At 37.6% G+C, this 72017-nt stretch overlaps 5 protein-coding genes and 1 pseudogene across 7 annotated transcripts; 3 read left to right on the top strand and 3 right to left on the bottom strand.

Moving 5' to 3' along the window:
* Positions 1-34613: 34613 nt before the first annotated feature.
* Positions 34614-35950, bottom strand: LOC126791560 (transcription factor MUTE). Its single transcript, XM_050518023.1, has 3 exons — positions 35812-35950; positions 35219-35653; positions 34614-34752 (listed from the first exon to the last, which is right to left on the bottom strand). Exons 1-3 carry the CDS (start codon positions 35905-35907, stop codon positions 34675-34677), a joined length of 609 nt encoding a protein of 202 aa, XP_050373980.1. The 5' UTR covers positions 35908-35950; the 3' UTR covers positions 34614-34674.
* Positions 35951-37407: 1457 nt separating this feature from the next.
* LOC126791561 (dual specificity protein phosphatase 1) lies at positions 37408-40151 on the bottom strand. Of its 3 annotated transcripts, none has more exons than XM_050518024.1 (6): positions 40006-40151; positions 39546-39662; positions 39303-39438; positions 38853-38970; positions 38169-38314; positions 37408-37660 (listed from the first exon to the last, which is right to left on the bottom strand). In XM_050518024.1, the coding sequence occupies exons 2-6, from the start codon at positions 39651-39653 to the stop codon at positions 37635-37637; spliced, it is 534 nt and encodes a 177-aa protein (XP_050373981.1). In that variant the 5' UTR covers positions 39654-39662; positions 40006-40151; the 3' UTR covers positions 37408-37634. The 3 variants fall into 3 exon arrangements, with proteins under 3 accessions (XP_050373981.1, XP_050373982.1, XP_050373983.1); XM_050518025.1 differs by having other exon boundaries at positions 38853-38907; XM_050518026.1 differs by having other exon boundaries at positions 38853-38904.
* A 166-nt stretch (positions 40152-40317) lies between these two features.
* Positions 40318-45616, top strand: LOC126791551 (probable DNA primase large subunit). Its single transcript, XM_050518012.1, has 18 exons — positions 40318-40478; positions 40657-40822; positions 40906-40987; positions 41084-41143; positions 41315-41372; positions 41699-41718; positions 42170-42253; positions 42346-42410; positions 42541-42589; positions 42683-42730; positions 42817-42906; positions 43119-43178; positions 43637-43696; positions 43959-44033; positions 44316-44401; positions 44782-44875; positions 44980-45087; positions 45298-45616. Exons 1-18 carry the CDS (start codon positions 40349-40351, stop codon positions 45343-45345), a joined length of 1383 nt encoding a protein of 460 aa, XP_050373969.1. The 5' UTR covers positions 40318-40348; the 3' UTR covers positions 45346-45616.
* Positions 45617-46086: 470 nt separating this feature from the next.
* On the bottom strand, positions 46087-54762 carry LOC126792236 (26S proteasome non-ATPase regulatory subunit 2 homolog A-like; annotated as a pseudogene).
* A 3154-nt stretch (positions 54763-57916) lies between these two features.
* Positions 57917-59247, top strand: LOC126791553 (probable aspartic proteinase GIP2). Its single transcript, XM_050518014.1, has one exon. It carries the CDS (start codon positions 57992-57994, stop codon positions 59216-59218), a length of 1227 nt encoding a protein of 408 aa, XP_050373971.1. The 5' UTR covers positions 57917-57991; the 3' UTR covers positions 59219-59247.
* A 1683-nt stretch (positions 59248-60930) lies between these two features.
* LOC126791557 (probable aquaporin NIP7-1) lies at positions 60931-62958 on the top strand. Its single transcript, XM_050518019.1, has 5 exons — positions 60931-61122; positions 61628-61852; positions 61929-62123; positions 62366-62427; positions 62760-62958. The coding sequence occupies exons 1-5, from the start codon at positions 60931-60933 to the stop codon at positions 62956-62958; spliced, it is 873 nt and encodes a 290-aa protein (XP_050373976.1).
* The last annotated feature ends 9059 nt before the right edge of the window (positions 62959-72017 follow it).

Genomic DNA, 72017 nt, shown 5'->3' with positions numbered 1-72017 from the left:
ATGTCAAACTTAGAATTCAACATGTCTTTAGTAGACTTGATCATCTTATCGTTGCTCCCAACGATAAGCATATCATCCACATACAAACATAAAATGATATATCCATTTTCAGTGTCTTTGATATATACACACTTACCACCTTCATTTATTCTAAATCCACTGGTGATCATGACATTATCAAATTTCTCATGCCATTGTTTTGGTGCTTGTTTTAAGCCATATAATGACTTAACCAATCTGCACACCTTCTTACTCTGAGAAGGAGCAGAAAAACCTTCTGGCTGTTCCATGTAGATTTCTCCTTCTACATCTCCATTTAGGAAAGCCGTCTTTACATCCATTTGGTGTACTTCAAGTTTGGGCAACGCTGCAGTTGCAAGTACCATCCGTATGGAGGTTATTCTCGTCACAGGAGAATAAGTATCAAAATAATCCAAACCCTCCTTTTGCCTATAGCCTTTAATAACAAGTCTGGCCTTGTACTTGTCTATTGACCCATCAGCTTTTAGTTTCTTTTTGAAAATCCACTTGGAAGTCAAAGGCTTACACCCAGGTGGCAAATCCACTAATTCCCAAGTGTGATTTTGCATGATGGAGTCAACCTCACTTTTGATTGCTTCTTTCCACAGAGGACCATCAGTAGAGCTAACTGCCTCTTTGAAGGTACGGGGATCACCTTCAACCATATATGACAGGAAGTCATGTCCATAGGAGTTTGCGGTCCTTGCCCTTTTACTTCGTCTAGGTTCAACCTCAGACTCAGATTCGGACTCCAACTCAGATTCTTGATCTTGAGCATCATCAGTTTCGGCTCGTTTGTCTTCACGTGCCCGTTTAGAAGAATTAAATTCCTCTCTAGACTTCCGTGGAAATACATTTTCAAAGAAAGATGCATTTCTCGATTCCATTATCGTGTCCTTATGGATTTCAGGAATATTCGAATCGTAGACTAGGAATCGATAAGCCGAACTTTTATGTGCATATCCAATAAAGATGCAATCAACCGTTTTAGGCCCATTCTTCACCTTTTTAAGCTTAGGAATTTCCACTTTGGCCAAATATCCCCAAACTTTTAAATATTTGTAGGATGGTTTTCTCCCTTTCCATAACTCATATGGAGTTTTCTCTTCTTTCTTTTTGGGCACCTTATTTAAAATGTAATTTTCCGTGAGAATCGCGTCTCCCCACATGTTGGGTGGCATCCCAGAACTGAGTAGCATAACATTCATCATATCCTTTAGAGTACGATTTTTGCGTTCTGCTACACCATTAGATTGTGGTGAGTATGGAGCAGTCTTTTGATGTATAATCCCATTCTGAGCACAAATCTCAGCAAATGGCGATTCATACTCACCCCCTCGGTCACTTCTTAGTGCCTTAATTTTCTTGTTGAGTTGATTCTCAACCTCTTTTTTTATAGAGAATGAATTTCTCTATGGCCTCACTTTTGCATTTTAGCAAATACACATAGCAATATTTCGTGCTATCATCTATGAAGGTAATAAAGTATTTATTATTCCCTCTAGATACCGTTGATTTTAAATCACACATATCTGTATGAATCAAATCAAGGGGTTCACTGTTTCTTTCAATACTTTGGAAAGATGATCTAGTCAGTTTAGCCTCTACACAAGTTTCACACTTATGTTTTGAATCAATTTGGAATTTTGGTAAGTGTTCCATGTTAATTAACTTTCGCAAAGTATCATAATTAACATGTCCTAGTCTACCATGCCATGAATTGGAAGACTCAATCATGTAGGTGGAAGTAGAAGCTTCATTCATTTTCTTGATCAAAGTCATTACATTCATTTTGATCATCCCACCCGATACATAGCCCTTACCCACAAACATTCCATTCTTGGATAAAACAAGCTTATCAGACTCTATCACTATGCGGAACCCATGAGAGTTCAACATTGCACCAGAAATCAGATTCTTGCGGATCTCCGGAACATACAGGACATTGTTCAGAGTCAACTCCTTTCCAGAGGTCATCTTCAGAATCACCTTTCCTTTCCCCTTGATGGCGGAGGTTGCAGAGTTCCCCATGTACAGAATCTCCCCATCCTCAGATGGTTCGAAGGTGGAGAACATCTTCTTGTCAGCACATACATGTTTGGTGGCTCCAGTGTCCATCCACCATTCCTTGGGGTTTGAATCCACCATGTTCATCTCAGATATCATGCAACAGAGGTTCATGTCTGCAACATCCTGAGTGACTGCCTCAATCAGGTTTGCCTCCTTCCTTTTATTCCTCTTTGGTTTGTGGCAGTCGACAGACTTGTGACCAGTCTTGTCATAGTTGTAGCACTTGCCTTCAAACCTTGGCCTTTTGGAGATGCCTCCTTTTGGCCCCAGCTTGGACCCTTGATACTTGCCTTTCTTGTTCTTGGAACCTTGACCATGTTCCATCATGTTTCCCTTGGCAGAGACGCCATTGATCCATGCTTTCTTTTCGGATCCTCGGTTGTCTTCCTCAATGCGAAGTCTAACTTCTAGATCCTCCATGGTCATTTCCTTTCGCTTGTGCTTCAAATAATTCTTGAAGTCTTTCCAAGCAGGTGGTAACTTTTCAATAGCACATGCCACTTGAAAACTTTCACCTAGTTGCATTCCTTCAGCCTGAATCTCATGCAGGATTAGCTGAATCTCAGAGAATTGACTCATTACAGTTTTGGAATCCACCATTTTATAATCAAGAAAGCGGCCCACGATAAACTTCTTGGCGCCAGCATCCTCGGTTTTATATTTTTTCTCCAAGGATTCCCATAGCTCCTTTGCCGTTCCCATGCGAATGTACACATTGTACAATGAGTCGGCTAGACCATTCATGATATAATTCCTACATAAGTAGTCAGAATTATTCCATGCATTCACAGCAGCAATCTTTGCTTGATCGCCATGGTCATCTTCCTTTAACTCAGGAGCATTCTCCGTCAAAAATCTTGCAAGATTAAGAGTGGTCAGATAAAACATCATCTTTTGTTGCCACCTCTTGAAATGCAAACCGTTGAACTTCTCAGGTTTTTCCCCATGGGATACTGAGACAGGTACAACGGGAGCAGTAGGCACAGTTGGCACCAAAGGTCCCTTGCCATTTCCGGAATTTTCTCCGTTAGTCATTTTTAAAACTGAAACACACACACAAGGTGTAAGTTTACTTGAAAAAATTCAGATAAATATCGAATACAAATTATATAAGCAATATCAAATAAACGTCTTAAGATTGTTGTAAAAATCAGTGATATATTGCATATATAATTTAATAAGCTGAATTATAAATAATCAGAAATGAAGAACACGAAAAGAAATTCAACAAAAATACCGAACGATTTGTGATGGAAGAAATAGTCGAGACGTGTGTGATACCACACTGTCCTTAAGACGTTTACACCTCCTCTACCGGTGCAAGGATGTTTGGCGCTTGTCTCCCAGGATATAACGACTAAACAAATCTAGAAAGTTGCACTACTAACTAGAACCCTCAACGAACTCGAAAGGTACCTCTATCTATCACCAGAGAAGAACTAAGAACTTTGAGAGTGGGAGAGAAATGTGTTTCGAATGGGATTCTTCTACAATGAAAGGATGGTGGCTATTTATACTGTGAGGATTTGCAATCAGCAATAAATAAGATGGCGGTTATAGAAATCAAAAGATCATAACATATATGAGTTACATATGTTACAAACATTGATTTCAATTCTGTTATAATTCTCCATAACACACAATAATCGGAAATGCAAAAAGAATCTGCGTTCCGACCCTCAATTCGGTGTTGCATTCGTGTCCGCAGGTCGCACGGGCATACACGAGTTTCCCTTGCGACCTAGGATTTGCACCTCCCCGTGCGCGTGCGCGAGTGGGTATAAGGGGGCTTACACACTTTACAATCCATACACAATGGATTCTATATAAAGGCTTTTCAACACTTCTCTTTTCCAATGTGGGACAATTACATTTCCCTCATTCTAAGTAGCCATCTTTGAGTGACAATTTCTTATTCACCCACAAACCAAATTACACAGACAAACATATGATCTTGTAGCCCTCATTATGGAGAACTCAAATCTATGTTCATCTTTGATTAATTATAAGTTTAACTTAATTTAATTAATCAATTAAAATTTGGTTTTAAATGGTTTTTCCAACCATTTTCCAACAAACCAGAGTTTGTCTCAATCTAAAGGTGATTTCGTAAAAGCCACCAATGGTGTGTAGAATGTAAAAAGGGTGTGGAAATTTCAGTACCCTTTCTTTTCTTTGTCAAATGACACATGAAGTGATAAAACAAACATGATTTAGTCAATAAGAAATTCATGGAAGGCAATTTGTTTATGGAAAAATGGTTGCGATTCTTATGTTAGCTTGGTGGGTGTGCCATAAAAGCCACTTACAAAGGTTTTCATGAGCTTAGAGTTCCATTAGTTCCACAATCTTACTTCAATCTCCGCTTTCAAATCACTCAAAATCTCAAATAACATCGCATCACTAAGTTGAACTTTTATCTAGATATAGTGGACTTTATTTCAAATATGATTAGATATCAACAATGATGGAGCTAAAAGTCACAATTGAGAGGAGCCAATATGTAGCTAACCCTTAGAGAGGCCAATATATACAATTATCATAAGTTTGAGTGTAATTAAGCTAAATTTCAAAAAAAAAAAACTATAAGCATCTAACATATGGGGGTGCCATGGCACCTATTGGCCGCCTGCTAGCTCTGCCCTTGGATATCAAATATTGAAGTTTCTAACTTTCTATCATCTCACTTAACAACTAAGGATTAAGAACCTGACATGCTTGATCAAAATGATTACATAACTTATATATATATATATATATATATATATATATATATATATGTATATAGTTCATTTTCAGAGTGAATTTTCATTTTAAAATTATGGAGCAAATATTTTTATTTTTCTCACTTTTCGTTCAATTTTTTTTTTTTATCATAAATCATTCATATTCAAGTATATGATCACCTTAATAAGTCACTCAATATTAGTATATGATCATCTTAATATAGTGGACGACTAACAAACTCCATATTTACTCATTTCAAAGCAGGCTCATTGTGCATATTGAAAATGATGCATGCAACGTTTAAATTATAGTTTATGATAATAATATATATGATACAATACCATTAAAAGTAGTAATTGTCCCATGTAAGTAGATAGTTCGAGGGATAGAGTTGAAGTCACCAACCAGATAGCAACAAGCATCCTATCTAGAAAGTTGAGTTAGTTCACAGTTACTTTCATATGGCGATAGTAGTACACTATTTGTATGATCAGATGGGATAGCACCATGTGATGGTGTTCAATCACATTTTAACATGAACTGATTTCAGTGATTTGATTACAAAAATCTGTAATATGATGTGATCTAATTGTTTGGCGAGGATAAGATGCATTGTCCACAGTTGCTTTCGCCCATAACTCTGAAGTTGAATTCTCTTCAACCAATCAAGTTGTTTCAAATTTCAGTATAATTTGATGTGATTCATCCCATAATTTGAGAAGTTCTTGCACGGTGCAACCCCACCACGTAGCAATGAGGCTGTCCAATACGGACATAACAGGGGTGTGGTGGGTGTAGTCACTGTAGTGTTTGTTCAAATTGGGGTAAAATCGGAACTTACGAATAAATTACAGGGTGTGTTTCCGGCGGGTTATATTGATGAGAAATAAAAAATATATAAATTGAAGGCCGCTGACTGCTAGCATTCTGAGGAACATGGTCAAGCAGAAACCTATTATGTTCTCCATTTCTTCGAACCAATTAAAATTCACAAATGGTATGCGCGCAATCACTTACATTTTTCATTTTTTTTGTGTTATAGTTTGATACTTTGTTTACGTACTAAACTATATATCTTGAGCTTTCAGCTAAATAAAGGAGGATGTACGTTAGATAATTTCATTTCATGGCCGTAATTCATCATTTTATACACGTAGTGATAATTTTAGAACTGAAACTTAGCCGATCTAAATGCATGCAGAAAGAGATTGCACATAGAGAAATTAGTCCTGATAGTTTCCCAGCAACTTCAACTACCACAAAATTGCAATGGCCAAAAGTGATGTCATGCAATTAAGGAGTTTCATGGGCCTATCCCGTAATTACGTGGTCGGAAAGTCTCCGCCTAAGAATTTTTCTTCTCGATGAGAGAAGCTAATTAACGATAAAAAATGCTTTCAAATTCTAACTATTGTTGTGTAAACCGGCAATTACGATTGAATAGATAAATTACCATTTAGCGTATCACATATGTGAGATGCCATTATGGAGTATGGTAACAGTAAAAGATCCGAAAATGAGTATAGTAACGGTAAAAGGTACTAAGTTTAGGACCGAATGAAAATGTGATGCATGCTTTTGATGTTTTGAGAACATGAGATATCAAAGTTATAAAAGACGATCCAGAATTACAGACCTGAGATAATGTCATACTATTACAAATGATTTTCTCCTTTTATTTTGATTTAAAAATCTAGATGTATCACAAAATCGTTCATATTCTGTTACAGTTAGTTCACTATTCACTATGTATTGCGGTTGTGAAAATAACTAAAACTAACTTTAAAAAAAATGTTTACCCTTCAGTAGTTTGTCAAAGTATAGCTAATCAAGAGGACCCCGAAGGATCTGATGGTAGTTGGTAGAAAAACTTCCAATCTTAAACCCTGAAGTCCTAAGCCATCTTATAGATTTGTGATGACCCCATAAAGTTTATTTGCAATTTAGGCCGTTAGCTATGGTGTATAAAGTATAAACAGAATGACCTCATTGTATACAAGTCACAGTTAGTTACTAGTGTTCTTTTAACTGGAGTCAAATGGAGAAAGCACGATACCACTTTTCTAACTCTCTTGCTGAGGTCATGATCGAAGGAACAGAGTCAAGACTCAAGACTTTGTCATTTTGAAGGGCATTTTGTTTGTTGTGTTCTATAATGCCTTGGTTGGAGTGGGTGCTCATTGTCCCTATATCTTGTTTACATGTTTGAAAATGGAAGGCTATAGACTTGAAAGTTGCTAGGTATATATAGATTATGCATATAGTGCTAGAACCTATGCAACTATTGCAACGTTTTTGTCGAGCACTCTTTGTTTCTTTTCTCAACTATTGAATTAATAGAATGTGCATGTTTAAGTGTGATGGGAATCATGGAATGGATACACATTCATCGCATTAGTTCTAAGATTTGTATCCCCTTCCTCTAGGGTGGAATTATTATGGAACTTTCAGGGTTTATCTAGTGTATACTAAGATGTACGGTTATTTAGATTATAGTTGAACGGATCAAAATGTATTCTCACACTTATGAAAAAATTGAAAATATATACGATAAACTCAAATCATTTAAAATGCATGTTGGTGAAGAACACATGCGTGTATTGAAGGTTAAATTAGACATATATTATTAAGCATGTGACTTAAGTGTACTGGTTAATTTGTTTATTACAAAAGTGATCATCCTAAAAGTTAATTTGGGTAGAAACCTAGTGGGGAATTTAACAGAATGAGTTGTCTTCGATTGCTTCAGATCAAAGTCTCACAAAAGGCAATGACTGTAAGATGTTCAATTGGTGACTTTATTTATTTTTTTTAATCCTATGGAACTCCGCGGTGTTTATTCACGTTACCTTTGGATTTCGAGAGATATATACATATCATCATCATCATTACTCTGATAAAGATCACTCCAACTATGTTGAGCCTGGAATCTTGAATTTAACAGTTCAATCTTGATATATATATATATATATATATATATATATATATATATATATTAATTTCTTTTTTTTTTGAAAGAAGGACTACTGAGGTTATTCTCAAACATTTATTAATGAAACTGTCGAATATAACGAGGGGCATGCAGCTTAAACCCCTGATTACAACGACCTGACATAATATCAAAGATCCATATAAACAAGTATTCAACAAGGCACCAACTAGCAAAGAGTACCACTCTAATGAGTAATGACGACTCTATTTGTTTTGAAACAACAATGACATGCTGGAGAGGACAATAAATATGAGACCCTAATAACAATGAAGCAGTAGTTACATATCCTAATATCCAATACAACAACTCTCCAACTATGTTACCGCCAGAAGATCAATCTGACGACACTTAATTTCACCCTGCCACTAGACGGCAACGACCATTTGACAAAGCAAGAAACTCGCCGCCTACCTAGAACAGACAAAGCACTCAAGGTGCACGCACAGACACAAGGCCTGACTATGCCTACATAACTTATGTAGGAACTTATTATGCGCCAATAAACGCACGAATTAGGTACACAAAATAATAAAAAAACCAAATAACAATACAAATACCTAGGTTCAGGCTCAAGAATAGGGCCCAAACCCAACTCTTATTCAAGAGAACAGAGAGATCGGAGGTCGCCGACCCTGTCCGGTCCATCACCACCGTAGTCACCGTCGGGACCCGTATTGCGCTACCACCACCACTCCATGCTTGCCGGAACACCACCATCTTCGTCGTACCAAAGATGCCACGTCGAGGATGGCTTGGATCTGTGTTCAACAATGAAGCCACAACCCAAGTCGAACCAGCATGATCTGCCCCAAAAACGCCGCCATAGCCTCGCAAACACCAAACCACTGCCGCAACCACTTTCCGTCGGCCAAGACAGCGAGCAATCTCTCAAACCGCGGCCACTGACCCGATCTCCCTTTCCCTCAGTGTCGCCACTACCCCGACCCAACCTCGGCTACTGAGATGGGAACACCGCGACCACCCGGGGTCGACAAGACCTGTCCGATAACGGCGACAAGGCTCGCCGCCGGACAGGGAGACGGAAAATTCGATCTCTCTCAAGAGCATGAGGCGCGTTCCTTTAGGGTCGGCTCCGTGTTGTTATATATAGTAATTTCTTATTTATGAATAAGCGCTTGTAGTACTTGAAGCAATGGATCATGATCGGTACTCGTAGTTTAGTCTTATTTGTTTGCTATTAAGCCCGGTGCGTGATTGATCAGTGTTTTTACTATGTTAGGGTACTTTCAAATAAAATGGATCATGATTGATTATTTGTATATTTTAATTTTACGTGTATTTTAAATATACATACAAAGTGTTCGATGAATTGTAATAAATCCATACAACTCTATTCGACTGTCGTAGCCGATACACTTTACGCGGGCGCTGGCGATATTTGACAAAACCTGCAAAGCAATGGGGTCATGTTTGGTTTTGTTGATCATCTCTTCCCTGTGCTTTTGTGGCCTCTCTGCAAGTCAAACTCTTCAACTCTACTCCATTCTGCTGTCTCCTAAAGTTGACAGATTCTGCTTTAGGTAATAATTGCACATGGAGACTGTTGAGAGTTTGAGAAGGAGGAGGAGGAGCCCCCAAAAAAGGGAAAAGGGTCACTGTAAGCTTAGCTACACAGGGTCTTGACCATAAAAGAAGGAAGCTTAAAGCTCTGCGGCTGATTCAAATCCAAGTAGAAGCTGGCAAAAACAATGAGATCATGGGGATATGAGGTGAAAAACTAGCAGAGTCCACAAAATGCGTGGATGGTTGTGTTTTGTAATGTCAGTGTGTTTGGTGGGGGGGCCTAAGTGTTGGAGGATGAAATGTGTATAATTTTTTCAGTGATCGATCATGCATGAACATTTTAGTGGGTACTGTATATAATGCTAGTTTTGATAATGGACCGTCCTTAGAGCTAGAGTTATATGTGATGAGCCAATGGAGTGGCTTCAGTGCCTGCACGCACCATTTCTTGTTGGGTTGCTGTACCTTTATCAGGCTAACACCTAAACAAAGAGTTATAGGTTGGAGATCAATTTCAGACTCAATCGTATTTGCCTGTAAAAAAATATATGAAGGTACATGTATTGGTCTCTATTTAATTGATGAAGAAGTAAAGGAGCGGAGAATAAAGTGGAGATCAGATCTGCAAGGTTAATTAAGTATGTTTCCTAGTTGGACTAGGAAATGATTAAGGCATGTTTCCAAGGGTAGATTACAAATATATATTTTTGAGATTATATATTTAATTAGTGTGATTAGAAATTGTTACAGAAAAAGGTTTTTGTTTTAAGGATATATTCCTTATTATTATGGGTTTTTCTTTTTCTATGTGAGATGTATTAGGAATGGAAGTTAGGTTTAATTCCTAGGATTAAGAAGTTTTTGCCGTGAGGCATAATAGATGATATAAGCAGTAGGTAGGCTGCTTGATAGACATGGATAGAGAGCATAAAAGAGGTGAATCAAAAGAGAAGAAATTCACATCAAAATGAAATCTTAGTGCTGGGAAATCTTAGTGACTCCATTGAAGACCTTAGTGACAACATCAACAAGCTTAGTGAAGTTGACGTACGTGTGATTACAACGATCTTAGTGAGGTTGTATCGACACTTGAAACAACGATCTTAGTGAGTTTGTTTCATACATGATTGAGACTATCAAGTTAGAAGTATTTTACTTTTGAAAATAATATTATTATTGATTAAGGTGTCATTATTGTAATATCGTTTATTTAATAGAGAAGTAAAATTCTTATACATATTATGTTGCTATTACTCGTTATTGTTATTTCTTGTATTTTCAATTGGTACCAGAGTAGGTCACTAGACGTACTTAGTGAGATTTGTGGGATTAAAGATGGAACGTCAAAGATTGAATTAACCGCCCATGCTCTACAGTATGGATTTCGCTCAATGGAAACTTCAAATAAGATATTTTATATATGGTATTGATTTTCATCCATGGAGAAGCGTTGAACGTTGATGGAAACCTCCAATGAAAGATGTTGATTCAAAAGCTACTGAGGGGACATCCACTAGTGAATTAAAAGACGAATATGAGTGGACTGAAAGGGAGATTAAGGCTAGTAAAGAAAATCACAAGGCTCTTAATGCTCTATATGCGTCAATGAGTAGAGAAGAAAATAAAAGAGTTCAGAATTGCGTTACAGCCAAACGGTCTCTTCCAAAGTCATATAGGATGAAAAAGACAACGATCCAGGAGCAATATAATCGTAACACATATTTTGTGGACTTGTTGATTGGAAACCTGAAGGCTTGGGAGATGGAGCTTGAAGAGGATGAAAGACCAAAAGGTAAAAATTCTAAAAATATTGCTTTAATTGTTACAAAAATTCTAAATCAAGCTCTGAGGAGGCTGAAAATAATGATAATTCCTCACAAAAGAAGTATGAGCCTGATAGTAGTAGTAATAGTAATAAGAAGTGTTATACTTGTGGTGGCATTGACCACATTGCTACTGACTGTGGAAATAAGAAATCATATTCAGGTAAAAAGGTTTACAAGTCCTCTTGGAGTGATGATGATGATAGTTCCCAAAAAGTGACAAAACTTTTGCTCTTGTATCTTCTTTCTCTTTAGATTATGCAGGTTCAGAAACTGAGGATGAAGATGATAAATAAGAAGATAAAGATAACAGTTATGAGGATAATGAGATGTTTGAATATCAAGCAAAAGTTATAAAGTTGCAGAGAAAATTTCAGAAAATAACACTTTGTTAAAGGAACAAGTGGAGAAGCTAGAAGAGGAAAAATTACAATGGGAAGAGGAGAAACTGAACATGAGACAAAATAATGACAGTAGTGATCATGTGCTTGAACGAAAACGACTTCTAGCAAAAATTCAAATGCTCAAGGATGAGGTAATAGAAAAAGATGATTTAATTGATTTATTAAACTCTAAATTTGGCAAGTTGCAAGTTTTGCTTGATGGAATAGATAACAAAGTTGGAAAATTTCAAAACAGCTCGAAATCATTATTTGACATTATGTGTTCTGGAAAGAGCTATAATGATAGAACCAGACTGGGATATATTGGTAAACTGGTAAGTCTAGCTCAAATAGAAATCCTAATATTTCCACTAGTTTTGTTCATCAGGTTCAAAGACAGGTAAAAAAACGTTAGAGAACAGGAAAAATCTGAAAATTTTCAGACCTCCTTCAATTCAAATGTGATCAACTCAAATGACATGTATGAGAAAGATATTAAATATATTCGAATTAAGTTGGAAGAACATAGTCAATTTTTACTCGATATTTCTCACTTTGTTGGTTTATCTAAATCTTATAAAGAAACTAAATAGGAAGTGAAAGTAGCTCATAAATATCTAGGTAAAAAAGTCTGGAGGAAAAAGGATAATCAAAATTCCATAGAAGCGTTTTGCAATCTATGTCATATTGATATAGATTATGAATCTGATAATAAAAAAAAACTAAAACTGTAATGAATTCAATAAATGTTACTGTTGATAATAATGTGGATTTGTCTAGTTTATCTGATGACAACTTAACTAGCTCAAAAATTAAGAATGTGTAGTTACAAGAAGAGACAAATGAAATGGACAAAATTCTAAAGCACGCACAAGATATATAATTGGATATAAACATAATATTTAGGAGGCTCTTCTAGATGCTGATTGGAGAAGAAATTTGCAAGATTGAAAAAGTACTAATGGTGGTTGTTTTTTTGTTGGTAATAATGAAGTTGCATGACATAGTAAGAAACAAAATTACACTTCATTGTCTACAACATAAGCTGAACATGTTGCTACAGGTAATTGTTGTGCTCAAATATTTTGGATGAAAAATATGCTTAAGGATTATGGTATTCCGCAAGGAAAACTTGTGATATTCTATGATGATATGAGTGCCATTAATATTTCTAAGAATCATGTTCAGCATACTAGAACTAAACACATTGATATTCATTATCATTTCAATCGTGAACTTGTTGACAAGAATATTCTAGCATTAGAATTTGTTTCTATAAATTATCAATCAGTAGACTTATTTACCAAATCACTGGATACATAACGTTTTATGACCTTACGTAATGCCATTGACATTTTCTCTCAATATTGAAAATTACATGGTGTATTGGGAACTCATGTTATGGTAACTATACTATGTCCTCGATCTTATCTGACTATGGATGAGTTATTGCAATTTACCTGTTTGTTCTTTGGTTCTTTTGACATTGTTGCTTTGGACCAAACATCATGTGTTCTCTGATGTCATTCATTGTTATTACCCATTATGTTTGGTTCTCACATACACATACTTCGTAGTAGTGGAAAAATTTGAGTTGAGTAATCTAATCAGGAGTCGGTGTAGTTGAACAAATGTTATAGATATTGATTGCATGCAACACAAAAAGAAAAATTATATTGTGCATGCAGTCCTAAGCCAAGCTAGTTCTACATCTCTAGGAGTTGACTAACTACTCGACGCCTAGAGGAATGGACTGGTTTAGTCTCCATGGAGGATTTAATAATTTTAAGCCAGGCTAGTTCTCCTCTCCAAGGATTGACTAACTACTTGATACTTGTTGGAATGGGCTGGCTTAGTCTCCACAGTGGTTGAAAAATTGTCTCAGCAATGTACTGAGCTTATATCAAAATAAGAAAAATATGAATTATGGTGTTATAAGGTGATTATATGGAGAGATAGGGGGAGTGTCGTTTAAGTTGGCTTGCGTATTTAATCACTCCTCTTATTTATTCCCATTATGAAGTATACGTCATTGCGCTTCACTACTTACATTTAGCTAATGACCTTGCATATTGCTTGAGAACACATGTTTGCTTAGGTTGATAAAGTGTATTGTCATGATCACAATTCAGTGATTGTCGTAACTCTTGTCATGGTTGAATGTTATGCGTGGATTTGTTTTATGCTACTATGACTTTGTGATTTCTATCATGTGCCAGGTAGAGTTGTGAGGTTAGTGTACGTAACGGTCTTAAAATAACCTATATCCATAGAGTGTTATGCTTCTTGATGTTCTGTAGTTTCACATTCTTCATGTGTGTAAATTCTTGATTTTATTCGAGTGTGGTAATAGGTGTTGGGTTCTAGCTTATCCTTGTTTTGCATACACATGTTTATTTGAAAAATCATGTACTATGTGCGATACTTTTTGCGTGAGTGTTGATTGGCTGCAAGCATGAGTTGATGAATTATGATTATCATTATATATATTCTCTAGATTATTTGTAGCCATGTACTAATAATATTTCTTTGTTTTGCCTGCATTGATTACTTGTTATGTGACATAGTGGTTCTTATTTTCCTTGAAGTTGGTTTATGTGATAATTGATTATATGGAAGCATATAGTGTAATCTTCTTCTTGACATTGTGATAATCATGCGGTGTACTTGATATATTTGTTTTGCATTCACTTATGGGAGGAGTCCCTAGAGAATATCTTACTTGGTTCTTATTCAATTATCATATCTTCATATATGGAATGAAAACTGCTCTCCTATTTTCTTACCCTTGTCACTAATCATTGGTTGATTGTCACATAAAGCAAATTATGGAAGGACTATTTACTGATCAAATCTTTCTTTGCATGAAAATATAATCCCTCTCTTGTTAATTTTTCTTCTCGGTGAAGTCAATATATGGAAACAAAATCGGGTGCATCCTTGTTCCTCATGAAAACTAAATGGGGCTATTTCTCTCTATATATATATATCATTCGATCATGCGTAATCTTGTTTGTATGGAAGTTGGTTTATTTGATGCAAGATGTCATTCCTTCTTGGTTATCACGTTGGATGTATGCAAATATAGTTAGTTCCTTATTGATTTCTGTGACACTAATGTTTTGCAAGATTTTGTGAAGGGTGACTTCCTCTAAGTGTTTTACGTCTCCTACCTCTAATATATTATTATTTGCTTGTCTATTCATATGGTAGGTTTTGTTTCCTTCTCGGATTCAATCTCTACATATTTATCTTTATAGAATGTTTAGTTTCCTTCTCGGTCTTGACAAGCTTTATTGGTTCCTAACTATGGTAGGACATCTTCTCCTTGCCTTATGTGTCTTTGAGATCATCATGTCATGTGAAAATATATGGTAGGAGATAAAGTCTATGTGCATGATTGTGTGTGTTTTGCATGTCTAAGTTCGATTATCTTGTTGTCATCCCAAAAATGGACTTGTTTTTGTGTGGCTAGTAGTAATTATCTTCCAAGGTCCTAAATTATGAAGTGTCGTATGCTTGTTCTCTAAGGCTTGCATGCATCTTGTGTACTCTTTCATTATGGAAAGTGGTTGATTGATTTTTACCTTGGTCATTGGTGTCCTAATTACATGCACGATTTCATGCAAGATTTGATTTTCAGATTTCTCATTCTTTATTGGTTCTCTTCAATTTGGAAGAAAAATTTATTTGGAAGATTATAACATTTGTTTTCTTTCTCCTCATAGTGTGTGAAGTGTGCAGTCCTTTATCATGAGTGGAGTAAGTTGAACTCGACGTGAGATGGAAGAGGCTTAACATATTGCTGCTCAACGACGACAACAAGGGGATGATGTTTGGATTGCTTTCTCCTCCTTTGGCTTCATCAACTTAGGGGGAGAATCAAGTCCCTATGGCATTAGTGTTTATGTTTGAAGTTCATAAGTGTTTGTGATTGAAAAATTGTTCTTACATTGTTCATGGTGATCTTGTATGTACTTGATGATGAAAGTTGCATGGAAGGTCAAAGGGAGAGATTGAAGGTACATGTATTGGTCTCCATTTAATTGATGAAGACCCAAAGGAGTGAAGAACAATCCATTGGAGAATAAAGTGGAGATCAGATCTGCAAGGTAAATTAAGTATGTTTCTTAGTTGGACTAGAAAACGATTAAGACATGTTTCCAAGGGTAGATTATAAATATATATTTTTGAGAATATATATTTGGGATTATATATTTAGTTAGGGTGATTAGAAATTGTTACAGAAAATGGTTTTTGTTTAAAAGATATATTCCTTATTATTATGAGTTTTTCCTTTTCTATCTGAGATGTATTAGGAAGGAAAGTTAGATTTAATTCCTAGAGTTAAGAAGTTTTTCCCGTGAGACATAATAGATGATATAAGCAGTAGGTTGGTTGCTTGATAGACACAGACATAGAGAAGAAAAGAGGTGAATCAAAAGAGAAGAAAATCATATAAAAAAGAAAGCTTAGTGCTAGGATATCTTAGTGACTCAATTGAAGACCTTAGTGGCAACATCGACAAGCTTAGTGAAGTCGACGTACGTGTGATTACAACGATCTTAATGAAGTTGTATCGACACTTGAAGCAACGATCTTAGTGAGTTTATTTCATAATTGATTGTGACTATCAAGTTAGAAGTATTTTACTTTTGAAAATACTATTATTATTAATTAAAATATAATCATTATAATATCATTTATTCAATCGAAAAATAAATTTTTTTTACATATTCTGCTGTTATTACTTGTATTTTCAGTATTACATACATGCAGAATCTGTTTCAAACATATTTTAAACCTAGCTTACTGTATTTTAAACTGAAATATCTTGTATTATCCAAAATTTAAAACTGGTAAAATATAAGATATCTCTTATGTCCACTTAGACGATTGGTTGAAGATAAAGTAATCTAAAACTTCAGGATTCACGACGAATGTCTGCTATCTGTGTAGATAGGCGTTATCTTTGTATGACCTAAGCTGCATGAAACTTTTGCTGCAGATATGGTCATGATTCATGAATGGTGTATAAATAGACACCAAAGTATATCACCTCAGATAAAATAATTAATACATTCAAAAATCTAGGACGATATATTTAATACGAATTTTGTAGTTTTCCCCTCTCTGCAACACTGCAACGTGAGATATTGGATGACATAAAAGAAGAGAGCAAGACACAAACCCCCTTTCAGCAGTGCTTCAGTTTTAAAAAAAATACCGAAGACGGACGACATACTTTTCTTTATGGCTGGATTGGTTGATATATTAGTCTTAATTTACCAATACCATATACTAACTAATATATATTTGGTATGAAAAATCCACAATTTATACCAACCAATAACGTTGGTATACCAATTAAATGGTACAGTTGGTAATGAGCTTGTACCAACATATTTAAGACCCAAAAATTTAAAGGCCCAATTCAAATAAGTAATAACAAATAAGTGAAATAGCAATAGAATTTCAAAGTCTTATATAACTTCAACCAAATTACCAAATACAAAGTCATAAATAGAAAGCCAAAGTCTAAATAGTCAAACTATTAAAGTACTTATGAATTCTCAAAACAATTGAAAAAATAAATGATAGGTTTAAATGCGATATATGTTGACATGTTGTAAACAGTGATGATGCTACTGATAGGTCTAAGCATTTGTACTTGGGAATTCGATTGAATCGATTCATTCATAATTAAATAAAGAAATTGAAGACGAGAAAAAGAGTGTACTTGAGAAAGAAACTCAGAGAGATTAGATTAAAGTTAGTAGATTTATACGGTTTGGATTTATTTTTCAATAAATCTACGGTTGAAATTTAAAGATATATATATATATATAATTAAATAATTTAATATAATATAAGTTGGTAGGTACGATATACCATGGTATATGAAAATCTATACCACCTACCTACCATATTTTTAATGTTGGTATGTTATACTGTACCATATACCATGTACTGAATATTTGGTATACCAACGTATTTAATACGGTTGGTATATGAATTAGTTGGGATGGTTTTATATACTATTGCCACCCCTACTTTTTTTCCTCTGATTTGGTTGAGTTAATAATTTGGTGCAACAAGAATAATTTGCAGACATTAAAAAATGTATATCAGTGAGTCTTGAATAGCCAACTATTGCCTGCCGAGTTTTAAGCTACAATTTTCTTGTATAAAATTTCTGTATATTTGTTTTTTGTAGAAGCAAACTTTGTAGCACGCATTGTCAATTTCCATGGCCGTTTTTATGTAGTTTTGGTATAAATGCCTTTGCTGCTGAGAGATGGACCAAAACAGAAAAGAAATTAAAGGCAAATAAAAGTCTAAAACTAGCGCCTAAAGATATGCATTGTACCTAAAAAAATTTCCCTAGTGCTCCATTAGGTAATTTACGAGCAATTGAGTCATTTGAGTGCGCCGCTATTCTTAGACGCAGATGGATAACTTTGGACGAGAGTCCCATGAGTTCAATTATTAAGAGGCATGCATAGATTTATTAGATTATACGTACACTAAATGGTCCTACACTTTTGTTTTTAAATTCACATAAATATATTATTTTTATGTTTTAAACACTATATAGAAAGTTCATTAATGTTTTCATCGATGTCTATCCGATTTATTACATTAATATAATTTTTTAATTTATAAATAAAAGGTCTTGCGAAAACATCAGTTTCTTAGCTAGTTGAGTATCGTCCGTAATTTAAAGTTTAACACTGAAGCCGTTAAAGTGCCCAAACATTATGTTCCGATGCATGATTGGAGTATTCACATGTATGCTGCTGGAGGGATTAGTCATTTCCCTAATATGCATAACTTTGCTGCATTTGAATACAAAATTCCGATGTGTTCCGCTTGACATAGAAATTACATATATTCATGTTCAACGTGGCAGAATATACCAATCGGTTCTTGAACTTGGTGTAAAACTTTGTGCGCAGAGAGGAGATCGAGGAGTTTATGCTCAGCTACCTCTGCAGCAGCCACATTATAATTCACTGACTCATGCGACCTAGTTCATACTTGTTTAGTGCAACAACAAACAACTAGACTGGGGAAATTTGGAATTATAAAAAACCCCCTACAAAGAATCAACTCCATCTCTTGTTTAACAAATATAGAATCGCCCATAAGTCAAAGCAAGGAATCCAAAGTTTTCAAAGCACGGGCACCAAGGTATTAGAGCAGTGAATATCACATGGTGGCCATGTTTGGTGTTTTGGCTTTTCCCAGTGAAGAACAGAGAGCTTCACACTAGTACTCGTAACTCTCTTGGGGTTCGCAAGCTTGGTTTTGGCTGTGGAATATGGCCAAGTACAACAATGCACACCATCTGTTTACTTAATTCCCAAGCGAGAGAGGTACTACTGTTAACTATTTTGCTTATATACTAATCACGTGCCAATTAGCCCATTTCAACTTTCTACTGCATGTGTGCCACGCCCACTGTTGTCTCTTTCACAGGCCAAGAATTTCACTAGTGCAGAATTTCATATACTTCAGATTTTCACAGTACTGTTAATATATGTCTCTATATCTTGGTGAGTTGTTTAATACGAACAGACTTCTAGGTTTAGTCCCCTTTTTTGTAGGTTTCCTCTTGTTTCATGTGGTGTGGCCTAGATGCCCATAAAAGGGATAAATGGACAAACCTCTATGCCCATATATATAGACTTCATAGGCAACACTACTATGCCGAGGTGATTATTTTTTAAATCTACGATTTAATAAGAGCTGTTTTTAAAAGTTTTATTTGGCAGTTTTCATAATAGGTTTAAAAGTTGCATTAAAGTTCGTAAATTTAAAAAATAAACTGATTCACTAATACCTTAAATAAATTATTTGACAATTTGAGTTTATAATCTATGTCAAACTCCGCCTTAGTGGTTCATCTGCAATCTTTATTAGATTAATACATCTCGAGTATATGGGTTGATTACTTGATTATATATCAATTCATCTTGATCTCGAGGAGTTAGTCTCTAATGAGTCTAATCTCTATTAATTAAGAGATTTGACGTAAAGAATTAGCATGTTTACTGATACCTAATCTTTTTCTTCATAAGCTAAAGTGTAATGCAAATATATATGGGTATAAGCATATATAGTCGTATAGTCTCGTTCACCGGTCAGGTAGCTACTAACTGCATTATCACGAACGTAGTTACATAGGTAGTTTGATCGAGATGGCGGAAAGGTTAGGCAGCTTGTTCTTTAATATTGAATATATAACCCACTTAAAGCACTAGTACCATCATACAATTAATTAGGTGATTAGCTTTACAAGAAATTGAGGCATGCATCTTTTAATTGGTTCAAAGTTTCAAACCCCCTACTAATTTTAAGGAACTTTTGACCAACAACAACAACGCACAACAACACCACTCCCTAAATTTCTAAGTTTGTAGACTCATAATTAAACAAGAAGTTGCAACTTTGAATACTTGATTAGAAACATGGTCCTTAAATTCATAGTCCACGCACTGGATAAATAGTTCATCACTGAATACTAAGAGTGTGTATTTTGTGCTTCTGTGGTATGCAAGTACTATCATCATGTGCCTAAGCATGTTGTCACGGACCTAGCCAAGTCATTCGGCTGCCGCACTTGGTCCATGCGGCACTCCATCTCTATGGAGCCAGTCTTATCTAATGGAGCAATGCACTGGTTTCGCCCTGCCTTGGGCTCATCATGGGATCGGCTCTAGACCCCAACCAGTGTGTAGGGCGGCCTACTCCCTTATTCGACGTTAAGTCTCTGACTAGCGACGAGCTCCCCAAACTTAACCGGGTCGGCCTGCCTGAATCCTTAGGAATGAGCAACCATATATTTCCCACACTTCTGATCTTTGAGCAATCTCACATGTGCATGAAGCTCATTTAACCAGCGACGCCCATGATAGACACTCCCGAAAACGGGATATGACATCCTCCCCCACCAAACTTGGTGTACGTCCTCGTACACAACATCCCCACTGCGGCATGTGTAACTCTTGTACGCCCGCGATGCCTGAGTGACGAAAGGAGTTCTCAAATATCGCCCAACAATGCTTCGCGCCGGATCTCTCGTCCTGGACTTTGCCATAGATCCTCGTCCGGTCCTCTCCCTGGAAGCGACCCTGCCTACTTAACTCCCCCGCGGAGCTCCCATATCCTGGGGACACGGCGACATGTGTGAGCGTTTGGCGACACAACGACAGTGATGTCGAGGCGTCTCTGATACTATTTTTCACAAATCTAGCCATTTGGCTGCCACACTTGGTCCATGTGGCGCTCCATCCTCATAGAACCAGCCTTATCCAACGGGGCAATGCACTGATTTTGCCTTGCCTTAGGCTTATCAGGGGATCGGCTCCAGATCCCGACCAGTGTGTAGGGTGGACTACTCCATTCTTCGACATTAAATCCCCGACTAGCGACAAACTCTCTAAACTTAACCGAGTCGCCCTGCCTGAACCCTTAGGAAAGAGCAGCCATATATCTCCCACACTTCTGATCTTGGAGCAATCTCACATGTGCATGAAGCTCATTTAACCAGTGACGCCCACGATAGACACTCCGGAAAGCAGGACGTGACAACGTGCTTCTTTAAAATGCCTCAGTTAGTCTCCGTCAAAGCTCCAGGCCTCCAGCTTCCATGGTTATCTCTGATAATTATGCAGAAGATGTTTCAATTCATTCAACAGCTCCATGACATAACATCAGTAACGATTAAGAAACCAAAATCATAGGTTGTGTTTGTGAATCTGATTCCTACATGTGTGTTTTGGTATTGAATCCGCTTTCTTCTCATCTGCGTTTCTTCTAATCTTAATTGTATTGACATGGTTAGAGCTTGTAGGAGAAAATGATGTTTATTATGGCCTCAGTATTTTGAATTTTACCTCTCCATTCTCTCAGAGATTAGAACACAAATCCTGGGACTCGGGTTTGTTGCTTTGTGTTTAGGATTGCAATTTTCCTTGGGTTTTTGAGGTGCTTCTCACCAACCAAATGAATATTTCCTTGGCTTTAAGAACCAATATTTTCTAATGAATATTTTGAAGGCAAAGAACTACTCAGTACATATCAATCGAAATAATCTTATCCCCACCCACATTTCTTCGAGCACAATCGTAAAAGCTGCCTCCGACCACGCAGCACCGACACCGGCCAACGACGAAACTGAAAACCTATCGACCCCAAAAACCACCACCAACTCCCCTAAGCTCATATCTCCTGACCAAAACACCAGATCTCACGACCCACATCCAAAGAGCTAAAGGCCATCACCAACATAACTACATCAGTGGCATCAATAGCCACCGCCACCACCATGAACAAAGAGAAGTTTGTCTAGTCAACCAAACGTTGATCATTTAAAGAAACTGAATTTTTTTTGTATTAGTCTTCATAAATTAATGGTTGAGATTGTCTCGATATTTGTAAAATAATAACCGGTGTCTCCACTCCACAGTGCATACAATCTGTTTCCGAATACTAAACCTAAACAAGAGCACCATAGATGTTCATAATTTATGTACATTTGTGCTCAAGATATTTTTCATTGTTTAATTCTCCAGGTTTTTAATTATATTTTCGGTTGTCTTATTTATGCACTACATTTAATGAAAAAGTATTATGGTATTATATTTTCAGTTGTCTTATTTATGCACTACATTTAATGAAAAAGTATTATGGTACGTACATTCTTGCCTCAATTTTTGAACAACCTACATATTCCTCCACTGCCCTAATTGATGTTCACATGTTTCATAACGGTAGTAGTTTGATTTTTTTTTTAAAAAATATTTTGTGGTTTCGAGCTTTAGCCATTTTTGTGCTATAGATTATATGTATAGAATATAAGGAAGGCAGAATTTTGAAAATGACCTAATACCAAATTCAATCGCGATAATACTTTGACCATGGCATATAGAGTATGTACTATATTATTGACCTGAGCATGTGATTCCTTTGTGAGTTTAGGAACATTACATCCAGGGGCGGAACCAGAAATTCGAAACGTGTAGGGCTGGTTTTTAGACATACAATTTTTTTGTAATAGAAAACTTAATAGTTAAAGAAGTTATATAAAAAATGTTATGACTAAAGAAAAAGACGGAGAAAATGGAGAGACAATAAATATATTTCTTACTAATAAAAAATATTGTAAGATTTTTTTAAATACTGAGAAACTATTGCGATATAAAAGAAGAGTGAGCAAAGAAAAGAATGAGTGAAGAAAATTAAAAAGAAGAAGAGAGCTACTATTCATACTTCTTAAATTGACAATTAAACTTCTCTATTTTCTAGATTATAGTTGAATTTATCAACTCATGTGAAATTACTAAGAAATACACAAAAAGTATTAATACCATGTAAAAAAATTCACATCTCCACCTGCACCTCCGCTATAGTATATAACCCAAAATTTTTGGGAGGAGAGAATCATCAAGCAATTTAATCGATGCCGATCTATAAGAAGTTTGATATCAAAGTTCTCTAATATAGAGAACATGAGGCGTTCCCTTTGGACAATACATTCATTAAAGTCGTCAATTTTGAAGGGAATTGAAACTTTGAAGATGACAATTTCCAAAAGATTTTACCCGAAATATATGAATAGTTGATGAGGGGATTAAATGAATGATGATGGAGGAGAGAATAAAACATTTCAAAGATCGATTCCAAGTCTATATATACTACTCATTGTTTTCAATTTTTATTGACTTTGTTCAAATACTTTGGTCTCTTGATCATAATTGAATATGGTTCTTCCTCCACCTCCTTAAGAATCTGCAACTTCACTGGCCATCTACAGTATAGTTGTTATTCAATTAATTTGGAAGACTCATGCATCCTTGGTAGAAAAATTCAATCTAGTCACTCCAAGAATTTGGCATTCCTACACCCATATATATTACAAGAGAGGATCGTGGCTTTCAATAGTTAGAAAATATGATTATTGAAATGTTCAAAAATTGAAATAGGTTTCACAACTGATTTTGAAGGTTTGAATAATGGGCATTTTTGGGAAAATTAGAGCGGTGTAAGTATCATTTTAATTTAGTATAAAAATAAGTTGGAGGTCTGTTGAATAGAGAGGTGTGAATACCATTTTTGGAGGTATGAATAAAAACTCTAAAGAAGAATTGGAAAGAGAGATAGAAAAAAAGAAAAAATGAAAACATAATAAGTAGAGTAATATGTTGAAAAAATGGGGTAACACAGGATTCAAACCCAAATTTTATTTGGTTTCACCGTCTTCCCCTCTCTGTGTCACAACATTCCAGCTAGGATAGAGATTGAGTACAAGTTTCATCTTGTAAGTTATGTACGTTATTTTTCAGTGATCTGAAAAGAAAAATTAGGAACATATTTCTTAGCTCCATGCACGTATCGGACTAGAGTACGTATGTTCAAACCTATTAGTGTGATTTTTGTTATATATAGCCATTAAACAGCCATAACTCAGTTATTGTCGTTAGTGATTTTGTTCAAGACACATTTCTTATCAAATTTATCTAGGCACCTGAATAATTTGTATTTGGTTAGTAGCTAGGTAATCCGAATTAAATATGTTGGCTAAGCTCATTTACATTGCACGTTTTCATGAAAGGAAGAAACTTGGCACACCAATCCTGGTTAGCACTAGATGACCACAGCCAACCATATAATGACATCTGTGTATTCTACAACTTTATTTGATTTTTCTGTTCAAACCAAATGATGTTGTGCCTCTTTCTCTATCGATCTCCATCTCCATGGCGATACAAACTCAAATCCCACGTACATGGAACAAGTAGGCCGGCCCTTTGTCAAAAATACCTTAAGGCGAAAAAAAGTGGAGGCCTCTAAGCTTTAATCTTCTTATTTGTCTTTTTTTAGTTCCAGATTTGAAACTATGAAATTGCGAGGTACCCGTGGTGAATGTGCAGTAGAGACGACATAGATATAATGAGGCCACTTATGCAGGAGGCATATCCGCACTTCTTCAGACACTTAGTTAATTTCGAGAACGAATTTTTTTTAAGGGGGTAGAGTGTGAGCCTCTGTAAATTTCTTTTTTCTTTTCGGCATTATTGTCACATTAAGACATTTTTTTGAGATGTCAAAATTTTTGTTTATAATTTTTGTGTTAAACTACGTGTCGTCACGAGTGTGGAGGTATCCGCGGAATATTTTTCCGACGCTCGGTTATTTTTCTCTGTATTTACAAAATTACGATTGCTTAAGTCGCATTTTCAAATATTACACTTGTTACATTTTTAAACTCAGCGTTGATCTTCATCATTTAATCTCCGCCGTTGAATTTAAAGTAAAAGAAGAGCCTAGAGTTGGCTCTCCTACACACAAACATCTCTTTATTTTTCTTTTTCTTTTCATTCTCTCTTTTTATTCTTCTTCTCTCTTCTTCACGCGTCCCTTACTCTGTTTGAAACAAAGAAATCCAGAGACTTTGACCGGCCGCACCGCCGCAATCCAGCCACGTTAGGGATTGTCACCACTGCCATTCTCTCCCCCTCGACGAGCTCTACATAACACAGTCATATCATGTGAGATTTGAACCGATCTCTGTCCCTTTCGAAATTAGAGGTCCTTATTTTTGGAGGTCCTAGGCGCATGCCTGCTTCGCCTTGCCTAGGGCCGTCCCTGAGAACAAGATCCAAATTCGAAAAACCTACATGACAATTTGAAACCATTACTCCAAGTTATTCATGAACTAATTGATGTACCTCAATTTCTTTATCTATCGATTGTTGCAGAGCTGAGAAATTAAGCTTCCATGATCCCAGAAGAAAGAATAATATGGGAACTTGGGCGAAATTGAGAAAAAAGAAGTCCCCTCATGAACAAGTCAAGTCTGATGAAAAGGAAGTCCCTTCTGTTAGTTTTGTAAACATCGTTGAAAATAATAACGGTAAACAAGCAGGTGCCATTATATGAGTGGATGTGGTCAGTTAGAGCAGACTAGCCATGAACTGCTTAGTTTTTTTGCATGACAATGTAATTGGTTCCTTTTTTTTTTCTTTTGAAAGGATGATCGGTAATAATATTTACCGAGAGTTGATTTTAGAATACAATCATGATACATCCTAACATAAAAATTCCAAAAGAAAAGAACAATCTCGATACAAAAACAAGGTAAAAAGGCCAAGAAATGATATTCTAGTCGTTGACAACTTGACATGGAAATGTTTGGAATCCTCCCAACTTAGGAAGTGTTCTCAATCATAACAAATAACACCACACATGACATGTCTCACGTCCGATCTATCCTCATGAAACTGAAACACTGCATCGATTTGATTTAAACAATTATTCTTAAAACCTTTCAGAAAGAAAAAAATCTATCTCTCTCTTTGTCTACACCAATACGCTAACACCTGCAATTCTGCAAACACAACTAATTAATCGAACGATCCACTGATCCGTAAGTAGCACAGTTCTGTACATCAAAGGACAGAGGGGACCCAAAAGCAAAGCAAGAAAAGGACCAGTGAAGCTTGATTAGGCGAAGAAGAAAACCTAACACGCCCAGCATTGAATCTGTTTCATATTTACGATATCTTTTCTTTGCTGCTGCATATATATTAGTATTGACTGATCGATCTAAGCGAGCATTGTGATTCCAAATCTGAGTGCATGTTTACTCACACAAAAGCTAAGCTATACAGAGAAAATGAAGCAGAAGCTAGGTAGCCAAGCTCTAGGTCTTAACTCTATGATCGATTCTATTCTGAGCTTTACATGCATTTACCAACTCGGGGCCTCCGTCAGTTTTCGATAACTGCATCAAATTACGGTACTGGCTTTGTTTCTGGGTTTTATTTTTCTTGTTCTTTGGGAATGATGACCTTGATGGTGATGATCTTTACCTGATTTTCAGAGGCAGAGAAGTTGAGGTAAGAGAGAAAAGAAATGAGTTTAGCGTAAGAAATTGGCAAAGAAATTTATTGTTCTCGGCGAAACAGTGTACGTACTGGGTTGGGTAGATGATTTCACGACATGCTGCACAGTAACTAACGTCGATCTACTGCTACTCTCACACGAAATACAATTTTTATTTATCTTTGCGTCTCCATCTGTTCTGGAAAATTACGACAACGAGAAATTTAGAATAGGAAAGTACCTGAACCCAAGATGAGGAGGATAGAACAGAAATTAACTGCAACTGGGTATAATATTAACTCTCTGGTCTGTTCTCACCGAGGCAATGCTAAATTCATTGGACTAACGACTAATGAGTAATACCCACTAATTTAGTTACAAACTCGCCGATATGCCGATAAGGCTAAAACAATGGTCATTAGCTGCACCTCGAGGTTCAATGTAGAGGTAATCACAGAAATTGCTTCACATATTAAGTTATTAAGACGAGCGTGGGGTAAAACGAGCCGAGAAGCGGAGCCGAGTGAAAAAGCGAGCCAAATAGGGAGGGAAGATTGGAAGAAGACGAAGGCAGGAGAATGACGTAAGCAACGTAACGGCAAAAGGTGTCAGTTGGCGAGAGACGCCTCTGTTGGAGTTTCACACGACTTGTCACAGATTACTGAGTGTAGTTGTACAAGAGCGTAGGTCCAGGTCAGGTGAGCCCATTTGCCGCGGGAATCTTTTCTCTCTCTCTCTTTTTTGTACGGCCCGGGTTTAAGAAGCCCACTGTGTACTTGGGGGCCCCACCACACCCGAGGGGCCATCCCTCTTCATTATTGCGCTCTCATCTCCACACCACCACTCTCTGCCGCCGTACACGCGGCGATGATGATGAAGTAGTTGTACTTGGGTTGGGTGGGTTCGGCCGATGACGACGGGGTGCCGTCACGCGCGGGAGCTCGACCGTTACCCGGGTGGCACATACCCAAGCTCCCCTTTATATTCCACTTGAGCATCTGGATCAATACCAGCAAAAGCAGCTCTATGGATGGGGTTCTAGAAATGATGGTGTCGTTTTTGTCAGCAGAAAGATAGGGTTTTAGGGTTTTGCATCACTCACTTGCACAGGTGCACTGGATGAACGATGGTCAGAGGCTACGATGATTTGCTTAACCTATATATCATTAGACTTGTGGTTTGACTATTTCTCTCATTTTCTCTTAACAAATGTTTTTAACTTTTTAGATCCTCCTTTGTGTTACAGTACCCTAGACTCATATGGTTAATTTATTGTATATGTCATTTTATAAAGTGAATTATTTTATTTTTTAAGGTTTATTCGTTTTGATTTTTAAAAAACAATTATTTTGTGTAATGGTGTTTAATAAAAATGGTATTTTGGATAAAACATAATTTGGTGATTTTTGAAAGATACTGATTTTATAGTAGTAGAGATATAATAAAGTCTATCAGGCTCGTTTAAAAAAAAAAGAGTTTATCTACCATATTCTAATGTGTTATGTGCTAAAGAACGGTGTTGGACTTGTCGCTGCTTCCTTTCATGACCGTTTTGTGTATATTAGTGGAAGGTAATTTTAAATTTTTAAATTGATGATGTCAATAGTATTGGCTGCATTTCTTTGCGAATTCGTATGTTTGTTAATGACATCAAGCTTTTGGTTGCTTATTTTCACAATACGAGTTCAGACACACATGGAGTGAAATAAGTTTTTCTACTGATGCTTTTTCACTCACTTTGGTCACCACGAATTGAGCTTGATTCAATGTTCTAAATATCGGGATATATCGGCGATATATCTCGAATTTTTATAAAACGATACGATAAGTCAATTATATCGGTTAATCCGATAAATCAAGTTAAATGACGATATATCGGGTCAAACCGAGTTTGTTATCGTTGCTTTTTTTTTTTTTAAAAACCATGTCGTTTTGAAAAAAAATAATATGAAAGAGTCGTCGATGACATTCGATAACGAGAGAGTTTATGATGAATGATCACCTCAATTTATCTTTTTGGCACCTATTTGTATTAATTAAAATTATTTATGTATTTTGATTGTCAAAACAATCAAATGTTTTTCTTTTATGAATTTTATTGAGTACATTTTGAACTATAAGATTTAATTTCTCAAATTTATTTGGTATATTTTGAAGTATATGTTAATAATTATATTAAATTTAATTAAAACTAGCAAAAACAATAAATTCGATATATCTCGATATATCCTCGTTATATCCTTATTTTACAAAACCGATACGATGCTGATAACCGCTATTTAGACCATTGGCTTGAGTACATCAAGAGTAAACACTGTTGAGAATCACCAACAACCATCTAGTAGCTCATGAAAACTAATCTCAAATCCTGAAAGAAATAGTCATTACTCGACATAATTTCCGGAAGCTCTTAATGCTTCTTACATCTCAATTATTTTTTTGTGAATGAAAAAAAAAGTAGAAGAATTTATTCAATTAAAAATAAAGATTTTTATCGCATATATTTATCACCATTGTGAAGTGGAAAGTTGGCTACACAATCTAATACAATTAGAGTTACTTTAGAACTTTTATATATTTGGGAACTTCTACATGGTTATGTAACTTCTATAAAGTTAGGGAATAAGATAAATTTGGCAATGAACTTGACTGCATTGAGACAATGGAGTACCATCTACTGGTGTATGGTTCAGCACATTTTGGCTGCTATTGCAATAATTTGGGTGCAAAAATTCATAGCTGTTGGACCACTTTGGCTGGGTGTGTTCATGACAATTAGGATTTATTTGATGCAGCTACAGATTTCGGCTTCACCTCATCTCTCAATAAAACTTTGTACTGGGTTGACAGTAAGATCAATAAAAACACTAAAGAAGCCAAAGCTAGAAAGAACAAAATGCATCAAATCAGTAATATCATATATATCTGAATGTTGTTTTTACCATGGGAGAATAACCAAAAATTCCTTTCATGAATGGGGTGTGTTTCTGGTCAAATTGTAAAAGAATAAACAATGAATGTTCCTCCAAGATAAAACTTACCCAACAATCATAATTTGTATATATGTCTTTTCATTTCAATCTTGCTTCAGATGTAATCTTCTGGTGTTCACGTGGTATGATTCTGAGGATCGTGAAATTATAGTCTGTGTTCTTGAGCTGTTCCAATCATTATGATTTATGATGCAGAACAATTTTGCAGCGAATGAAAAAGACTATTCACAACAACACACCATGCTGTGGATTATTTGTACTACTTATTACTGTCTGTGAATTAGCAATCATGAATCTGAAGGATTTATGATCAAAATCCTATAATATGCATGGACCCATCTGGGGCAGGCTCAAGAAAAAACTTGAGCAATGGTACGACACTAGATGAGTTCATGACTTAATCGTTCAGCTTCGTCTAATCACAATAACAGAATATGCATGAATTTTCCAAAAATATATGATTAACAAGTAATAACAACTATCCAAAACTTGTAAGATCTTGTTACAAAATACAAATGGTGTCAGATCTGTAGGGTTTGATATTATTGGTTAGCATGAACTTTGTACACATGCTTGTCATCTTAATTAATTATATCAGCCATCTTTGAGACGTGAATTCTGTATCATACTAGCTTGCCTGATTATTGAATTATTTTTGTTTCAATATATGTAATTTTGTAGGCATTATTATAATTAGTTTGCATGAAAATACACATCTTATTTTCAAATTATCTTATAAGGATTAGAATCAGCTCCTTTGCATGAGCAATTTACAAAAGTGGCAATCACCCACACAACTCCGAAGAGTACCGCCACAACCAGAATCCCACCGGGGGCACCGCCCTTTTTTCTTATCAGAACCGCCCGTCCGTGAAAATACACATACCCGTATTTCTTCTTTGTATTATTACTTGTTGATTAAGTTGGAATGCTTGGATTGGCAACCCTTAAACTCCGGTAATGGCGGCAGACGGCAGGTCAAGACCAATATATATCATTCATTAAACCATCTCGATAGAGAAAAATGGCATCACCCCCGTTAGAGCCTCATGTTGTGATCTTTCCTTTCATGGCTCATGGCCACACTCTTCCATTATCAGACCTCTCCAAAGCTCTTTCCCACCGGAGAATCAAAGTGACCATCATCACAACTCCTTCAAATGCTAAATCCATTTCCGAATACCTAGCAGACTACCCGAACATAATCATCACCACAATACCTTTTCCCACGGAAATCGACTCCCTCGGGCTACCTCGAGGAATTGTAAACACCTCCCAACTCCCATCAATGGAGTTCTGGTTCCCATTCGTCCTCGCCACTATTGGTATAGGCTTATGTCTAGCTATAATTAGTGAGACTATTAGCACACTTGGGCTCAAAAACAACCCGACCCCGCAGTATGGGTATGGAGCCAGCTATGCCAGCTGCACAACAAGCTGTCCCGCGGCTCAAACCAACTACGGACGCGTCCGCACACACGTCTTAAAGGAAACTCCAGGAACACCTCAATTAGACCAAGTCCCACATCAGAGGATGAGTGAATGATCTACCTCAACTATTAAAGGTCAAATCCTTAACCTCTTAAAGTAAGCAATCTTGACTATTTATTATTACTATGCAGAAATTACTACCCACCTGACTTAAGCATCGGAGAATTGAAGATCACGCCGCTGTGGTCTCCACTCTAACGAGCTATACTGTTTGTGACAGGAAAAGGAGCAAAGGGCATACCACATCTTAGATCAGCATAGTGAAGTGAACTACACCGTTGTAGTACACTGCATTAACATTGGCGTCGTCTGTGGGAATATGTAACAAAAAGTTCCCTTGATACACATGTAAAACCTCGCAAAACAGCTGAATTTCGAAATGAGCACCCCTAATTCCCTGCCACCTAACCTGGCTGACGGTCACGTTGAGGACGTCACAGACCTTAGCTTAAATCACCCCTGATCTCCCCAAACGAAGATCTCATAATCCTCACCGCCACACCCAGGACTGTTGCGAGCACTAACGTAACACCCGACCTCGTTGCGGCCGCAAGGTTAGCAAGTATGACAAAAGACCTCGCCGAGAGTAAGAAACGAGAGGAGGTTGAACGTAAAAAAGCTGCGACTTTACAGGCTGAACTTGACAAGATGAGAGCGTAGCTATCAAAGGCCGAGCGCAGTCGAAGGCAAGAGGAGTCGCAGGGCGAGGACAGCGCGCAATCAAAATGGGGTGAACAAGTTAATTTGAGTATTAGCCTAACCCCCTCCGAGCTTGAAAGGAAACGACCTCCATCCCCTAAGTTAATGTAACTTCCCGCTCATGACCCCGTACTGATGGCGACAACCCAGACCCCACACTGACCCTGATATTACAGTGACTGAATGCAATAGAATAGCTGGACACCAATTCACGTTGCCAACCAATATTCGCAGTAAGGCTAAGACCCTTTACCGCGCACATCATGAACACTGTCCGCCCGCCACAATCAAAAAGCCCAAAGATAACGCCCTACACGGGTGAGGGAGACTTGTTTCGACACATTGACAACTTCAAGAAGGTTACTACAAGTAGGGAGTTCGATGATGCAACACTATGCCACCTATTTAGTGAGACATTGGACGGTGACGCAATGAACTGGTTTTTCGAGCAATCAACGAACTCCATGGACTCATTCGCGCAGCTAATTATTGTGCTCCTAAACAGGTTCATCCTCATGGTTGGCGCTGCGCACACCACATACGGCATGTTCCAAGTGAAGTAAGAAAATAAAGAGACCTCGGTCGCTTTTGTCATGAGATGGCAGACAGCTGCATCCAAGTGCCGCAATTTTAACAAAACACTCGCTCTAGCCGTTCAAGGAGGGATTGAGGTCCGAGAATTTCTTATTCCACATCAACGTGGACCCAAGGATGCAGGACACCACCTATGATGAAATCATGACAGAGGCGATACGGTACGCTCAAGCAGAATATGTAACCTACGGGGAGAAGAGAACGCCCGTGCCATCGGATAAGAGTAGTGCGACACAGTCGCCCATGTCTCAAGGCACGACTCCAGTACATCGCAAGTTTTTCCCAGTCAATGATAACCGCAGTAAAGGCAGAAAGTGGGCAATATGGCTGGGTTATGAATAACAGACTTTCCTATATATTGGAGCAAGGGTTTCTCAGTCTGTTATAGCGCGCCACCTTATCATATAGAAGGTTTGTCCGTCAAGTTGAGGAGAGAAAGTGAAGGTTTACTAGTTTAAGTTCATGTAGGTCTAAGGACAAAGACGCGAGCAGCTAATTAATCACGGATTTGTGGCTTTATGAATGCTTTACTTTCTGCTGCTTTAAGAAGATTATATAGTTGCTTAGTTGATTGGAACTGTGTAACAAATCAACCCACTTTACATTTCGCAATCCAATCATATAGTATGTGACAAAATATATTAGGTTCATTATCTCTGTCACTGGCTACAATGGAGTAGACATTGGAATGAAAGAAGTCGCTGTGAGGCTACAGAATAGGTCACTGATAACTGATTAGTGCATGTTAATTTTGGAAGACTTACAATGTCAAAGGGTAGGTAAAACGTTGCAGTGCACTGTTCTGAGGGATAAGACACATAGAAATGATCCCATCTCTATCTAAATCTTCATCCTCAAAATCCACAATGCAGTACATGCATGTTTATTTTTTTGATTAATTGAAACAGAATATGTTTTTCATTCCGGTGGCTCCTTATCTTTTTATGGCTTGACTATGGATTAGGATTAATGTAATTGGCTCTTTATCTAAACCAGTTTGTTGGAGGATTTATAGTGCAAGTGGCATCGAGCTAAATTCGCGAGAATGAAGTGGGATGAGGGGTGGGTCATGATTCAAGTCAATCTACTTGTAACTGAACGTACCCAAAATGAAATTGTGGATGATGATGTAACCTCGTTTGTTAACTTACTTGATTTATGAGATATGATCGCTGACGAAAAGAAAAGCTTCAAAGACTGAAGAAATTGCACATGTTCGGGTCTATCGACTCTATAAATAGAGGTGATAAGAGCAAGTATATATCTGTATATATAGACTCGAGTTATAATCCGGCTCGGCTTGCGTTGTACTTTGAAGGATTGGATGATTCCTAGCTTGGTCGTGCATGCCAAAGATGTCTATTTCATATTCATATTATGGTATTACGTACAGTTGTCTTAGGACAAAAATGCCTTCTATATATGCCATCGATTTACTATGGAAAACCAATGACGATCGAGCATTTTTCCATTACTTCACAACTTCAAGGAAACAGTTGCTAGTCTTGCCATTATGCCATCATAGATTCACAGTGTTGTGATTAACCAGAAACATTATCAATCTTAACATGCAGTGATATTTAATCAAACAATATCCACCGGCCAACCACATACTGAGTGATAATCATGAGCACTTGACAATGATCCAGCCATGCCCGATCCGTATTAACTGATCGATCAATATTCCTGTTTAATTGACAGAGTATATATATGCATGTTTCATGTTTGCTGTATGCATTTATCAGCAAAAAGATACTACAGACCTACATTGATCCTCTCAGATATATACAATCTATTTCCAGAGCGGAGCCTCGCTTTGAAATTAAAGTCTAGTGTTCCTTATTTCACTAATTTTTTAGTCATTTTTTCACATTTCCACCATTCAGTAGTTAGGTATGCATGTATAGATCATCTATACAAAATTTCACCCAATTTAGTAATCATTAAAGTTTCAAAACATTATTAAATCTATGAACCAACATAATCTGTCCAACCATGACCGTTCTTATAAATCACAATTGTAAAAACTTAAACGGTCACCAAATTGAATGAAATTTTGTATGGATAATCTATACATACATACTTAATTACTGAATGGTGGAAATGTGAAAAATGACTCAAAAATTAGTAAAATAACGAACCCGCACTTTAATTTTAAAACGGGGCTCTGCTATGAAAAAGGACTATATATACCCTCTGTTTATTCTCTTCCTTGAAGATGGCGTACGTGGTGGCATATTATGCATGTATTAATAGTTAAATAAAGTCTATAAAGAGTTCATATATTCAGATCAAAAGGAGAGTTCATACGTAGTGCACAAACATTGCTTATTATCACCATTTTTCGGTGAAATACGTATAGCAAATTAACCATGCATCAAACTAACTTAACCAGTACGTACGTACTCGATCAAACTAATAATATGTCGTCTGGTTATTGTGTTTGTGTTCCTCGATCTTCTAAGTTAAGCAGTGTCCGAGCGCAAACTCTGTTGAACTTCAAGAACTAGTTCCTCTACGCTCAACTGACACTCCAGTCCTATCTGCATGCACAAGCAAATAAGCAAAGAAAATACGCGATCGCGAGTCATTATTATACGATATAATTACAAACTATAGTAGTACGTACTCCATCAATATTGCTGATGGCCAGGTAACCAATATTTGCTTGCTAAGTTACTCACGATGATCGTGACCATGGCTCTTAATCCCTCTTCTATTCAAAATTGATAATATATTTATGTGTGCTATTATGATCATGGTTCATTTAGCATTTTTTGATGGGATTCAGATTAGGTTCTCCAACAACTACGAGGGAATTAAAACCCTAGAATGTTTCCCAGTATCATTTCTCTTGCATGCATCTGTTGATGAAGGTCGACAAGTACTATTATGCTATTTATGTGTGTGTGTGTGTATATATATATCTTGTTATGGATAGTTGATAATTAATTATAGGTCATAGATATATAGGTTTTTAGTTTCTGTTACAAGGCTAGATTAGTATACCTTGACGACGAAAGAGTATAAGACAGTGTCTTCCATGCTACTTATGTTGAGATGAAGGACCTCAAATGAAGACCTCTCCAGCACACTTATTATCTTCACAACTTGACCTGGAATTCGCCTGGATATTATCTTCAACACGACGTTGGACCCTGAGAGTTTCGCTTCGACGTCTGCCACCGGAGAGTTGCAGCATGCTCCTAGTTCTTTGATCGCACGGTCATGATTTTGATCGATCAGCCCAAAATTGAATTTAGGGCTTTGATCAAGTTGGGGTGGCGGAGTCGGTGGCAGTAGTAGCAGTGGCTGTGTCGGACTTGGATTAGGGCTAGGGCTTAGGCTCTTCCTCCTCCGTTTATTAGATTCCAAAGACTGCAAAACTTGATGCAACTCCTTGATGAAATCTATCACACCCCCTATGATTGATGCTTGGTCTCCCTACCATTAACAACAAGTTTAACACAAACTTAGTTTGAATCATACATACATAACAGAAAAGAGAGTAAATTCATAAGAACAAACACATCACAATTTCGGGTTCTTTTTAGGGTTTTCCTCTAGGATTGAAGCCAGAGAAAACGAAGTATAAAGGTTACCCTTTTGATGTAGAAACATGGGGTTAAAGTGCGTAGAACTTTGAGGTGCTCGTTCATCTGTTTCCTTCTGTTTCTCTCCACAGCTATGTGAGACATGGTTAATCGTCTGGGTAACAAATGAAAGCTGTGTCCGTCTCTGAGTTTCTGTAGCTTTGTTTCCTCTCTATCTGATCAGCCACTTTCTTTGAACTTGAAAACTCTGCTATTTATACTAAACAAGATTCATTGAAACAAGGAAAGAGTTTACGGCACCACCTGTTGGGTTCATATTAAATGCTCTATGTCGCATTCTCGTGAAGAAATTTTACTCCATTTCTGTGTTGAGAGAGAGAGAGAGAGAGAGAGATAGAGAGTATTATTACGCGTCTCAAGTTTATGAGATTAGGTCGAACTACGTGCCCCCCGTGGGTAGTAAACAGAAGGAAGATGATACATGATACAAACAGAAACAAGAGTAAGAGTGGTGGTACTAGTACTACTATAGTTACTTATGCCTATCTTTCATTTCCCATGCACATTTATATATCGCTACTCTCTTCTCTAAATGTATCATGCATCGCATGCGCGCTCACCCTCTTCATGTTCTTGTATAACTAGCTAGTTAACTAGTATGAAAACATATATTTTAGTTTTTCCATAGCCACACAAACGATTAGGAGTCGAAAGGAAGAGAGACACCCACAGAAGCTAAATATGATGGTTGCGGGCTGCAAGTTCATCTTCCTACTTTATACCTAGCTAGCTGGATCGATCAAGTGCTTTCTTAAATGAGCACCAACGTATGCTAGTAGCTGTAGCTAGTTTTTCATGCTCTACATTCTTGTTTTCCAACTCACTTCGTAATCTTTGCGATATCATTTCATAATATGATCTACTTGTTAGTTTCTGTTTAAGAGATATATCTATATTGTAGTACGATTCTCATCAGTGATTATTTGAGTACAGAAGATCCGTTAAGAGGAGCAATATTGGGAGGCAGTTGCCGAGAACAGTTTGTAGGGTAAAGGAGAATGATACTTTACAAGTCACACGGACACATTAGGAGGGTAATTTATCACACAACTAGATTACATCCGTTTCTGTTTTCCTTTACTAATAACAAAAACAAAATAGTTGGGTGGGTAAGATACCCCAAGGACCTCGAGACATAAAAGCGACGCAGGGAACATCCATCAACATCACTGAACTGCTATTGACATTCTGGTGATATTAATACTCTACTGAATACATAAATGAGGTTCATGCCCAAAACAATCATAGAGTAAAGAATGAGAGAGAAGGAAACACAGCAAGCCTTTCCCGCTAGCTCGCTACTCTTGTTTAGTGTTTGCAGGAGATTGCACTAGAAGGTTGTATGAGTTTCAGGTTTATTGTAAATGTCGGTCTCAATTTACACAACGAAAATATACCCGAGATTGACATCCATCCAAAAAATATGGATTCTTTCAACTTCAAGCACTACCAACAGAGACCAGTCATGTAACACATCAAGTATACTATTGTTCGCATCAACTTATCCGCGATGGTCACAGCACCAAGGCACTATTGTTCATAGTGAATTTGATATAAAAGTTAAATGTAGACTCAGATTCATCCTTCTTGCTTCATTTGGTATCGTATCATCTTCTCATGGGTAGTCATTAAGCAATACACTGTATCCTGGTTATTTACAATTTACTTTAAATTCTAATCACCAGCACATGGCTCATCATTCTTTCTATTTTTTGGTAAACTATAGGAGTTCTATATCACAAAATGTTTCATCTTGGTAATTAGAGTAAACGATGTTCTTCAAGGTATTTTCCTCGTATAGTTGAAGTCCTTCAAAGTTTCTTGTTCTCTTCATTTGCTACAGTATAAAGAAATCCATGGGAAACAAAATTAGAACGGGAATTGTTGCAAAATATAACCAAATGCTAGTCCTGAAGGAAAACAAATAAGATATGACACCATGCAGCTCAGGTGATAATAATGAATTCTGGAGTCGGTAAATTACAGAATTCCACACCAAGACAAAGAAAGGATTCTTTGTGCTTCACTTGGACTAACATGACTTTTTGATAATTCTACATGGCCATGTAATTCTCTACATTAGTTAAATTTATTTCTGGCCTGACTTATATGACAGCATATACTAGCTTCTACTAATATAAGCTTTATTCTACCACTAGATGGGCTACAGACTGACGAAAATCATTTTCACCCACAGAGTTGCATTATAATACTGCTCAAAACTAAAAATTCAGATGAAGTTTATATTGTTATTTGGCTCAGGAGGATGCGAATGTTTCATGAAATAAAAAAGTAGGCATATACGACTCTAGTTGGATAAAAAGTGTAATGATAAAACTGCGCACCATGAATGGACCTTTCAAAGACCTGCAGTTGTGAAATAAAACCAGCATTGGGAGATGCCTGTGGCCGTCTGCTCCGCACATGTTCAAGAGCTTCATTTAGACTCATACCATGCCTTTTCATCAGATAAGCAAGAACAATGGTCACACTGCACGGTTAAAGATAGATAAGTCGAGCTTCATCTAAAAAAAGTCCCAAATTGTAATAGTGCTTAAGTTCCAGTTATATGGAGCAATAAACAAGCTAATTAGGGTTGGGTACAACTCAAGTCTGATTTATGTTCAAATAAAGTAAGGTAAAATTAACTAACTCGTGACCTTGATCAAGGTCAAGTAAAATTTACACAGAAATTGGAAGTACTAAAAAATGTTATGCTTTTATATCACACAAGGAGATATATCAAAGGTTAAGTAAAAGTTAAAACCAGAAATTGAAACTACAGATTGATCTGTTTTATATCAAAGGTTTATATTTTACAAGCATCACTTTTCAGAATTCATAAGAATTAGATATACTCAAGGCTAAATATTATAAACATAGAGGCAAATTTTGTAGACGTCATGTATAATCATATTTCAAGGGTTCACTGTTACAGGTTAGGATAGTGCTTGACATTAAAAGTGGTATTCTTTTCATACAACTAAGATAATCTGGAAATAATAGCTTAGACAGGGAGAGAAAATTACCTCCTGGATTTTCCCACAAAGCAATGAACCAAGACACCACCAGATCTTTTAGCTTCTTCAATATAATTGAAACATTCATCAAAGTGCTGTTTCAGGTCTGTTGATTCTTTGTCCATGACTACCTCAATTTTCAAAGAACGCCAACAGGAAAAAAAAAATTTAGTTCTACAATCTTCACTGGAAGCAATAATTATGATTTGTAGTACATTTTGATTAGGTGGGGGCATGATAGGTCGGTACTTAATAGGTCCATAATGACAAAAAAGTTGAACAACCATCACAACTATACAAAACAAAAGGACAGATCATGCTAGTAGATTGAGTGACAGAAATACAAGAAACTTCAAGACAATAAATTGAAGCAAATTGCCTCACAACACAAACTGTAGTTCAGCAACCTAGACAAAGAGTAGAGCAATAGAAAATGGAAAGAGGACAGGCAGTTATTACCATTCAAGACCTTATACACAAATTCATCTGGATAAGCAGGAGCCAATGAACTAGCCACAGTCAAGATGTGAGTGATGTTCAAGCTCTTAAGTTCATCTTTGTTATGTGCAGCTCCAATTGAACCCAAGAAGAGACCCTGGGAAATGAAAACAAAAGAACACCCCTCACTGCTGAATATCGAGCACTATAAACAAATTCAAAATCAATAATGTAATGACTGATAAGTCAATTCACATGAAGAACCTCTTCAATCTTGCATGGAATATTGTCCTCCTTACAGCACCTCGTCACATTTATAACTCTCAACAAAGCCAATATCTGCTTCCTAAGGGATTCATCCATCGGATCCATCACCACTCCCTACAAGGTAAGTAACAGAAATGAAGAGACAGTCAGACTCAACAGATCACATATCTCATGCATTCGACGATTCAACAGTTATAAAATATAATCGCTTATACTAAATCCATCTCATACTGACAAACGCCAACATCAATCAGGTTCTAAAGATCATATTGCGGAGTGTGTGTGTGTGTGTGTATAAATATCAAATTGAGAGAATCAAATGCAGTAATCCTAGCATTACAGAGAGTACAGCACCAAGAGTGAGCAAGATTCAAATCAACATCGATTCCTTGGGACAATTAGATCGAGAGTCGTAAAATTAGAGAGCTGAAATTGAAAGAATTGAAGAAGAACTCACTCGGTAAGCTGGAGCTGCGAGTAGACCCACAAATGAGGGGTGTGAGGAAGAGCGCGTCTGAGTTTGCGGATCCAATCTGATAGCTTTGAGTAGTCTTTGGGTCTTCAGGTTTTAGTGAAATTTGAAGTTAATCCCTACACTTTGATCATATGGCATTCTGGCCCGTGAACATATATTATTTCTATTTGGCGCCTTGAACTATAAACTATTAATAAGTAGGGCAAGTTCCATTGACACATAAACCCTTTCCCGCCATTGTTTCTCGTGCTGGCTGTTTTTGGCGCGCAAACTGTTAATAAATCTTCACCAGCGCCGAAACTCACTTTCCTCCGGCCGACTAAAAATGTTAGCCTTCCGATCCAGAAAACCCGTCGGATACGACGACCTGCCGACTCTCCCTCTCTACCGCTCCGCCCCGGCTCTCGATGTCCGCCTCGAAGTGTTCGAGCTTTTCGCCATCGACCGCCTCCGAGGTTATCCCCCCACTTCTCTCTTCTTCCCTTTGATTTCGTCGGGCCTTCGCTCCGATCCGATTTTCGTTTGCATCAAAATCCAGTTGGTCTGATCATTCATATAGTTGCAATAGTTTGCAATTGAACAGAATCGGATTTTGCTGCTGATTGGAATTAACGATGATCTTAATTTAAACAGTGCTGAAAGGGATATCCGATGGATTATCGCGAGGAAAGAAACACGATGAAATGGAGAAACTGGTGAATGATCTCTGGAAGGCCAACATGAGGCACCCTGAGGCATCACAGGTCATCAACAAGGACATCATTTCGCACTTTGTTCTGCGTCTTGTTTATTGCAGAAAGTAAGCACCTTGTGTTTCTCTTTTCTGTTGTTTGGTTTGTCGAGTTTGATCTGATATTGTACTTGTTGTTTACTTTGCATTAGCGATGAACAGAGGAGATGGTTTCTTTCCATGGAGACTGCCCTATTTCGTCACCGTTTTCGCAATGAAAGACCTGAGGCTCAGGTAGTCGGGATACTTTTATTTTGGGTGTCTCAATTGTCATTTTGATTCTAAGTTGCTCATGAATTCTATTTTGAACTTGTTGTTTTGGGTCTGCAGAGGGCGCTCATGGCACAATTTGGTCTTGCCTACAAGAAAGTTGATATGTCAGAGCTCGAGGTAATTACTTTACTCAATTGGTTTGTAGTCTGATGAGATGCGGAAAGATGAATTTGCATTGGATTTCAGAACTGTTTGAGATGTATTACAGTGGGATACTTTCTGAAGTCTACAACATCTTAGTAGTATGTGCTGCAATTACTATAGTTTTTTTTTTATCTTCCTTTACAGAGTGTGATGGACAAACTGGCCCAGGTTGCGCGTGCCACGAATCAATCTTTACCCACTGGTATGGAAAAAGTATATGGTCACTTAATTGTCCACCTAGTATACCTCAATAAGCACTGTGTTTTTCTCTTTTTCAATATTTATGGTCTTTCACAATACAATACTTCCAACTCGTTAAAATGTCACTGATAGAACGTGAACTGTGTGTCACTTGGAGGCACTGTTATCAGTGTTATGTGCACTATTGAAGTGTCCGGTACTTCTTAGGTCTTGCGGTAACATGCTCATGCAATTGTTCTTCATAAAGTTTCCAAAGTGATGATATACATTTTCTGTTATGTCTATGTTCTAATTCTTTTCATTTTCTTTATTGTCATTGTTTTGCAGTTGATGCCATATTTTATAAGGTGTGTTCACTTTACTTGTTTTGTATTCTATAACATTATGGAACCCAATATATTCTTTAATCTTTATTCATGAATTATGAAAATTGGTCTTCTTTAAGCGGGATATTAGTCCTCCAACTTTTTTGTATGTGGTTTCCACAAACTATTTGGGTTCCTGTTGGTCAGCGGTCCTCAAGAACAAAGTGTCATTTTTAATAGTTTTCATTCCATATATTGCTGTGGGTATCATTAAAAATCAAGTAGAGAAATGAAATTATCAGAAGATTATTGAAGTCTATCTGGCTATCAGCTTCAAAGCCTTTATGAGGTATCCATGAGAGTAGATGTTTGATATAATGATAATTAGATTTGTCTTAATGTGTTTGGAATGTTTAAGATTACGTCCCTGCTCTTATAATTTTGAAATTAAGAACATATCTCATCTATGTCGTATTCCCCACCCTTCATTAAGGTACCATTTGAAGAAGTTCCAGAACTTGTCACTAGCCGTAGAGTATTCCTTAGCAAGGGGAATGCATATATTGCCATGGGTCAGGTTAAAATTTAAGCTTTCTTTTGAATCTTGCGCTGAATCCAACTAATGAAGAAAATAACCATTTCCTTTCCTGTCTCCTTTCCCAACTATAGGTGGTTTCCCTTGTTGCCACACATTTCCGCAGTCATCTGTCAAAGGCATTGATGTTGACTTTCAGGTGATGATAGCTATATAAATTCAGAAAGTATATATCCTCTCATTGTTTGAAAGTTTAAAATCTTATCCGTGATAGCTATTTACTTAACATCATTTTTTTTTTGCTCTGAAGAAAAAGTTTATGTTTGCAGAAAGTGGACATCAACACTCATAGAACAAGAGAAAGATCGGCTGACTCCTGTGAGTTCTGGATTGCAAACCTTGAACGACACAGCAGCACTTATCTTAAGTTTGGTCTTTGACATTCTTTTTTGTTCTTTCATTTCTGTTTAGATAGTTGAAGCCTTGGCCACAAGCTACCTGGGCCCGGACTATTCTCAGGTTGTTCATCACCTATTTCGGTCTATTACCCATAGGTCTAACTTGTTTAAGTTGAAGTTGATGAGACCTGTTGATTGTCTTTGTAGCCAAAAGAATTTGCTGAGATATCATTAAGAGATATTGATGACATAGCTAAGAGCTCGTTCCCTATGTGCATGCACCACCTATTTCAAAAGGTAAACAGCTCGCCATACACTTGAGCTTTCTATGTTTCTCCGGCTTGTTCTTCCTCTTTTGATTAGCTACAAAAGAGAGAAAACACAGAGAACTGATTGATCAACCCCACTCTTTATTATCTGCTTCTTGTCTCAAATACTTCTTTTCTTATGATGCTCATAGATGTCCCTTTTATATTTATATTATTTGACATATAGCCACTCGTTTGCAGCTGAGAGAGGAGCATCACCTGAAGCATGGAGGGAGAATGCAGTTGGGTCTATTTCTCAAGGTATTTAATGCTTAAATCCTCTTATGTCCTGTGTTTACGTGTGTGCATAAAATTGGAATGAGATTATGAGAATATGGTATGCTTCCTGTGGTTGCGGGAATGCCATTCGAAATAAAGGCAGGCATTGAAATTCTCTATAACATGTTATTCTACTTTTGGACTGTTGGTCAGTTGGGAATCAATATGCATTGTGGTTGCCTACAACACATAGTATGCATTGGTTGAATTAGTTGGCATTTTACTCTATTTAAGCATAAAATGAAGATAACAGCGACTTAAAATGGTTGGATGTTGTATGTTAGTCGCATCACATTGATGGTGATTAATGATAACCAAATGTGGAACTGTTAGTTGAAATTTTACAAGCACGACACTAAATAATCATAAGAATCATGTTCTATTATCTTGTATCTCAATTTGGTTGTTGACATGTGGTTTTGCTCAACCTCCATGTGCAGGGTGTTGGGTTAAAGCTGGATGATGCGCTTGCATTTTGGAAAGCCGAGTTCTCACGAAAGGTGACGACTCTAGTGTTCTTAGAGCATTTCATTCAATAATTTTTCATCATCATAAGGGCATAAAGTTTCAACTATAATTTGGTAAAGCATGTTATCAGCCATCAAGGTAGCAGTCCATTTCCAGCTTACTATCCATATTCTAAATACATAACGGGATGTTTTAGTATGAAATATATACAAGTATAATGCTTTGCTACTGCCTGTCTGGTCCTTATAATTTCCATACCTTTTGATCTGACACCTAGTAATTAACATGCAATAGGTTGGTGCTGAGAGATTTGACAAAGAATATGCCTACAGCATACGACACAATTATGGACGAGAAGGAAAAAGAACGGTATGACATCAATCTTACTATTGTTGAGAGTTTACAGATGCTATATACTTGGGCTCAATTTATAACAATGAAAACTCCTGAATGATGAATTCAGAATCAAATCATAGGATACTCTGAATATGAATATAAGGAAATTTCTGGTTGTTTGATTTTGTTCTTCCTGTTATCTGTAGATGCGTTGAACTTTTTAGTTGTTATCACTGCTTTAAGATCTTGCAAAGCTCCAAATCTGGTGCCGTGTGTGATTATTACCATCTAATATGTTTGTTTTATACTTTACAGGATTACACGCCTTATTCCTGTCAAAAGATCATCTCATCTACTCCTGGCATAGGAGATCATCATGGATGCCCTTATCGACATTTCAGGTTTTTTTATGAAAAACCTTTCACTTTTCAGGATTCTATTTATATAAACTAAAACAGACTGATAAAAAAGTTGTGACGAAATAATCTCTAAACTTGACATGCACGACATTACCGGTTATATTAGATTTGATAGAACTATTGAAGCAAATAAGTAATTTACTATCATCGAGACTCGAGAGTTTACAACGACCATCTAACACCACAGTTCTGGTATAATGAAATGATATTTCCACCTTGGCTAATTTCTTCATATTTGTTTTTGTCCTGTTTGTTATTACAATTCCTTTTTTCGTGTTGCTTCTGGTCACTTTTATTTTTGAAATAGTGGGGTAATGGTTTTCTATAGTTTTATATGTTGACTCATCATTTTCTTGTAACAGTGAAGAGAATCTCACAGCTGCTCTCAGTAGAATGGGAGTTAATAGTCGTGCTCTTGTCGATGTAATGAACAAAGTTCGGAATAAGCATTATCAGGTGAGTTGTTACCAGATGCATAAAAATAATAATTGGGAGATGATTTTGATTTTGCTCTGGCATGATGCTGATATGTTTAGACTATTTGGCAATGTCTGTATCAGTTGGCATGCACCTTAACGTTTGAAGCTGTTCATGGAACATCATGTGAAGCTGGGATTAACCATCCAAATCAGTACTTCTCTGACAGCCAAATAATTATGAAGTCAAAGGTACATTTAATGTTTCATAGATACCGTAAAAAATCTATAGGAGCATAAATGCATAAATTTGGTGTAATGAATAATGATCGATGCACTAGCATGAGGCAAAAATCTGCTGCACTCCAAGTTTTAAAGTTTTCCTTAAATTTCCAAACCTTAGAGTGAGTTTTATAGATGTATTTATAGATGTAGTACATACTTAAACGGGTTTTTCTGCAGAATCAATCTACAGAAAAGGATACACAAATGCAAATAGATTCGTCTTGATGAGAAGGAGCTGTCAGCTCCAGTATTCTATACGTGATGTAACATATTGCTGTACTTCAGCTCAGCTCTGCACAAGTTTGATGTCCTGCTAATCGGGCCGAAGTAATAATGTAATCTTACACATGTATGAATCTTGTAGGGATAAAGAACAAATTCTCGTGATTTATAATTTTAAGGTGATTCCGATTCACGTAGTATAGTCGAGTTCTAATTTTTCTTATCTTGCGATTTGCACCCGTCCTGAAAAATTAAATGCTCATGTTTGATTGTATCATTCCGTATCATCAGCAATAATTTGTTTGACATTTTCACTTAGTATGAAAATTGAGTGAGGGTAGCTGAAATTCCTTGCTATTGAAGTATAAGAAATCCTCTACAATATTACCATCTCAAATTACATGCATAAGTTCTGGTAGAAAGGCATAACCTCATGGTCCTCATCTCAGAATGAGAAGTGAGGTATAACAAATCGGCCGAGTAAGACTTCAGTTTGTTCCAGTTGAGTAAAATATAGAAAAGTTAAATCCTTAGAACCTTTCATACAGATAGACACAGATCAACTATATAGATTTGTTAACGCTTTAAAGCTATACTAACACAGGTTCTCAATATTTCAGCAGATTCAAGACTACTAATGATTTAACTGATTACAATCGTCATTCTCATGAAAATTTTCAACATAATAAATAAAATAAAAACACTAAAAGCATAGGTATGTAGCCGCTGTCATGCTTGGCAGAACTAGTCTTCCCTGTAGTCCAGATTTTCCCTCAAGATGACAAAGCCTTCAAGGAAGGGAGAGAGGGGAGTATATTTCTCACCTGCAGCCAGAACAACTGGTGTTGAGTGGGTTTGGAAACCAGTTATTGTTTTTGGATGGCCTGCCTGCCCTACAACATCCACAGCTTTTCCTACTCGAACAGGAACAGACAAGGGTTTCAGATTCTCATCCACAGTCATCAACATTCTTGGCTCCACCGCGGTGACAAGAAAGTACAGAACATAATGATACTTGCCCAAAATAATGGCTTGCATATCAAGGCAGGCATGCAGCATGACTATGATTCCACCAAGTGATGCTGGTGATAGCAGGAAGCGGTCGGAATGGTACGGATTTAGAGTTGCTAAACCCTTTCCCAGATGTACAAGACCTTGAGCAATTCTCACGAACTCACGAAGAAGAGAAGGTCAGCATTTTTGTAGTAGTAACTTGAAAGATTGCGTAGCATGGCGTCTATTCTTGCATTGTTGGTTCCTGCACCTATCAAACATAAGGAAACCACTGCAGACATTGCCACTTCTGAATCTTGTGTCATGGCTAAATTTGCTTAATGTGTCCATGACATTGACCTTTGGGTTCGATACACACAGGAGACCAAGGGCTAAAGGAATTGCCTTCCTAATGTTATGTTGTCCATACTATAGAAGATGCTCTAATGAACGAATTCCCATTTCAAGTCCCAATTCTTCATCCATTGGTATCATAGCAATTCCAAGCACAGCAGGTCCCTGGTGATTTTCATCCTTCTCCTCAATATGTTGCAAACATTAATGGCCGAGAAGGGTTTCAACCTCGAGAACATCTCCTGTGTTAATGTGAGGGATAGATGGAGAGACAACTTTGTGAGCTGTGTGAACCATGTTACTCATGGTGGTAGAACAGCTAGGATGCATCATTAGACATTGTGTTACAGCAATGCAATTATGCAAGCTCATTTCCTATAAATAGCTAGTTTTAGCTTTGTATCAAATATTCATTAATTAAGCAATACACTTCTCTTCTTGGTATTAGAGCAGTGCTCTGTTTATTTCTGGTTTTCTTTTTTTGTTCGTTGCGTTTTCTTTGTGCAAGCTTGGCTGCACTCTTGCTTGTCAAAATTTTTTCAGGTCTTCTAGTTGTTGTAGCAAGGGCACACAGCCTTGTTGCCATAGTAACCAGGGGGAACACACAGGCACTTGCTGCAGCATTTCTGGCAGAAGAACATGCAGGGATTGTGGTATTGGTAGCTCTTCATCCTCCCTTTGGCATTGGTAGCTTTGGCGACGTCAGCAACCATTCCGTATGAGGTGCTTGCCTCTCATGTCTCCTTACCCTCTTTTCATAATCTTCCTGCCCGTGTTTTCGGTTGTGTTGCTTTTGTCCATCTTCCAAAACACCAGAGGTCTAAGTTAGATGCCCGGTCTGTTAAATGTGTGCTTGTTGGGTATGGAGGACATCAGAAAGGGTACCGGTGCTATCATCCACCTACCAAGAAGTACTATGTCACTATGGATGTTACTTTCTTTGAGGACATGAGCTATTTTTCCTCTTCCGATATTTCTCTTCAAGGGGAGAATTCGTATTTTGAAGAGCTGTATCATGGAAGTGGGGAGACAAATACGCTAGTAGATATGGCGATAGGTTCGATTGAGATTACCAATATGTCAGCTACACAGACACCATCAGATGATTCCGGTGTCATCGCTCCAAAGATTCGGGTACCAGAAGATGACAACACAACTGCCCCTCATGTCTCCCATACTACTGTTTATACACCTGACTAATGCTCTCCTGGTACGGAATATCACTCATTTGAGGTTAGTCATTCTATTAGGGCTAATACTAGTGAGGCTAATAGTAGACAATATGTCTTGCCAAATAGGTCTAGCCAAATAGGTCTACTCGGGGTTAGCCAATAAAAAAATATGAACCTACCCTTCAGGCTAAAGCTAAGTATCATGTGTCAAATTTTATGTCTATCAAAAGATTGTTTAAGTCATATGAATCATTTGTGAATCAAATATCTAATGTATCAGTGCCTAACAAAGTACATGATGCATTAAGAGATCCAAAATGGAGGAAAGCAATGGAGGAAGAGATGAAAGCATTACAAAAGAACAATACTTGGGAGCTTGTAGCTCCACCACATGGCAAGAAGACTGTGGGATGTCGTTGGGTGTTTATAGTAAAGCATAATCCAGATGGGTCAGTGAGCCACGCCTAGTAGCAAAGGGGTTCACCTAGACATATGACATAGACTATGATGAGACATTTGCACATGTTGCAAAGATAAACACTATTCGGATATTGCTCTCTTGTGATGCTAACTTAAACTGGCCACTTAGACAGTTTGATGTTAAGAATGCATTCCTCCATGGAGAACTTACAGAAAAAGTGTACATGGATCTTTCGCCTGGATATGCGTCCGCTTCTCCAAGTAACTTTGTATGCAGATTGAGAAAGTCGTTGTATGGTCTTAAATAGTTGTATGCGTCCGCTTGGTTTGGAAGATTCTCACAATTCATGAGGAAAATTGGCTACAGACAGAGTAATTCAGACCACACATTATTTCTCAAACATCAACAAGGAAAGCTAACAGCCCTAATTATATATGTTGATGATATAGTAGTTACTGGGAATGATATTGTTGAGGTGGATAGATTACATAAACAACTAGCCACATAATTTGAGATGAAAGACCTAGGTACATTCAAGTACTTCTTGGGCATTGAGGTAGCCAGGGGAAGTGATGGTATCTATCTGTGTCAGAGAAAGTACATCCTTGATCTACTAACAGAGACCGGTATGCTGGATTGCACTCCCATTGATACTCCTATTGAGCAGAACCATCGGTTAGCAAAGTACCCAGATCAAGTGCCCACTGACAAAACTCGTTACCAGATGCTAGTTGGACGCCTGATTTATTTGTCACATACCAGACCAGATGTTGCCTATGCAATAAGTGTAGTGAGTCAGTTCATGCATGATCCCAGTATGGATCACATGGATGTTGTTGTGAGGATTTTGAGGTACTTGAAGTCAGCTCCAGGGAGAGGAGTAATGTTTTCAAATCACAACAATATCTTTGAGGTTTGTGGCTTCACATATGCAGACTGAGCTGGAAATATTACAGATCAGAGGTCCACATCAGGGTACTTTACCTTTGTTGGGGGTAATCTTGTTACGTGGAGGAGTAAGAAACAAAAGGTGGTAGCTCGATCTAGTGCTGAAGCAGAATACAGAGGTATGGCTTAAGAAGTGTGCGAGCTGTTATGGCTTCAGAACTTGCTACAAGATTTAGGTGTTAAGCATAAATGTGCTATACCGTTGTACTGTGACAACAAGGCAGCTATTGATATTTCACAGAATCCAGTGCAACATGATCGTACAAAGCATGTGGAGGTTGATCGTCACTTTATAAAGGAGAAGCTAGACGCTAAAATCATTTGCTTTCCGTTTGTTCCTACATAAGAGCAACTTGCGGATATGCTCACAAAAGGAGTGTCGAAGAATGTCTTTTATGACTCACTTAGCAAGTTGGGCATGGTTGATGTGTATGCACTAACTTGAGGGGGAGTGTTAACGTGAGGGACAGATGGAGAGACAACTTTGTGAGCTGTGTGAACCATGTTACTCATGGTGGTAGAACAACTAGGATGCATCATTAGACATAGTGTTACACCAATGCAATTATGCAAGCTCATTTCCTATAAATAGCTAATTTTAGCTTTGTATCAAATATTCATTCATTAAGCAATACACTTCTCTTCTTCCTGTTCCGGCATAAGCACAAGAAAACAAAGTTGAAAGACAATGGCTTCTGAATTTTTCATTAAATGTGTCTGAAACTTGAGCAGTGGCTTCAACATTGTCTTGCTTCCAAGGTACACAAGGCTAACCGAAATCAGGCGAGCAAGAGGATCTCCCAACTCTGCGTCAGTTCGGTCCATTAGTGCAAATATTATAGCTTGAGCTACCTCTTCATTGCAGGTACCAATGAATATCAACCCTAATGAGATTGCAGTAAAGGTGACAACATCAAGAGGAGCCTTTGCTTCATTAAGTATAGGAGTCAGCTGACTACCTATCTGCTCATTCTTAGAACCAGCATATGCAATCCCTAGTCCCATTATTGCACCAATGCGAATAGATGGATCTTCCTTATCCAGATATTCCCCTAAAACCGCCAGTGCCGGATCACATTCATGTTTTACACCACAGTTGAACATTACAATCCCTAACAAGGCACCAGCAGTAACATGGTTGTCATTTCTGTGCAGGTACTTGTCAATGTGGGAAAATCCAGAGTCAACATCCCACAGTGAAATCATACCTAGACTTGCAGCAGCGCTGATCTTTCCATGCTCCTTATTCTTGAAAAGCCAATGATCTTTTGGTGGTTCGATTGTCGTCATCACTCATCCTGACCAAACCCTGCATTTACGAATGCATTGACAAAATGTATCAGCCAAGTTCTGTCTAGCTGAACCTACAGTACTACCACTAACCAGACCATCAAGCAAATGTGCGCCTTGTGTTGAAATATGGAATGAGATGAACACAAGACATGAATGATTGGAATTCGATCTGAATTTCTTAGATGCAGAAATACAAAGGCAAAACCAGCCTTATAAAGAAAAAAGACTAAAAAACTGAAGCTAACAACTATACTGTGCAAACTATAATACAAAGACTAACAACTAAAACCAGAAAAAGAGGAAAAGAGGAAAAGAGCCCGAGCACAGAGAAATCAGATCTGCTTGAGGAGAAAAACCCAAATGCATGGTCTGCATTTAATACCCAGATGACACAAGAAAGCACAAACGACCACCATCCAATAAACTGAAAACGACATGAAAGGGAACAAACGACAACAATTCTGCAGAGACTGCAGTTCCACTTGCAGCCTTGCCTCTTCAGTCCCTGCAGTCATGCCAGTTGGAAATATAGGAAGGTTATGTGTGTGGGTTATGGCAAATCTATAGAACTAATCGCTTCAAGGCACGTTGTAGTAACCCTATCGTTCAGACTATATTTGCTCCCACTACTTGTGTGTGCAAAGGGATTAATGCAAATAAGCCTTGTGGATACAATGAAGCCTAGCAATCCTGCTATTGTTGATCGGTGTCTTGCACTTACGATGAACAACCAAACACTCAATTGAAACTAACAAGAGGTTCAGGGGTTATAGAGAAACTGAGTACTAAGAATATAGAAAGGTTTGATCTATTGTATCCGCATCATATCTACTCCTTTATATAGGAATATACATGCCTGTTCAATTTGGTATAACAACCTTTAGAAATGATAGCACCCTTCGGTTTGCTATGATAACTAAAGCATATAATTAATGCCAATAGTTAACAACATATTGGTGTTTGTGAAGCAATACAATGCTCACCAACTCAACCGTTCAAAACTGTTTTCTATAATTGAGACTATTGATATTTGAATTGTGGTGATCAGTCACAATTCTCTTATCATCTTCTTTATAATTTGAAATTATTCTAACAATCCTCCACCAATTTCAAAATATAAAGTATGTACACATTATAGCCTCTTATAAATCCCTGAGTAAACTCTTGGAAAACGTAGTGCATAAACTATGGTGTCTTGTGGACTTGAACCTTAGTTTGAACCTTAGTTTAGTGATAATATATCAAATTTAGTTCAAGGTGGCGAAGTAGCTTTGCTTTGAACTTGCAATCTTATGTGATCCAACCAGACATATTTCACACAGTATTTTTCTATTTCTCTTGAGTGTTTTAAAAGCCGACACGTGAAATGGCTTGTGTCTATATCTAATTTCTTGAGTGCTCTAGAGCCTAGTCCAAGTCGCATAGAAGGCGGCACCACCTTCGACACTCATATAGGTAAGCATGTAGTACCCCTGTAACTATAGTACTTTCACTCATGCTTATTAAGAGTAATTACTCAACCTCCACCATTCATTACAGGTACCAAGCACTTTTACCTTGGGATGAAATATATTTACATACATATGTATGCATATATATAAATATTTCTAGTGCTTGCAATCACTCATATAATGTACTTTACTCATTGAACTCAAGAGCTTGATGTTTCAAGTGTTGAGTTGAGTTTCCATCATTGGTGATTAATTACAAATGGACTTTAGTCCCATCCTCTTTGATGTCTTCCACACCAAATCTCTTACAAGTCCTTTAGTTAATGGGTCAGCCAAATTTTGACTTGACCTTACATAGCTAATGGTTATAACCCCATCAGTAATCATTTGCCTCACCGTGCTATGTCTTAAGCCAATATGCCTAGATTTTCCATTATATACTTGGCAATAGGCTCTGGATAGTGTTGCTTGACAGTGAATAGAGATTGGAGGAATTGGTTTAGGCCAAATAAGTATCTCTATTAATAAGTTTCTTAGCCATTATGCTTCTTTACGACATGATGCTAAGGCTACAAATTCAGATGTCATGGTAGAGTCTGATATACACGTTTGCTTTTTAGAACACCAAGATATGGTGAAGGTACATATATTGGCCTCCATATAGTTGATGAAGATCCAAAGGTGTGGAGGACAAGTCATGTAGATTTGGTATGCAAAAGGAGAATTTAATTTGTTTCCTAATTGGATTATGAAAAGATTATGGTTTGTTTTTCCTACCAAAGAAGTCTCCACCGATTTGATTATGGGTAGATTGATATATATTTGGGAATATATATTTAGTTAAATGGTGTTTGGGAATTGTTATAGAAAAGAGATTTATTTTAAAAGGTGTATTCCATATTTATATGGATTTTTTCCTTTTCTATCTAAAGTTGTATTAGGAAGGGATTTGAGTTTAATACCTATTTATGCTAGGGTTTAGATGATGGCCGGCTGGTATATACAGGATATATATATGCAGTAGGTTAGTGAGCTTTCAAGTACACACGGATAGAGAAGAAATAAGGTGAAACCAAATAGAAGAAATTTCACAAAAAGGAGAGCTTAGTGCTAGGAGATCTGTGTGACTCCATTGAAGACCTTAGTGGCAACATCAACGTTCTTAGTGAGGTTGATCATTCGTGTGACTACAACGATCTTAGTGAGGTTGTATCGACACTTGAAGCAACGATCTTATGAGGTTGTTTCATGCTTGATTGTGACTATCAAGTAAGAAGTATTTTTACTTTTGAGAATAACATTATTATTGATTAAGGTGTAATCATTGTAATATTGTTTATTCAATAGAAAAGTAAAATTCTTCTACATATTCCGCTGCTATTACTCGTTATTGTTATATCTTGTATTTTCATATGGCTCCTCCATCAAGTGTGAAAATCCAACCAGTAGTGGATTTATGATCTTCATGATCATTTATCCAATTTTTATATATGTATCCATCCAATACCGAAAGATATCCACCGTACCATATTTCATAATCCATGGTACCTCTTAAATATTTTATTATCCTAGAGAGTGCTTGCCAATGTAATTGACTAGGATTACTCGTAAATCTACTAAGCTTACTTACATCAAAGGCTATATCAGGCCTAGTGTAACTCATGGAATACACTAAAGATCCAATGACTCTACAATATTCAAGTTGATCTACTGCTCTACCCTTATTAGGATATAACTTGATGTTTTGGTCAAAAGGTGTAGAAACAGGTTTCTGATCAAAATGATTAAATTTCTTTAATATCTTTTCTATGTAGTGAGATTGTGTTAACAACAAACAATCACTACATCGTTTAATTCTCATACCAGGAATTACGTCTGTTTCTCCCATATCTTTCATGTCGAAGCTAGAAGATAAAACTTCTTAGTTGAGTTTATACTCTCCATATCAGTTCCAAAAATGAGCATGTCATCAACATATAGACAAATTATTACTCCTCTATTATTTTGGAACTTACTGTATACACATTTATCAGATTGATGGATTTGAAATCCATTTGATATTATAATTTTATCAAACTTCTCATGCCATTGTTTAGGAGCTTGCTTTTAAACCATATAATGATTTTATTAATTTGCAGACCTTATGTTCTTGTCCAGACACGATAAAACCTTTCAGTTGATGCATATATATTTTTTCATCTAATTCACCATTTAAGAATGTCGTTTTGACCTCCATCTAGTGAATCTCAAATTTATATATAGAAGCCAAAGCTATAAGCACCCTTATGGTTGACGTTCTTGCCACATGAGCATAAGTATCAAAATAATCGATGCCCTTTTTTTGGGTGAATCTTTTTGCTACCAACTAGCTTTGAATTTATCAATGGTTCCTTCTACTTTCATTTTTTTTTTAAATCCATTTACAACCTATTGGTTTAGATCCAGAAGGTAACTCAACTAGTTTCCAAGTTTTGTTTCCCATGATGGAATCCATTTCATCGTTAATTGCTTCTTTCCAGAAAGAAGCATCTTGGGATTTCATTGCTTCCTCATAGGTTAAAGGATCACCTTCTATACTAGAAGAAATCATAGTTTTCCTTTTAGGTGATTCTCTTGTACCTTCAACTAGATACACTACGAAATCTGGACCAAAAGATTTTCCAATTCTTCTTCTTTTACTTCTTCTAGGCTCATCAGTTTCATTAGACCCGTTGGGATCATTAGAACTCGAGAGACTTGGAGTATCAAGTCTATTCTCATTTTTGCCTTCTGGAACTTCTTTTCCCATATTGGTATTTGTAGGCAAAAACATGAACCAATTTTCAAAGAATTCTGCATCTCTAGATTCTATAACAGTATTGACTAGAGGTGGTAAACGGGCCGGCCCATTTATTTATCGTGCTGGACTCGGGCTGGGCCATTTGCTTAAATATTAAGCCCGGACCGGCCCACGGCCCAAGCCCATATCGGGCCAGACTCAGGCCCGTGTCGGGCCAAGAAGCGAGTCGGCTCGGCCCATTAGCATTATATGATACAATTAAAATAAAAAATATTATGTACTCTGAATATTTATTTTATATAACTATTTAGAATAGTAAAATAAATAAAATACTACAACACATTTCATATTCTTATTTTTTAAAACATTACGTATCTCAAAATAATGATGTTTTATTTAGTATTTTGATAATATTTGTGAAATATTGTAGTTAAAATAATGAAATAATCAATAGATTTTAATTTAAAAAGTATAATATTCAAGTTTAATAATGATAATTGTTTAAATATTGATATAAATAATATAAAATTATGTGTTTAACGGGCCGGCCCATGAATTAATCGTGCTCGGGTCGTGCCGGGCTAAAAACGGGCTCGGGCCGTGCTGGGCCTATGTGCCAAAATATCTCGGTCCGGCCCGGCCCGTTATAATAACGGGTTCGGGCCAGGCCGGGCTGCTAATGGACTCGGGCCTTGCCGGGCCGATTTTTAACGTGCCGGATCCGGGCCGGGCTCGGGCTTTTGGGCCCATTTGCCACCTCTAGTCATACCATTGTACAACATTCGTAACATTGATACATGTGTGATCATATCATGAGTTCCTTGGTACTTTTAGAAACCAATCTTATGTACATCATGACACCAGGCACAGAGGGTTGGTTAACTTGGTTAATGTGGGAAATTGGTTAATTAGACTATTAGATGTCCATTCCATGAAAGCCAACCTTGGACCTTGGTAGCTGCTACTGCTACATTCCTTGAAGAAGATTATGCTGCATCAAGCTTACATTCCAACATCAACAGATTTTAATGTATCTTCAAGCTTTGTATCCAAGTAGTTGTTGCTGTTCAAATTTCAATGTATGTTTTTTGTCAAAAAAAAAAATTTAATGTATCTTCACATGTTTAGTCCTTTAGAAATACATTCTTTTTCGAACAAGTGATAGAAAGTATTTCTTTTTCTAACAACTGATGTTATATTAATCAAATCTTTGATACTGGGTAACGGGTTAGTGTAGCAAGGTCAACATGGGTGAACTGAGGTTTTTTTTAATAATTTTTATAAAGGATGAAAATCTAGAATATTAATAAAATAAATCAAAATACAAGCAGCACTTCTACAAATATGGAGTGAGAGTAGCACATCCGACCACAAACAAAATTGCCACCCTCTCTCGATCCCCCACCACCAATCCAAGATCAGGCCACCAATCGACCTGCCATAATTCTCGTCCGACGGCAACGTCGAAGGACGTGCCATGGGACGGAACCCAATTTTTTTCTTTCTAAAACCCTAAGGCGATTCTGACAATTGTGGAGCTCCTAGAGTCTTTGACCCTATCATTTCATTATTTTAGAAACATGTAAGCTAAAATAGCTCTGTGAACTGAGTATTTTTTTTAAACGGGTTTGGAACCCAGCCTAGCTGAGAGACTCATCTCCACGCCTGGTTCCATTTATTATAATAAAATATAAGTTTTACAACATCATCACAATAAGCCTAGTTGAGAGACTCATCCCCACACCCGGTTCCATAGAGTACATCGTGAATGATAGCGGGAGTCTCCCGTAACCAAACATCATCACAATAAGCCACACAAGCAAGGTGAGCTAATATATCTGCAACACCATTTGTTTCACGGTAGATATGCTTGATTCTGACAGAATAAAAAGTCTACAGAAAACTTTTACAATCATCAATAACGCGACTTACCTCTTAATCGTCCACGTCTGTTTGGTTAGAGTAACAATTAGAATGTCTGAATCACTCTCAATGTCAATATATGACCAACCTTGACGAATGCCAAGTTTCAAACCAATTCTGCGTGTCTCTGTTTCCATATTTAGAATCGAGTGTGCATGCCTAACTGACTTAACTAATGTGGGGATATCCAAGCCATTTGCATCTCTAACTACTACTCCAACACCTCCATTTCCACTTGTTGAAGGCTCCGTCAACATTAATTTTCAAGGGACACTCCCACTTTGTCATGCGCCTCTTCTTCTTCTGTACTGATTTGATACTCCTCCAAATGTGTATTCACCCGCTGAATCATGTTTATGGGTCTACAACTAGCACCATTTCAGTAAACATTATTTGGTTCAGTCCAAATACCCCCACAAACTCATGAGAAAGACATCTCTATGCTCCACCGAGATCGGCAGTCTCAAGCATGCAGAGAAACCCAATCAACTAACGTGGAAGCTGGATGTTCCATGGCTTAGTTTTCAACGCCCCATATAGCCAGAAACAAGATACGGCAAAGTTTAAATAAGTAAACATGAATATCTCGACCACCACAAAAAAGGCAACACCTCACTTAATTCCATATGTCGACGTTGGAGGGCACACAAACTCTAATCAATTTCCAAACAAATATCTTCACTTTAGGTGGGAATCACTCTCTGCCAGACCCTTGGAGATGAAGATTGATTCCCTATTAAAACAATTAACTTGTTGCAAGAATGCATGATACCCACTTCGAACTGAAAAGGTTCCCTTACGGTCATGATGCCACACATATATGTCTTTAGCATCTCTACAACTCAAGGGATTCTGGGCAATCAGCTCTACATCTCCTGCCGAGAACAAATCCTCTAGCAAGTCCAACAACCAGACTTTATTGTCATGATTCTGATTTAAACTCTGTGAACTGTGTATTTTTAGGTGTGTGTGAATTGTGAAATGCTACGTCTTTTCTTAAGAATTATTCCAAGAATCTTCCGAGAATAATAAAGAAGAAAATGTGCTGAAAATCCCAAGTCACACATGCCCATCCCCAACATGATAAACATTAGCCCTTATCCTAGTGCGAAATGGACCCCAAAAACAACACCAAGTCTAGTCAGCCCAACATCATCGATTATCCATTCCCATCATCCTTTTCCATCTTAAAACCAGCTGCTGCGGCAACCCTCCGCATCTCAATACCTACCAACTAACCCTCGTCCTCCTTCACCTAAAAAAAAACCAACCCTCGTCCTCTTCTTTCCAAATCGATCTACTCTGTGTTTCTTCCATGGCTGCCTCTCTGCATTTCCTTCTTCTTCTTCTTCTTGTCTCCTCTTTTCTCTACAACTTCAAAGTATCCCAATCTCATCCTTCTCACCCAAAACAAAAAGGTGCAATCTTTCACGTCACCAAAGATGTTACAACTCTCCAGTACGTGACCCAGATCCGCCATGGCATCCCTGTCCGCCCCACCAGCCTCGTCCTCGACCTCGGAGGCCCTCTCCTCTGGCTCGGCTGCGCTTCCGATTCCGACTCTTCATCTTCTAGAACTCTCATCTCTCGGAGCTCTATAAAATGCTTGTCAGCAAACCCAAACATCCACAAAAGCAAGACCACCAAGTGCGAGAGTTTCACACAAAACAGAGTCAATCAAGTGGCCACACAAGGAGATCTAGCAGAAGACATCATATTCGTTGATGGGTCCCAAACTAAGTCCCTGCCTTTGCCTTTCTTGTTTTCCTGTGCACCCAAATTGCTTATGAACGACCTAGCAGCTGGTGCTAGAGGAATGTTGGGCCTCGGCAGGACTCGGGTTTCGGCGGCGTCACAAGTTGCTGCAGCATTGGGCTCCAAACCGCAGTTTATCCTCTGCCTGTCTTCATCAAACGGGGTCGTTTTGCACGACAGTGGGCAGTATGGTTCTTATTTTGTTGTCCCTGGAGTTTCAGACTCGCTCACATACACCCCCCTGATTACTAAGGTTGACTCACCACATGAGTATTTCCTCAACTTGAAGTCGATCAGAGTCAACGGGAAGCAGTTGGCTTTGAATTACAAAGAGGGTCTTGGAGGGATTAAGCTGAGTACAGTTGTTCCCTACTCTACCATGGAGAGTTCAGTGTATGCTGTATTTGTCAGAGCTTATGATCAAGCTGCTTTGGCTATGAACATGACCAGGGTGGCTTCTGTGGCACCTTTTGGACTCTGTTTTGGTACACAGGTTGGTTCGAGGTTGCCTGTTGTGGATTTGGCGCTGCAGAGTGAAATGGTGAAGTGGAGAATTCATGGTAGAAACTCTATGGTTCAAGTGATGGATAAAGTTAAGTGTTTGGGGTTCTTGGATGGTGGCCCAGAGCAGAAGAGTTCAATTGTATTAGGGGGTCATCAAATGGAGGATACCCTGTTGCATTTTGATTTGAGTGCTTCAATGCTAGGAATTAGTTCTTCTAAGTTTATGGATCAGAGTACTTGCTCTGATTTGGGACTGGGTTTTGGGTTTAGAGAGTCGATGTAACTTCAAGCTATACACTAATAGAACTAATTTAAGTTTTCCCTTATTCGTTTCTTGGCAGTGTAGAATATGATTTAGCTTGAAACAGGGATGTACATTAGATTCTTTTATTGATGTAAATCAGAAAATCCCATATGTTTGTTATCGCAGAGGTTTTCTGCTGTCTGACTTGAAGTTTTCTGTGCTTGAATATCATAAGCATTCACGTTTTGAGATCAAATCTTCCTATCATAGGCTGATAGGCTAATGTACCTTTTGTTAGTTTTTTGGAGATCAAATCTTCTTATTAGTTTTTTGTTCAATATTGTAAATTTTCATAGGCATTGCTACCATACAGGAGCTTGTAAATTCTGCTCTAGTAGCTAGGGGCATTGCTACCACACAGACCGTTACAGCTGCAGAACTAATTCAAATAGTATATATTTATAATAATGATCTCAGGAAAATTTGGTCTTGTTATCACTGACAAGTAGGTTGTTCATAATGTCATGCAGCCACATAACTTGTGAAATCATGTGTGTTTGCTGGTGACTGTTCTGAGAACCAAACTAACTTCTGCTGCATATAACTGCAGGTACTAAATAAGAGACCTTGTTTGCTCCTTTCTTTCTTCTTTTCTCCCTGTAAGATGGTGATGTTGTTATGACGAGGTTCTTATCAGAAAAATAAAAAGGTTGGAAGGCACATACATTGATTCATGACAGTGAAATCAGTGTTCTTATGTTACTTTTTCATTGATCAAATTAATTATTTGGATTTCGGAGTTGAACAAATAGAATTGGTATTTGGTTTTGTGTGCTTGGTAGTTAGTACACATGTATAGTGGATGATCGATGAGGTTGTGCAATGTGATGAGATTAGTGCTCTGATTTGTCAAAGGCAATGAGGAGTCTGCTTGTAGCCTTATATGGATGAAGTGGTCAATTGGATTATCAGTGATGAAGTGATTGTACCGTTAGTTTTTGCCATGTGTTGTGTGACCATCAAACCTACATGAGCATCCAAGCTTGTAAACAGAACACTGCTTAGATTATGGATTTCTTGAGTAAATTAGACACTATTAGTAAAAACACCAGCTCTGGATATATACAATGTTTAACTACCGAAACATCTGGGTATGGTTTTTATCATAATCTCAAAAACCACGGTTCGATTTACAACTTTTACATATCTGTTAGCTATGAGTCCTATGAGGCTATTATCATGATGGTTGAACTTGTTCATGCACTCTGATAATGACCAAGTTGTTAGCTATTAGTCTATTACACCACAGACAACATGTCAAGAGGTTGAGATTCAGATTTTCTTTTTAAAAAGTATGGAGATTTGATGACCCCATGAGAATTTGCAACCAATACCAGTCAACACTACATTGTGGATTAAGGTTTAAGAGTGAAATAGGTAAGAAGCACAAAGTATTCCACTTTTAGGCACTCACAAGAATTGTGTTGGAGACCCAATTATTTTTCACCATTGAACCTTTGAGCCCTTTTCAAAGAGCCTAGACTGTGTGAGCAACAAATTAACCTCCTTACGTTTACCAATTGAGTATCTATCTGAGCATGCAAGAATTACGCCACAGCTTTTCTATTGTACATGTTCTTTGCACTTGCCCTTTTTCAAGCCCAATAAAGCCTCAGTTTTGAAAACAACTTCATCTGCAAGCCTAAACTTTGTGTTGTCTTTTAGACATTGGTTCAGAAGCTAGCTTGATCATGAAAGGATTGTATGAAGAGGCCAAACCATCACCCCAGATATCCAACTCTGCATCAACTAGCAGCCAATCCAAAGAAGATGATCTAGAAATGGGTTCCAATGCATTGTCAAACAGTGCAGATCATCAAGTCTTGAATAACTCTGCCTTCTTCTGTTTTCCCCTCAGAATGAATTTAAATCTTGTTCGTGCGGTAAGCAAAAAGAAGTCTCAAGCATTTCTAATTTCCTAAGTCATTATAATGTCTTGGTATGATCATTAGTAATGAGCTTGCTTGGTTATGTAATTTCACACTCCATGATCAAAAGAAGGCAATGGTTAACAGCATATTCTTTAACAGCATTATAAGTAATAGTACCTGGAAGGATACATTCATTAGGACAAAGAACATCTGCTGCTACCTTTTTTGGTTAGACTGACATAAAGTGATAAAACAAAGAACTTGAAGAAGAGAACATGCATATAACCCCTGCCACCAAGCTAGAAGAGGCTAAAATTTTCATCCATTCGGAAAGCTCTCAATATTGTAGCTTTGTTGTACAAAAGTCATCTAAACAACTTGTTAATGAAAGGGTATCAACCGAAGCAGACGCTTGGCACAAGTCTTTCAGAAAAGTTCAACACAATCGTGTTACTGGTAGCCTTAGTTCAATTGAAAGTAACTTGTGGAAACAATCTGGCTTATTGTAAATATGCAGGTTGTGGCAGAGATGGTTGGAACTTTTATCTTGATGTTCTGTGTATGTGGGATCATAGCAAGCACACAGCTGTTAAAAGGACAAGTAGGTCTTATGGAGTATGCATCCACAGCAGGTTTAACAGTAGTAGTTGTGATTTTTTCCGTAGGCTCCATCTCTGGTGCTCATGTTAACCCTGCCGTCACAGTAGCCTTTGCAACCTTTGGTCATTTCCCATGGTCCAGGGTACTTAATACTTGAACCTCTTGATTTTCATTGTTGATTAATCATCAATACTGATATTGTCCTGAATTTTCCAAAGGTTCCTCTATACGCATTGGCACAAACATTGGGTTCTGTTCTGGCAGCATTCATCGGAAAACTCGTGTATGGCATAAATCCAGACCTCATGCTCACTAAACCAGAACAAGGCTGTGTTTCAGCATTCTGGGTGGAACTCATTGCAACTTTTATTGTTATGTTCCTTGCTGCTTCTATGGCACATCATGCTCAAGCTGTAAGGAAAAACTTCCCATTGTTATTTAGTATTTACTCTAATTTGCCTTGAAAATTTGATCCTCTATCTGCTGCGAACCCAGATTCCCATGCTAGCTAGGAATCGTGATCACTCTATTATCTATGATAGAGAGCCTTTCTACTTATTTTCAATTTGATTTAATTTGGATGCACAATGTATATGCTCCACTCAACCAATCTAATTCATGTACTCGTTAATTTGGTCTTCTCACTCTTTTGCAGGTTGGTCTTTTATCTGGGTTTGTTGTTGGCATTGCCATCGGACTAGCTGTGCTAATCACCGGGTATGCATGTGCATACATATGAATTGATACAGCCCAGAAATTTCTTGCATCCACATCTTTCAAATCTCAAATCTGCACGGCTATTGTTCCCACGAAACCATCTGTAGTCTTCAGATCATTCAAATGTGTTTTATCTCAAAAGGCCTTCGTGTAACTTAGGGAGACACCTCCGAGGAGCTAATATTGCCTAATTCCTTATTTAATCATTTATTAAAGATAAACTTAGGAAGACACCCCTCTAATATACTCAAAAGTCTCAGAGGTTGCAGGGCTTTATGTGTTCTATTTACTTCTTTACCTTAATAGTTATCTTACTTGGAGATGTACTGCAGGCCTGTTTCAGGAGGATCATTGAACCCAGCAAGGTCCTTAGGACCAGCAATTGTTTCATGGAACTTCAAGGACATTTGGATATACATATGTGCCCCAACCATTGGAGCTGCTTCAGGGGCTCTCCTTTTTCAAGTTTTGAAAATCCCACCCTGCAATCCCAGCCTCACACCTTCTACTAATACCTGTCTACTTGGATGATCAACAAGCCAATGGAGCAAGCTAGCTGGTAGTTAGTGCACGAAAATCTGATGCATGCATGTAACTGAACTTGAAGTTGATGTCATGTACTTCTGTGATATTATGTCAGAATAGACATCAGCTGCAACTGAATTAAGTTCAGAATCACAACTACCACTATCCTACAATAATTTGGTGTTGATGGTTACGTACCAACTCTCTTTCAAGTCCAATTTGTTTGTAAATAAGCCAATAAGGGAAACAATTGAAAACCCTTAACTTATGCTTCCTTCATCATTTGCTCTTAATTCAGACTTTTATTTACCAATTCTCTCTCTAGCTTTGAACAAATTAAACTTCCATTAATTCTTACCACAGCTTCAATGTGGGATACGTAGATGTTGAAGATGAGAGATCACACATCTGAAATGTGACAAATAATATACAACTTATAAATAGATGGATAATATCTAATTGTATCGAAGTCTTTTGAGATTAAAACATAACACCTTAAAGGTGGTTAAGTTGAGACAATATTGGTACATTGGTGATCCACGGGCCATGCTTGTCCCTATTCAACATAGTATCATAGCGGATCTCTCTCCAATTACTTCTCCTAACCGTATGGGGATTCCCCAAGCATACTGGACCCAAATTTGGGTTCATCGAATTTCATACCAAGTGTCCGCATTAAGCTTTGGACTGTAGTGCCAAATTCTGAAATGGGAATTGGAGCAAACCACCAAATTAAGTTGGGACAATATCGGTAATTGGTGATCCACGGACCATGCTTGTCCCTATTCGACATGGTATCTGAGCGGGTTCCTCTCAATTACTTCTCCTAACCGTATGTGGCTTCCCCAAGCATACTGGGCCCAAATTTGGGTTCATCGAATTTCATACCAAGTGTCCGCAGTAGGTCTTGTACTGTAGTCCCAATTTCTGAAATAGGAATTAGAGCAAATCACCAAATCACATATATCGATTTCCGATGTGGAAATTGGACCGAATGAATTACACATTCATACATAAAAATTAGGTTGCATGTGAGTGGGTGTTGAAGAAGAGAGATTCTATATCTGAAATGTGACAAATAATATACAACTTATAAGTCGATAGATTATACCTAATTGTACCGAGGTCTTATGAGATTAAAACCTAACACCTTAAACGTGGTTAAGTTGGGACAATAACGGTCATTGGTGATCTACGGACCAAGCTTTTTCCTGTTCAACATGGTATCAGAGCGGGTCCCTCTCCAATTACTTCTCCTAACCGTATGGGGATTCCCCAAGCATACTGAGCCCAAATTTGGGTTCGTCGAATTTCATACCAAGTGTCAACATCAGGACTTGAACTGTAGTGTCAATTTCCGAAATAGGAATTAGAGCAAATCACCAAATCACATATACCGATTTCCGTTGTGGAAATTGTACCGAATGAATTACACATGCAAACATAACAATTAGGTTGCACGTGAGAGGGAGTGTTGAAGAACATAGATCTTACATCTGAAATGTAACAAATAATATACAACTTATAAGTGGATGGATAATACCTAATTGTACCGAGCTCTTTTGAGATTAAAACCTAACACCTTAAAGGTAGTTAAGTTGGGACAATATCGGTAATTGGTGATCCACAGACCATGCTTGTCCCTATTCGACATGGTATCCGAGCGGGTTCCTCTCAATTACTTCTCCTAACCGTATGTGGCTTCCCCAAGCATACTGTGCCCAAATTTGGGTTCATCGAATTTCATACCAAGTGTCCGCAGTAGGTCTTGGACTGTAGTCCCAATTTCCGAAATAGGAATTAGAGCAAATCACCAAATCACATATACCGATTTCTGATGTGGAAATTGAACCGAATGAATTACACGTGCAAACATAAAAATTAGGTTGCACGTGAGGGGGAGTGTTGAAGAAGAGAAATCCCACATCTGAAATAATATACAACTTGTAAATAGATAGATAATACTTAATTGTACCGAGATCTTTTGAGATTAAAACATAATACCTTAAAGGTGGTTAAGTTTGGACAATATCGGTAATTGGTGATCAACTGACCATGCTTTTCCATGTTGAACATGGTATCAGAGCGGGTCTCTCTCCAATTACTTCTCCTGACCGTATGGGGATTTCCCAAGCATACTGGGCCCAAATTTGGGTTCATCGAATTTCATACCAAGTGTTCGCAATAGGTCATGGACTGTAGTGCCAATTTCTGAAATAGGAATTAGAGCAAATCACCAAATCACATATACCGATTTCCAATGTGGAAATTGGACCGAATGAATTACACGTGCAACCCTAAAAATTAGGTTGCATGCGAGGGGGTAAAAGTATTGGAGAGAAGAGTAATATGCAATCACACAAATTCAATCACACAAATATAAGAGTTTGTTTACTACAGTGGAAACCAAAACAATTGGTAAAAACCACTGCGGGGCTTTAATGTAGTCCACACAACCCTTTTACTGTGAATGATGTTTACAATATAACTTCTACAAGTAGAGACTCTTCTGAGATCTCTTTACTAGCCAACTCGACTAACTGGATTTTACACACACACACACACACACACACACACACACACACACACACACACACACACCTACATAGACAAATTAATCTCAATGAGATGATTATGCAGGTAACACTCAATAAGCCAAACAAAATCAGATCTCCTTCCATGCCACAAAATACGGATCGAACCAATCAAAGATAATTGACAGCACAATATATGGTATGATATAAACATAGACTGGGTCATATATGGATTTAACAAAATAGCTTTTTTAAAATAGCAGACGACTTAAGAATTGGAAATCAAATATGTGTAAAAGTCAACTTTACCGAAACAAGGTTTTCCTGAGCAGAATAGGAAATCTATGTGGATTGACAAACACCTTGAATCTCCCCTTTGTCATTCCACACTTGTTTCGTCAATGTCCTGTAAAAATAGTATAAGTTTGATTTTCAAGAAACTATGGCTTCGGTTATACCTTCATTGATACCACTAGTCATAGAACTAGAATAACAAGAAGATGTCTTAAGAGCTTTAGGAAGGAATCAATTTCCATCATGTTCCAACTCTTAAGATTAACACAAAAAGCAAATAAAAACTGAAATATTGTTTAGTAAATAAGAAGCAAAACCAGCTAAGTTCAACATAATAAATCAAAGATAGCTATGTGCAAGTTTGCATTATTACAACCCAGGATTAAAAACACTAGAAGCTTGACGAAATAAAACTACTACTCTCCCATGGAAAGACAAATGGGGGTTTACTTCTTGCAAGAAGAGTTGGTGGACTTGTTCTTGGCCACCTTGCGTGCCGCCTACAAATCAGTCTCCTTCCGTGCTTCCTCCCAGAGTGTAGCCTCCCTCATATTTCTCATATTCTTTTCCAACTGAGAGAAGTGGTGACGATGGCCAGAGCTTGGGCCAGGTGCAACAGGGTCCTCATCAGGGGTTGAACCTTGAGAGTCCATTGAATCAGAAGAGTGAGGAGGACTTGGTGAGGGAGAAACACAACCATGATCTCCTTGAGCAAAGATGACTTCCATCATGATGTGCAACGTGCGCTCCACCTTCTCCGTATCACGAGAATGCATCGTCTCCATCCGGTCGAGCATGCCGATGATGCGGTCCGTCTGAGTGACTTGAGACTGTTGTGCACGCTGAAGTGCAGTAACAATAGGGTCAGAAGAAACATTAGTAGGAAGAACTGGCTCCGAAAAGGAGGTAATGGCGCCGGATGTGGTGGTGGAGGAGGAAACTGGAAATGGTGTTGCGGCATGGAATGGAGAAGAGTCAGAAGACTAGAATATGCTCCATGAAGCCTGTGACTACCTCTCATGTGAGTGGTTTCTTTGTTCTCACCATGTTCTGCACACTAAGCACACAATGAAAAGCAATCGAGAACAAAGAGAAAGATGGAAGAAGAATGAATCAGTGATAGAGGTTTAAATAATAGCACAACGAAACCCTAACACCTAACACAAAATGAACAAGGGAACACAACTTTGGGAATCCTAGTAATAACTAGGACATTTGGACACCATGCAAATCCCTAGAAACTTGAAAATCCTACAATCACACGTAAACGAATTGGACGATCAATCTAACAGATTCGTATCGTATATGCCATAATGAGAACTTAGCCTTTTGAGATATAGACCAAACCACCTAGTACGCAAGAGAGAAGAAAGAAGAAAGAAAGGGACTCAAAAATCTGCAAAGCTAATCACAAATCACACAACATTTTCCTTATTTACTTGGATGAAAACACTTACTAGTTTCCTTCCCCCTTTTCGTTCTTTATGATGTTGAACAAAACCCTAAGGCATTTCTCAGGCTCACGAACCTGTCAATGTCCAGAGACTTAGTGAAGATATCTGTAAGTTGCCGCTCAGAGGGAACAAAGCTGAGTTCTAGCATATTTTTCTCTACAAATCACGGATAAAATGATAACGAAGATCAATATGTTTAGTGCGTGAGTGTTGTACAGGTTTTTTAGCAATGCTTATGGCACTAGTGTTATCACAGAAAAGAGTAAGAATTTTTTGTTCAAACCCATAATCGTGTAGCATATGTTGCATCCATAATAGTTGTGTGCAACAGCTTCTAGCAGCTACATATTCAGCTTCTGCTATGGATAAGGAAATGTAGTTGTATTGCTTACTGTGCCAAGAAACCAAATTGTTGCCAATGTAAAAACAGCCTCCAGATGTGCTTTTTCCATCTTGAAGATTGCCTCCCGAGTCAGCATCCGAGAACCCTGCAATTTCGATGTTAGTCTCAGAGGTATAATGTATGCCACATGTTGTTGTCCCTGAAACATAGCGAATGATCCTTTTGATTGCATCCAAATGTGATTCCTTAGGGTTTTCCTGAAATCTAGCACACACACCAACTTTGTAAGAGATATTGAGTATACTAGCAGTGAGATAGAGTAGACTACTGGTCATGCTTTTGTATAGAGTCTGCTCTACACTCTGACCATCTTTATCCTCATGTAGTTTGGTAGTAGTGCTCAAAGGTTTTACAACATGTTTCTTAGAATCAAGACCAATTTTTTTAACAAGAGAGGTAGCATATTCAGATTGTGATAGAAACATTCGTTCATCAGTTTGGGAAACTTACAAACCAAGGAAGTATGTCAGTTCACCACACATTGACATTTCAAACTCCTTAGCCATAATGTTTTGAAACTCTTTCACCAGCTTATGTGAAGTGCCTCCAAACACTATGTCATCTACATACACTTGAGCGATTATTTGTTGTGACTCAACTCGTTTAACAAATAAGGTTTTATCGATGTTACCTCAGACATAACCGCAATTGAGGAGATAAGTGCACAAACATTCATACCATGATCTTGGTGCTTGTTTCAAACCATAAAGAGTCTTCTTCATCTGTAAACATGATTAGGTTTAAAGGGATCATGGAGCTATTTATCACTTCTTCGTCTTCATCTTCAGATGATTCATCACTTGAGCTATCACTGTTCTTGACTGAACCAAGGAAGGCTACATTTTGTTCTTCCTCATCATCATCACTCCATGATGATTTTAGGGCTTTCTTCTCTTCTTCCTTTTGCTTCATGTTACCACAATTAATAGCAACATGCCATATTCCTCCATATTTCAAAACACTGAGTTTTAGCATGATTTTTCTTTTGGGAGGAAGAAGCACCATTAGTCTTCTCAAGCTTATTATCAAACCGTTTGTTTTTATTCTTAGAATTCTTTTTTCTATTTAAGAAAATTTTGAATTCTTTAGTCATTAAAGCAAACTCAGCAGTAGTTAGATCTTGAGTTTTTGAAGGCTCTACCTTTTTTGTAACTTTGAAAGCAACAGATTTTACCTTCTTCTGATCCTTTCCATTAAGTCAGCTTCATAGATTCTTAAGTTTCCAATTAACTCAACCAGTGTGTACTGATCAAGATCATAGGCATCAGAAATTGTGATAGCTTTTGTCTCAAACCTTGGTGGAAGTGATCTTAGAACTTTGAGCATTATTTCATCTTCAGGAATAGTTTTTCGAACACTAAGTGAAGGAATGGCTCCAGTAATGGTAATCACCCTTTTACGGTATTGATTAATGGTTTCATCGTCCTTCATCTAAAAAATTTCAAACTATTTTAGTAATAATTGCATTTTTGATGCAGGATGAAATAATTGTGTATTATTCAATGATATGGGGGCCTATATATAGGCATTACAAAACCACAATCTCGTAGATTCGGAGTCCTAATCTATTACGGAGATGCTAATCTATTTCCTAACTAAAAACCTATTAGGCTAAGACACACACAAGGATAGAATAGTAATTCTCCCGGAACACTCCCCCTTGTGTCGCATGCCTAGGTTGCATGGTGCACACATCGTTGCCTCGGTAAAAACCTTGTCAAGCAAAATAAAAACCTCTTGGGTAAAAACAAAAGCTTGATGGAAGGGAAAAAGAGCATAAAGCACCGCCTACATTTAATAGCATCATGTGAGGTAGACTCCCCTTGAAGTCTACGAAACAACTCCCCCTGATTAGTGTCATAATCATGGAGTACAAAGAACAACGTATACAACATTCATTATATGCTTCTCAAATGTAGTCTTGGGCCCATGATTAATCATTAATCTAGCCACACATCCTTAGATCATACATGTTATACTTAGCCAAACTTAGATCTTAGGAAACAAGATTGCATAACAACTCAAAACAAGAGTTTGCAATGAAAATCAGATTCTCGGATAGAATGATCTTCACTCACTTAAACGGCCATAACTTCTTCGTCAAAATAGGTATCACCGAACCGTAAAATGTTCTGGAAAGTAGACACGGCTTTCTAATGACATAAAGTTCACAACCTAATCCGATCGGAGCAGTTCACAGTGCTCTGTCGAAGTTGACTGACTTGCAAATTTCCAGACAGAACTGTCCTACTTTGCTAAAATGGTCATAACTCACTCAATATGATAGCTATGAACAAATGGTTGGTGTCCTTGGAAATTAGACACATATGCCTTTCCAATGGTACCACTTTCACCATATTTCATCGAGCGAGATGTCTTGTAGGTCTCATTGAAGTTGACCTACGAAACTGGACATATTCTGATTTGTCACATTCAATGTGTCTTTCACAAATAAATGGGGGAATAAACCAATGAAGGACTGATTTTGGTCCGAGACGGAACCGTACGTATCATTTACGCTACCAGTGTCGATTGCTACACCAAGGCGTACATTGATGTTGCTGGAGCTGCTGGCGGTGTTAGTGTGGATAAGATTTGTGTTGGTTCACTAAGTGTAGAACTAAACCCATGTCAAGGGAGCAATGCAAGTCCAATGACGATGCATAGGCGCATAGTTAATCACATCATAATGAAAGCAATAGTGTCCCAACAACCCTTATATATATGAATCTTTACTTAGACGGAATCGAGAATCAAGAATTAGCTTTCATATGAACAGATATGGGTATGAGTTCTTGCAATCGATTGTACTACATTCTCTCAAACGTCGCAATCTGATTATATAAGCTCTCCGTAGTCTGGAGGCATTTAAAGTCCCTCGGGCACTCTCATATCTGCGTCAAGATCCCTTTACAGATATCCTATGACCACTATCATATGGTGCAAATCAGTTTTCAAGGACACTACTACTGATCAAGTAGCGGAAAGCAATTATGTCAATAACAAGAGAATATAACTCATCGTAGTCAATACTAGGATAATGAGACAATCTTTGCGCCATAAGTCCTGCATATATCGCATGACTTCATCTTTCTCATTACACTTACGAACAACGACCAACATAACAATTCTAGTTCAGCCTGTATTGATTCTTTCCACTTCGGTCAAGTTGCTCATTGTTTATGCTTTACAACGGGATAAGAGCATAAGCGAATACATCATCAATCATGGGAGATCAATCCATTAAACACACGCGCGCGCTGTATACGATCAATTTGTGAGATTTCTATTCTTCTCTAACATCAACAAAATGAGTTTGTAGCGTCCCACAGAAACTTAGTTGATACACATGTTTAGAGAATATCTCTTGATGATGGGCGAAATACTTGTGCCTACGCACTTCGTTTCTTTCTGGTTTTGATTCCATAGAATAATGGTCTCCCCCTCATCTAGGTAGGAGCCAAGATCGAAGCTATGACCCTTACTAGTCCATCTTTGTGTTTGCCGCCCTTGTTTTGTGATGCAATACAACCGGCGCCGACAACACCACAGCGTACGATGGCGTCATCGTCGGCTTCCTTCCCACTGTCAGGGATGGTGCCAACGGTGCTAGGACCAGGTCATATGAAATTCTCCCATATTATGAGAGTTTCAACCTTACCGGCACATCACAGCATTTATGTGCGATCTCGTCACTTTCACAATATCAGTAAAGTCATTAAGCATCGAATCTTTGACTTTCTGGAGGTTGAAAATGTGTTGCACTTTTGCTCACTTTGAGTAGTGCGGGATCTTAATGAGACATAGTGCCACACCACGTCAATTCCTAGCGTTAAAACCAGAATGGGAGCATTCCATTTCTCCCCCTAACGACGGGAAGTATGTCTAATCAAAGTGATCGTCTGCTAAAATCGCAGGATAGAGATTCACAGTTGTAGATTGGAAATAGCAGACAAGTGTTGGTGATTCATAACCAACCAAAATACTTAATCGTTTCAAGTAAACTCATTGAGATAACTACAATAAAGGCACATAAACAATTTTAACCAAATAGGCGTTTAGTGAAAATTGTATCCAGTAACCATCTGGTACGCACTAAACGCTTGGCAAGTTGTAGGTCTAAAACGAATAAGTGTCGCTGCATGCAACATCATTACATATCCCCATGCAAAACTCGGCAGGTTAGTACCCATAACCAAGTCCGAGCTCTGCTAGATCGTGCAATGAATGAACATGAGGAATAATATGTTCAACGACGATCCCAGTAGATATGCAAAATGAAATCATCAAAGTCGTGGAGGTGAACTCTCCAACGGTATCCAATCAAATAGATTTGAGAAGATAGGAAGGGTGGTGAGCCCTTAGGATGATGATCATAGC

This window comes from Argentina anserina, chromosome 4, assembly GCF_933775445.1.
Source record: "Argentina anserina chromosome 4, drPotAnse1.1, whole genome shotgun sequence".
Classification (NCBI taxonomy): Eukaryota; Viridiplantae; Streptophyta; class Magnoliopsida; order Rosales; family Rosaceae; genus Argentina; species Argentina anserina.
Note: the sequence above shows the minus strand (reverse complement) of the source record. Positions and strands in the feature narration are given on the sequence as shown.

Excerpts from the sequence above, each read along its gene's own strand:
- LOC126791560 (XM_050518023.1), bottom strand. The coding sequence starts at position 35,907 with ATGTCTCACATAGCTGTGGAGAGAAACAGAAGGAAACAGATGAACGAG. Across the intron at positions 35,654-35,811 it reads CATGTTTCTACATCAAAAGG|GGAGACCAAGCATCAATCAT; the intron begins GTAACCTTTATA and ends TGTTAATGGTAG. Across the intron at positions 34,753-35,218 it reads TATACTCTTTCGTCGTCAAG|ATAGGACTGGAGTGTCAGTT; the intron begins GTATACTAATCT and ends TTGTGCATGCAG.
- LOC126791561 (XM_050518024.1), bottom strand. The coding sequence starts at position 39,653 with ATGGATCCGATGGATGAATCCCTTAGGAAGCAGATATTGGCTTTGTTG. Across the intron at positions 39,439-39,545 it reads TTCCATGCAAGATTGAAGAG|GGTCTCTTCTTGGGTTCAAT; the intron begins GTTCTTCATGTG and ends TTCATTTCCCAG. Across the intron at positions 38,971-39,302 it reads TGTGTATAAGGTCTTGAATG|TCATGGACAAAGAATCAACA; the intron begins GTAATAACTGCC and ends AAATTGAGGTAG.
- LOC126791551 (XM_050518012.1), top strand. The coding sequence starts at position 40,349 with ATGTTAGCCTTCCGATCCAGAAAACCCGTCGGATACGACGACCTGCCG. Across the intron at positions 41,719-42,169 it reads TTGATGCCATATTTTATAAG|GTACCATTTGAAGAAGTTCC; the intron begins GTGTGTTCACTT and ends CCCTTCATTAAG. Across the intron at positions 42,907-43,118 it reads TGCACCACCTATTTCAAAAG|CTGAGAGAGGAGCATCACCT; the intron begins GTAAACAGCTCG and ends ACTCGTTTGCAG.
- LOC126791553 (XM_050518014.1), top strand. The coding sequence starts at position 57,992 with ATGGCTGCCTCTCTGCATTTCCTTCTTCTTCTTCTTCTTGTCTCCTCT.
- LOC126791557 (XM_050518019.1), top strand. The coding sequence starts at position 60,931 with ATGAAAGGATTGTATGAAGAGGCCAAACCATCACCCCAGATATCCAAC. Across the intron at positions 61,123-61,627 it reads ATTTAAATCTTGTTCGTGCG|GTTGTGGCAGAGATGGTTGG; the intron begins GTAAGCAAAAAG and ends GTAAATATGCAG. Across the intron at positions 61,853-61,928 it reads GTCATTTCCCATGGTCCAGG|GTTCCTCTATACGCATTGGC; the intron begins GTACTTAATACT and ends AATTTTCCAAAG.